This window comes from Rutidosis leptorrhynchoides, chromosome 11 (assembly GCF_046630445.1).
Source record: "Rutidosis leptorrhynchoides isolate AG116_Rl617_1_P2 chromosome 11, CSIRO_AGI_Rlap_v1, whole genome shotgun sequence".
Taxonomy (NCBI): domain Eukaryota; kingdom Viridiplantae; phylum Streptophyta; class Magnoliopsida; order Asterales; family Asteraceae; genus Rutidosis; species Rutidosis leptorrhynchoides.
Window position 1 is genome coordinate 401,418,108 of NC_092343.1, and position 72,089 is coordinate 401,490,196.

Below are 72,089 nucleotides of genomic sequence, written 5' to 3' on the forward strand. Positions count from 1 at the left end.
GCCTATGTTTTTAGCCTATAGAATGTACAATTATTAAAAAAGTATCATAGTTAAAGTTCGTTAATTAAGAAAGATGTTATTCAGAGTACACTACGCACTCACAAATAAATACATAACTTCATAGCAGCCATTGAACTAACACATTTAGTTATAAAAATTCAATCTTCTTCACAAATATATAATATCAACAACCCAAAACCCCTTACTATCAACATCAAACTTGATAAAAACTATAATCTAAGAGAGCAATAAGTCCAAACATCTTGGCTAGGACATGTACAGATCTTATAAATATATTTCAATTTGTTCGTAATACAACCAATCTTATTTGTCACTCATTGCACTTCTAAACATGTTAGTCAACCTACTCATTTTACTGCCTCAAATCAAAATCTATCACAAGTGTCAAAATGGACAGGTTCTGTAACACATCATATACATGGCACGTAGGGATGGTATTCGGTACGGAACCGTACCGAACGATACCGATACCGAATTCATCTCAAAGTGACTACCGAATAAATAAAACGATACAGGTTCAGTACCATTTTCGGCTTCAAAATTTTGGTACCAATACCGGTACCGAACAGAATTTGGTTACACCATAACTTTATTTTTTTCAAAAATCTATGTTTGCAATATGAACTTTGTTCGAAGCTCGGTAATTAAGTTTTGGTATATTTAACAACATTTGTTCCATCATGGTAAACATCCATATCTTATCAATATCTTTTCTAATTTCTAATATTAAGCAAAATAAATGTGTTAAGTTTTTCCTTTAGGAAAATACCATCAATAACGCACTTAGAATACCAAATAGCAGTGTTCATTTCAAACTGCATATTGGCAAATTACAAATTTAATTTAGATTTAACAGAGCACACTACAAACGTTACTCAGTTAGTTACTGTACCCTCTTCCAATGACATGAAAACTAAGAAAAAGAGAATTCTGAAAGAGCATACATAAATCCTTTAGTGTTGATTCCATTTGCATCAGTAACATCATAAACTATTGTCAAGAAAGTCTTGACTACTTTGTAAAAATCTAGACTACTTGCAAAAATAGGTATCTAATTCGGTTTTACCGGTACCGAACCAGTACTGAACCGATCAATACCGAAACCGAAAAAGCCTCAAACTAAAAATCGAATCCCTATCGGTACCAATACCGGTATTGCGGTACTCAAGCTCATCCCTACATGGCAACATACCTTAGCTTCTTGCTGACCGATAGGGATCCCGATTCAGACTATTAGCTGAGCACCAAATAGTCTTTTTTTGATACTACATTTTTGTATAAACCTGGTAGATGTAATACCCTTTGACTCGGCAGAGAGAAGTCCACCTTCAAATTTCAGAAGACCTTAAAACGTTCCAACAAATTTCATACAGCCTATATGTGCTTAGCACACTTATCTGGTCCACCTTAACCTCCCATCGCAGCCGGTGCTTTTACGAATTTGAACGATAATCACATTGTTGCCGCCATTCATAGCATCCACCAGTTTTATATTGATCTTTAAACGCCTCAAGCTTTGATCACTTACCTGCACGAGATAATAAGTGGCCCATTACAGTCTAAATGTGAAGCTGAAGTGGGAAAGTACACTTGCTATAGAAACTGATTATTTTAAACCGAGTTTACCTTGTTTGGAGTAGCATATCTATCTCAGTGAAGTAATGGCTCATGTATCTGAGCATTCGAGAGCGTGTCTAATTTCTGCCGGAATGACACTATCATAATGCAAATTCAATTTAATAACGCAATGTGCAACACAAAATTTACCTAGACATTTTAATACTTTTATTTTTGCTTCCTTTAGTCTTCACAATTACATGAGCATTGACACAGTTCAAGCTTCCATTTCATGTTACAAAGATAATAACGTGACCCAATATATAATTTAAGATGGTATTCATATCATTCTTTATGTGCCATAAAAATTACAATATTGTGCGTCTTTTGGTAGATTATTATCTTTTTTTAATTCCACGAGTGATTTTTCTCAATGATACATAAAACTATGCATTCACTATATGCATACACTATTGCTTTAAATTTCTCTGGGTCAATAATAATTTTTTTGAGAAAGTAAGACTTATATTATAAATATGAATAAAGAAGTTACACAAATATAAAGATGATTGTGACCAAATTACACAAGATGCACATCTAAAATAGTGACCACATTACACAAATAATGCACAAGCTAGAACCAACAACCAGAATTACAAAAGAAAAAAATAAGTATATGAATGAAGGGATTGTGATGCTGAGAAGGCAACAGGTAATTCCTCATTTAAAAAATTTCATGCTCAAAGTACAGCATCAAAAAACTCACTACGGCATTATGCAAAGAACACAAAAAAAGTTTTATAACCTTATACACTTACCTCAACTGTGCGTAGTGCACTAAACAGAGTTAAAAAAAATATAATTTAATATAAAATAACACAAAACCCTAATAGTGACATTCAGAATATAAACAAAAAAATTCAGATTGGTTGAATGGCTTGAACAATCTTGTACATAAAGTGGTTCTGCTCAACAACACCTCATCGACCCATACAAATTTGACCTATCGTGAACTGACCCAAAGCTCAACCCTTCCAAACTCACACATATGAAAGAGAAAATAAGCTAATAGCTGATTAATCATACAATTAAATTGCAGAATACAAGTAATGAAAATTGAGAATTACTAAAGTAAACCAATTTCAGAACATATGTACTAATTGACACCTATTAAAGAATGAAATTTACGATTAATGAAATCCATCCTCAATAATAAGGAAATCGAAACACGCTTTTAGTGTAACACAAGATTAAGTATATTCAACTAAAAGAAACGTTAATCACTTGATGTCAGAATGCGTGATTGAAGAACTGCAACTCCCAAATCAAAAAGTATGTTCGTCCTACGATCTGCAAAACCTCAAACCCAACCACGAACGGCCCTTCAAAAGGAATTCATGAAGATCGACGGTGTTAGTTTCATATATTTGATTATTTGATTCACGATTTGTTTCTTAATTTTGGAACCTTATTTGTGAATATAAAGAGAATGTGAACCCTATTCTTTATTTGTGAATGTCGTGAGTGAACCAAATAAAATTAGGGTTCTTTGTTGTATTATTTCTTGAAACGAATGTGAACCCTATTTTTTTTATTTCCTCCCGTCCCTTTTTTAATCCTAAGGGTATTATAGTCTGATTAGTGCTAATCTTGTAGATTATGAGGTCATAATCAACATATGGATATTTCAAGGGTCTAGATTAAGGAGTTATTTAAGAATGGAAGGCTAGGATTAGTGATTTAAAATTTAGATGATGCATTTTTAGTTTTGTTATTATAATATAAAGAGATTATTATTATTATCGCAACAGGATTATGTAACAACAAATCCAACAAACACACGGGCACTTTAAAGATCCATGTATTTTCAACAACACTTTTTAAATGAAGGCTTGAAAAAATAACTTACATACATACCTGTCCAATCCAAGAAGAAAAAAGACCGAACCAAACATCCTTTTGAGTACAATATGCTATATAATGTTGCACTCCTTTTGCAATCTAACACACAAGTCATATGTGACAGTACGTACTCCAGTTACCCTTTTGAAAACATTTAATAAGGAACAACGTACTATGTATGTAAGGTAAAAATGTTTAACTTTCATTGTTCGACACAAACCATAGCAACGCGCGGACCCGTAATCTAGTTGGATCTATGCATGCACGACTATTATATGATTTTTTTTTTCATAAAGCGTAGTTATATTAGTATTCATGAACCTTCTTTTTTAAAATATCATCTCACACACATTAAATTTGGACGCATAACTTTATTATAAATGGAAACCTCAAAGTTGCTAGACAGAGGCGAATCAAGCTATAGATTTGTGGGGTCATGAGACAGTAATAATTTTTTAAATCTATAGTTTTTCTTTTAAATTGTACAGGATACCATTAAATTTAATTACTCGAACCTTATACATTTTTCGAATTTATAGCTTTTTTGAACGTAAACTATCACTAAAATAGCTATATAATATAAATAGTACTGGAAAAAATTTTGAGACTCCATTGAGTTATAATCCTGAACTCGTCACAGTCGCTAGATCAATCCAATCGCCTCTTGGGTTTTACGAGACTTAGACTATCTATAACAATGAGTTTTGGAGCCTTTTTTGGACCAGCACGTTGGCCACAGGCCGTTAACCCGACATGCTGGTGGGCGGTTTGCGGTGGCGCGCTGGTGGCTGGCACGGAGAAAGTAACTGGCGTGTTTAGGTTCTTAGCATACGTGGAAGGCAACAAATGGAGGGAGTGGCAATGGATGCTGACCAGATCCAAACCAAAAAATTCATAAAATAACAGATATAATTTTAATTACATAAAATAAATAAATAAATTTAATTTTTAACTATAAATATAAACACCAGCCAACTTCATTTTTTACACAACTCATTTATATCTTCTCTCAAATTATTACTTCAACAATGCAAACCCACACGATTGGTCATTTTACAATAACATTTTAACCGGCATGGGCGAAGCGAGTACACCCGGCTCGTCATCTTCTAACCAATCTCGACCTTCACTTGGTTTTGCTAATTATACGGCTAGCTCTCTCAATATGAGCCAACAAGAGATTCAACAACAAATCTATCAACTTCAACAACTTCAAAAGGTACAAGAAATTCAACAAGAACTCGGATTAACCTCTCACCGACCCGAACCTCAACCCCAACAACAAACCGAAAATGAACCCGAAGAAGAAACCCAACAAGGCGGTGGCGTGAGGAGAAGAAGAAGTCACCAACAAAAAGGCAAAGATCAGACACGCGAACCGTGCAACAAAGAAATTTGGACAACGGTTGAAGAGGTTTGGTTGGCAAAATGTTGGATTGATTCGTCCGAGAATCAGATTGTTGGAAACTCTAAAAATATCGTTCTTTGTGGGGTACCGTAACGAGCAAACTCAACGATAACAACAATGGATGGTTTCGAAATGAAGATGCGTTATGGGGAAAATGGTGTTATGTGGATAAGAGATGTAAAGCTTTTCAAGGTTATTATAAGGACGAAAAACGCAATTCAAGGCGTAGTGGAAAAACCGAAGAAGACTTTTACGAGGGTTCGGTAAAATCGTATTGTATGAATGAGGCGAAAACGTGGGCGTTTAAAGATGCTTGAGAATTTTTGAAAGACAAACCGAAGTGGATTACGCCTACTCCGGTTGGTGGAGCTGTGTTTGGTAGAGGTATGCGGGATGAGGATGAGGAAGACAAGGTCCATACGATTGATATCATGGATGATCGTGTTGATAACGTGCTTTTAGGTGATGATCCGATTCCAAGGCCTATTGAAAGGAGTCGAGCAAAGAAAGCGGCCAGGACATCTGTATCTTCCGATGCGACGACAAGCTCTTGTTCAACAAACTCTTCAAAATTTGAGGAGTTATGTGAACAAGTTAACGCGTACAAGATCAAAGTTGTACAAAAAAAGGCTTCAACAAATGGACACAATCATCAAGGCGGAACGTATGAAAGCCGCATTCGAAGCTACAAAATTTTTGTCGTTCTTGGACATCTATACATTAACACGCCAACACGCCCATCATTGTGAAAGATGGTATTATTTAGCATATGTGTATTTCTAGTGTAACGTTTTTATTTTATAAATTTTTTAACAAGTGCCTAACTTCACAAGCAAAGATGTTAACATGTCTTACACGTTACATCAATCATATACTGTGTCATATGTTAGCAAATAATTATTCAAGATTGTCCTATCATCTAACTGTGTTTTCTTTTTAAAATAAAAATAAAGTATAATGTATAATGTATAGATTTAGAATTTAGATACGTGACTTGTTATGAAAAAGTAAGATCATGTTGTGTTACAATGATTAGGTGGCAAAGGTTAGCATTGCACTGGCACCCATCCACCCACCGTACTTTCATGTTTCAAGTGGTTGCAAACTTTCAAATTCGAATCCATCGGAAGGTACAATCGCAATCGCAAATACCCAATCAAACAATGTCATTTAGTTTAATTTATGATTAGACCTTATATTTAACCATCAATTGGCTTTTCAACTGCGTACTTTTTGTTTATACAAGTTTAGCCCTTCAAACTATTTAGTCATCAAAATGACACCATAACTTAAGATGTAAAGGTAAATCTAGTGTTTTAATTCCAAACATTTACAAAAACTAATATATAATGAGATAGAAGAGGTTTTATAATTACATATTCGTTTATATCTATAAAAATTTACTAACGTATGTAATGCTTATGAATAAAGATGGCGTCACAATAACGCTAAACCATGATTGTACAAAATGAGAAAGTTGAATGAGGTGGATACAAATTTTATTCAGTTTGAAGATCCCGATGACTTGATTATTTTAACTTGTATTATAATTATATATATATATATATATATATATATATATATATATATATATATATAGTGGCAGGATCAATGGGGAAGTAACCAATTGGGGGGAAACGGGGGGAAGCAAAAAAAAATTTTTTTTTTCGTTTTTTTTGAATTTTTTTTTCCGGCATCAAGATCACAGGAAAATATGAACATTTAGAAGAGACACTTCGTGATGAATGTTATTATTTAGGCGGGAAAACGATCGACAAAAATAACATTCAAGATAATATTGTTCGTGAAGAATATGAACGTTTTTTTTTATGTTTTGTGAAGTAAAATTTAGCCCGATTTAGAGTTTAGGGTTTAGGGTTTAGGGTTTGGTGTTTTGGGTTTATTCCATAAACCCAAAACACCAAACCCTAAACCAAACCGTTCGTGTTAAAAACTCAATCTAAATCCTAAATCTAAACCCTAAACCTTAAATTTCTAAACCCTAATATCTAAACCCTATAAACCCTAATATCTAAACCCTAATATCTAAACTCAATAGCTAAAACCTCAAAATACGCTCGAAAAACACGATAATTGTTATATATTACTTCTTCGAGCGTTTTTCGGCCAAAATAAAAACATTTATCACAAAGTGTCTCTACTAAATGTTCATATTTTCATCTCATCTATAATGTTCGTGAACAAAGTTTTTTCAAAAAACGAAAAAAAAAAGTTTTTGCTTCCCCCCTCTTCCCCCCGAATGGTTACTTCCCTCTTGATCCTACCAATATATATATATATATATATATATATATATATATATATATATATATATATATATATATATATATATATATATATATATATATATATTGAAAAGTTTATGAATGCATGTAATGTTTATTGAAGGCGTCATAATAATGATAAACTATAATTGTACAAAATGAGAAATTGAATGATGTGAATACAAATTTTATTTACTTTGGAGATCCGATGAATTGATAACTTTGACTTATTTAGTGATTCAATTCAATGTAAATATAATAAATATAATAGAGCTAGTGATTACGTTTAGATCATATATTAATTGTATTGAAACTTACTTTTTTTATTACAATCTGATAGTTATATTTTTATTGAATATGTTTTTATATGTGAGAGGTTTCTTTAATCGACTATAGAAAGATTTTATGCAATATTTTTCTATTTTGATGGTTTACTTTATAAGTTACATATCTTTAAAAATCTTTATAACTAAAAATACAAACATTATGATAATTCGGTAAAGATTTCATGATAAAGTGAAACCTTATTTTTTGAATCATTTCAAATTTGATTGCATAATTTGTGAAACCCTATGTAAAGAGAGTTTCATGTTTTATTTGATTAATAAAAAATATATAAATATAAATATTAATCTTATCATAAGTATTTTCTATTTTCTATCTATTTTCTATTTCTATTTTCTTTGGTATTTGTATTTGTATTTGTATTTGTATGTATATATGAACTTGTTGATGGATTTATTATTCAATTGAGCAAATTACAAGGACCTAAACATAAAATTGTTAAATAACTATCATTATTTTATTTTTTGGATTATTTCAAAATAATAATATAAAATTAATAATTAATTAATTAATTGAATTTTCCGTTTAAAGTTTAAAACTTGGCTTCATTCCAATCCTCCCTCTTCTCTCTTCGAAGTCTATTCAGGTAGGTTTTCGATCTTCAACCAACTTTTTCAATCGATTTATATATATTTCACACATAATCACATAACAGTGTATAGATTCCGGTTTTTATTGATTAATTTTTGTTTTTTTTACGTATTTGCAGTTCTAGGGTTTTATATTTGTGCTCACTGAAATCAATCAATCAATTAGCAATCAGTCAATAAATTAGCAATCAATCGATCATGTCTTTGAGACCGAGCGCAAGGACTGAGGTTCGCCGGAACCGTTACAAGGTGGCCGTCGATGCGGATGAAGGACGGCGGCGTAGGGAGGATAATATGGTTGAGATCCGTAAGAATAAGAGAGAGGAGAACTTGCTGAAAAAACGTCAAGTGCTTACGTCAGCACAGCCGTTGGTTACTGGTGTTCCGGTTCAAACCTCAACTGTTGAAAAAAAGGTCGGTTAGTTTCATATGATGTGATGTATCATGATTTATATGTATGATGTATGATGATTAAGATATAATTGGATATGATAGTAAGGTAATAAACTAACTTTTAGGGCTTTATTGTGTGTGGTATTGAAAAAAGTTTAATTTTTTTTGTTTATTACACACATACAACATGTTTTAAGTAATTATACAATAGGATGCATATGATTTGGCACGTTTGTGTTAGTTTTTTTTGGTCAATTATGTTGAGTACATATGATTTGATGTATTCTACGTGTTCGTTAACTGTTTTTTTATAAGTATTTGAGTATTCAGCACCTGTTTTTTGATTTATACGTATGATATGTATGATGTATGATGTATGATGATTAGATATAACTGGATATGAATGTAAGGTAATAAAATAGCTTTAGGGCTATACTGTGTGTGCTATTGAAAAAAGCTTTTAACTTTATGTTTGATGCACACATACAACATGTTTAAAAAATTATGCTATCAGATGCATATGACTTGGTACGTTTGTGTGAGTTTTTTAGTCAATTATATTAAATACATATAAAGATTGTTAACTAAGTTCGGGATCTTTAATTTGTAATATTTTTACCGACAGTTTCATTTATCTGGATTTGTAAATGGTTCTGATTGAATTGCAGTTAGAGAGTCTTCCTTCTATGGTTGCGGGAGTATACTCCAATGATAACAACATGCAGCTTGAGGCAACTACTCAGTTTCGCAAATTGCTTTCCATAGGTATTTATGATACATATCTAACTTATATATGCTCAATATGATTCCGATCTAATTAGCTAAATTTCTTTTTTAACAGAGCGGAGCCCACCAATTGAGGAGGTTATACAATCTGGAGTTGTGCCCCGTTTTGTTGAGTTTCTTATCAGGGAAGATTTTCCACAGCTTCAGGTACTACTCTTTGATGCCTCTAGTTTGTTTTTTTAATATATATATATATATATATGTGTGTGTGTGTGTGTGTGTGTGTGTCTATATATATGTGTGTGTGTGTGTGCGTGTCTATATATATGTGTGTGTGTGTGTGTGTGTCTATAACTCTCTATATATGTGTGTGTGTGTGTGTGTGTGTGTGTGTGTGACAGTGTGTTTATATATATGTGTGTAGTGTGTGTATATATGTGTGTGTGTGTGTGTCTATAACTCTATATATATATGTGTGTGTGTGTGTGTGTGTGTGTGTGTGTGTGTATATATATGTGTGTGTGTATTATACATATATGTGTGTGTGCATTTATATATATATATATATATATATATATATAGTATGTGTGTGTATCTATATATATATATATATATATATATATATATGTATATATATATACATATACATGTGTGTGTATTTATATATATTATGTATATCTAATCTCAATTTTTTTTTTTTTTTTTTTTTTGTGACAGTTTGAGGCTGCATGGGCACTCACAAACATTGCATCAGGAACATCTGAGAACACCAAAGTCGTAATCGATCACGGGGCAGTCCCAATTTTCGTCAAGCTTTTAGGTTCTCCAAGTGATGATGTGCGCGAGCAGGTAACACATGACTTCTCCAACTTAAATCATATCAGTATCAATAATCAATCATATGGCGGGCCCACTCTTTAAAATTTTGCTCTGACTTTTTTTTCTTTCTTGCAGGCTGTTTGGGCGTTGGGAAACGTTGCTGGTGATTCACCTAGATGTCGTGATCTTGTCCTTGGTCACGGTGCTTTGATTCCTTTGCTTTCGCAACTAAACGAGCACGCTAAGTTATCTATGCTAAGAAATGCCACGTGGACATTATCGAACTTTTGTCGAGGCAAACCGCAACCTCCTTTTGACCAGGTTGTTTACTAGTTATCATCATTCAACTAATTTATTTCAAGGTTGTAAAAGTCAAAAGTTGAGGACGAGTCAGTCGGGACCTTAGAGGGATGAGTTGGGCGTTGACCAACGTTGACTTTCACTAATAATTAAATTAACCATTACACTACACATAAATATATAAAAATAAATATTTTAAATAAAGATATAGGGCACAAAATTTAATTTTTTTTAAAAAATATAAATTTTTTAACTAAACCGACTCAGAACCCGTCTCAGCCCCATTTTACTGTATTTCAATTTATTTCAAGATTGTAAAAAGTTGCGAGTCGGGGATAAGTTGGGCGTTTGACCAATGTTTACTAGTTATCATTCAATCATTCAACTAATTTTTATTTCAAGGTTGTAAAAGTCACGAGTTGAGGACGAGTCAGTCGGGACCTTAGAGGGACGAGTTGGGCGTTGACCAATGTTGACTTTCACTAATAATTAAATTAACCATTACACTACACATAAATATTTTAAATATAGATATAGAGCACAAAATTTAATTTTTTAAAAAAATATCAAAATTTTAACCAAACCGACTCGGAACCCGTCCCAGCCCCATTTTACTGTATTTCAATTTATTTCAAGATTGTAAAAAGTTGCGAGGTGGGGATAAGTTGGACGTTTGACCAATGTTGACTTTAATAAATAACTTAACCATATACTTGCACATAAATATTTCAAACATAGATATAGGGCAAAAAATTTAATTTTAAAAAATATTAAAAATTTGACCAACTTTGACTTTGACCGACTCAGCTCCACTATGGCCGATTTTGGCCCGAATTTTTTCGGCGTTTATGGGCAAACCGGGCGGGTTAGGTCCAAACCAACGCGTTTACAGACTTGGCCGACTTTTATAACAGTGATTTATTTTCACATTTTTATTTAATTCTGTGGTACTGAAATTCTTGAATTTGCAGACAAGACCAGCTCTACCAGCTCTCGAGCGACTCGTTCATTCGAATGATGAAGAGGTTTTGACAGATGCATGCTGGGCTCTTTCTTATTTGTCTGATGGTACAAATGACAAAATTCAAGCTGTCATTGATGCTGGTGTGTGCCAACGCCTTGTTGAACTTCTCATGTAAGTTGCAGATTATCAGATTTTTTTTGGTTTTTTTTTTAATTAAATTTTTACAAAATATCAAGAATGGTCCCTCTGGTTTGTATCGAAATCACCGGTGGTCCCTGTACCTTTTTTTTTGTCATGGATGGTCCTTGTGGTTTGCATTTTGAATCATCGATGGTCCCTATTGTGCATATATATTTTGCATATCAAGAGGGACCATTCTTGATGAAAAAATGCAAACCACATGGGACCACTGGTGACACAATTGAAAATTACAGGGACCATCCTTGACGGGAAAAATGTACAGGGACCACCGATGACTTCTGATACAAACCACAGGGACCATTCGTGACATTTTGTCTTCTCTTATTAAAATATTAAATTTTTTTTTTTTTTAAAATTTTTGTTTAAACTGACTTCGACTCTTAACCGAATTTTGTCGGCTGCTCAGGCATCCATCTCCTTCGGTACTCATTCCTGCGCTTCGAACTGTTGGAAACATCGTGACAGGCGATGATCTTCAAACTCAGGTATGATCATGTCATTAGCTTTTACAACGAAATTAATAACTAATAATTATATTTATATACGCAAGATTAATAATCTATAATTGAAGTGAGACAATTTTTTTTTCATTTGATAGCATATTATCGAGTGTGGTGCACTACCATGTCTGTTGAGCCTGTTGACCCATAACCACAAGAAGAGCATTAAGAAAGAGGCTTGCTGGACTATCTCAAATATCACTGCTGGAAACAAAGAACAGATACAGGTATAAAACCTTACCTGTTACATGACCCGCCCATTTTGACACCTTATACAAAGAGTACAATCTTCTGATGCAAGCATGACTTCTATGTATTTCAATGATTTGATTTTCTAATTTTAATGTATAGATTGTGATTGAGGCCGGGTTAATTGCACCCCTCGTCAATCTGCTCCAAACAGCTGAATTCGATATTAAAAAAGAAGCCGCATGGGCAATATCAAACGCCACTTCTGGTGGTACCAATGATCAAATCAAGTAAGTTTCTTTATATTATTAAACAAAATTACACGGTTGGTCCCTAAAGTTTGTAAAAAATTGCACAGGTGACCCTTTTTTTCTTTCTATTTTTGTTCTGGAAGACCTTAAAGTTTGCAACTTTAACATGAAAGACTCCATCACTAACGATCATTAGTTTTATCTTATTGAAAAGAAGGTTACCCGTGCAATTTTTCAAATTTTTAAACAAAATTACGCGGTTGGTCCCTAAAGGTTGTCAAAAATTGTACTGGTGACCTTTTTCAAATTTTTAACTGGATGACCTTGAAGTTTGCAACTTTAACATGAAAGACCCTTGCACTAACGATTGTTAGTTTTGTCTTATTGAAAAAAGGTTACCCGTAATTATTTTGACAAACTTTAGGTATTTGAATGTATGTATTGTTAGTAATTTAAATGTTTTATATATTCATGCATCTGAATCTGAATGTATTGTGATTTTTTAGGTATTTAGTGAGTCAAGGGTGTATTAAACCCTTGTGTGATCTTCTTGTATGTCCCGATCCAAGGATCGTAACTGTTTCTCTAGAAGGGCTCGAGAACATTCTTAAAGTAGGAGAAATGGAGAAGCTTTCGGGTAATTCGGGTGATGTGAATATTTATGCCCAGTTGATAGATGATGCTGAAGGGCTTGAAAAGATTGAGAATTTGCAAAGTCATGATAATAATGAAATTTATGAAAAAGCTGTTAAGATTCTTGAAACGTATTGGTTAGAGGAAGAAGATGAAGTTGTTGATGATGGTGCTCAGGCTGGTTTTAACTTTGGTGGTAACAACGTTCAAGTTCCATCTGGTGGATTCAATTTCAACAGCTGAAGGTAATCTAGTTTTTTGCTTCTTTTTTTGTTGCGATTTTTCTAATTATATATTAAGTATTATTATTATATTATTATTATTATTATACAATAATAAAGGAAACTATTTACTTATAGAATGGTGGTAACTTTTGACCCATTTTTTATTTATACGTGAATGTGTGATTTTGGTTATGGTACATCTCAAACGGGTTAATTCATGTAACATACAAAATTGATATTGAACAACAAAATTAGCCAAATTTGGCTAAAACTCAGAATTACTCTGAAAAGCGATCAAAATTCAGCGATCAAAATTCAGCCAAACTTGGTCAACATCTGAGTAATCCCTGAGTTGCTGATTATTTTTAAGAAGTCCCGAGTCAAACTTGGTCAACATCCGATTAATTCCCGAGTTGTTGAGTACTCCTAAAAAGTCCCAGAGTCCCGACTGGATACTCCCCGAGTAGCGTTTTTTGCAACCTTGATAAAGGCTATTGTTTTTACTTAAAATAAAAGGTGGTAACTTTGACCTATGGAAAGTTTAGCCTGTACATTTCATAATGTCGTTAAATATTACTTTAGACGTTTAATTTTTTTTTTTTACTATAAATATGATTATCCGAGAGTTTAACTTGAATTTGCAGGGTTTACGGGGGCTATATGAAGTACGTTGGTTGCGTCAAAGGTCAAGTCCGTTCATGTCGGGTTGAGTCGTCAGGTCTGTTCGGGTCGGGTCAGGGTCAGGGTCAAGATCATCTTGGGTTACACAATGGTGGAGTTAGAGTCGTGTGTTCAAGAGATGCAAAGGTCGGTCAGTCGGTTACAACATAAAGAAGTGGTTGGCCGAGGTCTTTATTTAGTTTGGTCTTACTCGAGTTGTTGGGAGATAATATTGTGTAGTTTGAACTGAGGGTTTACGGATGGATATATACGGAGTCTTTATTTTATTTATTTATTTTTTTTTTGTCGCTTTTCGTCTGCATACATTTGTTCTGGTACTGAGTCTCAGCATTGTTTTTGCTACTGTATCATGTATGAAACAAGAATGTTTTTATTATTATTATTGTTTATGAATTCAGTATGTTTTTTTATTTGTTTTATATCAAATTGTTTTGATGAAAAATCTGTATCTGTATGCTTTGACAATTAAAACGAAGATAGATAAACATTTTTGTGAACAAAATGTATCATTCATGTACAAGTGGTATTATAACCTTAATCGTTTAGCTCACGGAATCCAATGAAATTCTAGCGGAATTGGAATTGAATTTAGACATGACGCATGTCTAAATTCAAATTCTGCCGGAATCCCATTGGATTCCGTGAGCCAAACGGGGCCTAAGTTTATTCGATAAGAATACTCAAAAGAGTGTTCTATGTTTTGGTTAAAAAATATAACCTTTTATATTATATTATATAACCTTTATATTAAATAGTACCCCGTTCACAAAAATACTAACACCGGGAACAAATGTAGCTAGCGGTGATGCATCCCCTACTAAAGTTTTCTTTAACGGTGAAGAATGTGCGCTTCCAAGTGTACTTCCTACAAGTGGCTCTTTCCAACCCCTGTTGGATTTTGTGTTTTCGGGTGTTGTTGCATTCGTCGTGATTTTGGTTTAAAATTCTCCCTTTCTGGAACCAACTTGGCTACACTTAGAGGTGGTGATATGGGTACTGATCATAAAGAGAGTGATTTTTGTAGATGGTATAGACACATTTGTATAGAGAATGTTGTAATATCAAATTTGATTAGATGCACACTGATATTGATGTTCCCACTTATGGTTTTCAAATTTATCGTAGGTGGCATTTTTGTTTATGTGAGCTTGTTGGCCCCCAGTTAGTATTTGTGCAAAATACGTAGGTTTGAAGCATGATCACATATGAGATCTAGGATAACTTTAAAAAAGCAATGGTAATGGTATGTAGGTCAAAATATATGGACTTAAAACATGTAGGTTTTTTTTTTTGAAAAGCAAGATAATTTTATTGATAAGGAAATGATACAAAGAGAATTACAACATGAGTAACACTAATTTGAGCGAAACTCGAGGACCTATACTAGATATAAAGTAAGAGACTAACAAGATGTAGAATACCCTGATTTCGGAGCAGTATTATCGAACTTAACATCAATCACCATTACCCTCATCATCTACTAATACATTAAAAGGATTGTTTGTTTCAATTCTATCTTTGAAATATGTCTTATTATTACCTTCACCATTAATGCCCTTCCCTTTATCTCTTTTCCTTAAAACATTATGATTTTGATTTTTCTGGGACTCCACATTCCAATCTGTTTCCTCCACAGCAATATTGTCTTTAATACCATAATTATTCTTAACTGCATTTTGCTTGATACCTTTTGCTTCTGTTGACTGCCATTGACTTTTATTATTATTATTATCAAAATTCAACTTATGAAATACCCTTCCTTTCTTACCAACAACTTTAGAGCCGTCCTCAACACACTGGTTATTTAAATCAACTGTTTCACCATCATTGTTGATTTTCAAAGCGTCTTTTAACACTTGTGCAGATACTTCATCTTCTGTTTTAGGCCTAATTTTACAAGTATTAAAAGAGTGCCCAAACACTTTGCAATGAGTGCATAAAGGCGGTTTCCATTGATAAATCACCTCAAGTTTACCCACTTTGGCTGGAAAAGAACCAATCACAGGATAGGAAAATTCGACAAAGCTAGGAAGGTCATCAGCTGCATTGACTTCAGTCAAAACTCTAGCAAAACCTAGTCTTCCACTTTTACTCAAACATCTCTCTGAAGTAACTTTGTCCATCAACATAGGCCTACCAATACCACTAACAAGTTTACCTATACTTCTGCCACTCCATAGTTCAATAGGTAAATTGTGAATGCAAATCCAAATTGGAACTTTTTCAGGTTCAATTTTTTCAAGCCAAACCCCAGGTTCCCACTGATTCACGAAAAAAAGAACATTATTAACTAACCATGGACCACTCTCAAGAACCTCCTTCATACCCTTTTCATTTTTAAAATTGCATAAATAAAATCCTGCACATGTTTTGACGATTTCTTTAAAACATGTAGGTTATTTCTTTCTATTACAGGCTTCTTACATTTCTCAAAATTCATATATCTTTTTAAGTATTTAATTCATATTTTGTTTGTATAAGTGCTTGCTGCAGAACGATAAATTATTATTCACTTGATAAACTGAGCTACCGATGTTAGTATCAAGAATGTTTTTCACAAGTTAATGGTTTCTAAAACAAAACCAGAAACATGTTTGACAAAGTCAAAAATCTGTACTTCATCTATCATCAACAAAACAAATAACCTGAAAAAACATATAGGCTAAAAACCTTGTAACATGTACAAACACCAATGTATTTCTTGACATATTTGCAGAAAAACCAAATTCACAATCCTAAAATTCACATGTGTGTCCTCATTGCTACAGGTTGTTCAGGTTTTGTATGCTACCTAAAGCAGTCAAAAAAATTCAACACATTATGCCTTTGCATACCATGTGTTTGAGCTGTAATATTCACAACGTACATGAATAAAAAAAAACGATGTACATCTGTTGAAGCGTAGAGTACATATCCAACTCAACTTACACAGGTAGATTATCCAATGCATATGCGTCAAACCCAAACTCGTTTTCTGACTGCCCAACCGCTTCTTGATGTTGCTGTTACATTACAAAGTTAAACATCAATATTTCATAGTCGTTTTTTTTTTTTTTTTTTAAATCAAACTTCAGTCCTTTTACATTCTTTAAGTATTTTATATATATGGTATGTGTTGCTCCCTAACTATAGATCAGATCCAGCAAACGGGAAAGAAAATTCTGCACTGCTGCTCAGTAGATATCAGGAGGGAAGGGGGGAAGTAATTTTTTTATTTTTATTTTTTTGTTTAAAATAATTTCACGAACATTAAGATCAGGACTGATACATGTACTTTTTTGCTAACTTTTCATTCTTACCCCTTACTTTTTACCCATCTTTTTGTCTTACATGTATAGAGTAGAAACATAAAAGAACTTTATCACATTATTCTTTTCCATTTATGGAAATGGACAATTAATCGGGACATCCAAAAAGGAATACTGGACTATAGAATTGGGATGAAGGGAGTATTATTTTGAACAGAAAACGCTCGAAGAATAACATGTATCACGATGAATGTTATTCCTGATGATGTCCAGTATAATATATTCATCGTGATGAACGTTATTCTTCGAGCATTTCGAGCGTTTTCTGGTCAACATAATAACATTTATCACAAAGTGTTTTTTTAAGTGTACATATTTTCAATTGATCTTGACATTATACATATATACATATATATATATATATATACACACACACACACATATTATCTTGCAAGCAAAAACTTACTTGCTTTAAGATTGCGGCTAGGAGATCATCTTGACCATATTGTTCGGTATATAATACATTGTGAGAGCTTTCATCATGAATACTTTCGGCTTTGACCATATTGTTATGTCGTTGACCAACGTTTGACAAATTACGGTTGTTTCCTCCGTGCATTGTATGTTGAGACGGGTCAAAGGTCAACCCAACATCTTGTAAACCACCCCAATCACGCAATCCATTTTGATTCAAATCATCAAATATATCATAACTTGGAACAACTCCTCTTCTCAGGAGCTTCGTATCTAAGTTCCCGCTTCCTTGTAGAGTCGATGATGCAGTCGAAACATTTGGAATTCCCAAATTACCCCCGGGATGATACGTACTTCCAGACGAATCGGTTTTATGATTCCCCGAGAAATCCACAACGGACGAGTTTTGTGACAACACGGGATTGTAAATATCAACCACTCCGCCACGTGTCAACATCTCGTTGGACAAGACCGGTTGCCTTAAACCATGATGAGGGTTTGTAGTTGACTGAAGTTGACTTTGAATATGGCCTTGACCACCCATTTGGATTAGAACTTGATTGTTCATTCTTCCGAACGAATGCTGACTGGACTGATGTAAATTTGCAAACTGTTTCGGTTCCATATTTGTAGGTATCCCGGGTAGTAAATTCATCTGCTTACTACTATTACTATTACTACTACTATTATCATTAGTCAAACGTTGACTTTGGACTTCTGTATATCTTGACTTTGGATTTTCGAAGCTGAAAATGTTTCTTTGGTCAACGGACATAGTTGACTTGGAGTTATTTGACCTGCCGAGAGCCGCAACTTGAAGAGTCGCAAGACTTTGAGGTGGGAGTTGACCAAGCTGACCAAGTTGACCAAGTTGACCACTTGCAGCAAGAGCTTGAAGATCAAGTCCACTGAGTGACGATATTGAACCGTACCCTGAATCGGGCCCACCCATAAAGCCAGCTGTCATTCCACCTGGATGTTGTGATCCGCTGAGTCTTCTAAGATAAAGACGATATTTCTGCACCAAATTGTTGGAGTTGTAAGGAACAAAGGTCTTCAATGCATCACATAAAAAGTCAAAAATGAACAAAAAAGTCAAAATTGAAAAAAAGTTTGACTTTTTCCTTCTTTTAGAAACCCTAAAAAACCATAAAGATGTTTACTTGAAGGTGACTGGCGACGTTTTCTCGAGTTAATCCGGGAACATTCATCAACTCCAATATCTTTTTCGGGACAGCCTCTGTAAATAACAAAGGGTAAATTAGTAATTTTACATCATCAAGATCATAATAAATGTAAACGAGTGACAAAACTTCATACTATCGATTCCAAGTTGATTAACGGCTGCCACAAACTGTTGATGAAGTTCAACGGACCAAACAACACGAGGCTTCTTTAAAGAAGAAGAATCGTCTCCTTCATCAGCTTCATCATCCTCGTCTTTTCGTCTTTTTGTGTTTTTCCAATTATGCCCTTCATTTGCAGAAGAAGAGTAATCAGGCTCTTCGGGCGGTTTCTTTTCGTCAGCACTTGCTGACGACGGGTCAAAATCTTTCCACTCGTGTTTCCTTTTTCGAACCACATGTTGCCATATATTACGTAATGCCTCGATACGAACGGGCTTTATTAAATAATCGCATGCCCCGTGTGTAACACCTTTCATAACTACACTCTTGCTGTCATCAGCTGACATCACTGTAAAAAGGGCATAGATCATATCATGTAACTAAATTAATGAACAAATTAAAATAATGGAAATTAAAATTACGATTTGTTGACTTACTAATAACAGGGAGATCCATTTCAAGTCCAATGTGTTCAAGTAGTTTAAATCCATCCATATCAGGCATATGAACATCACTTATAACAACATCCCATCCATTTTTATTTTCCCTCAAATATTTTAAAGCCACTTCAGCTCTGTTGCATCTAGTCACTGCAATTATTTGACATAAAAAAGTCAAAATTCAAGAATTTCAGATCAATTAATTTCAATCAAAATCAGACCTAAATGAATTGATTACCACATATATAAAGATTCAAACTTTTATAGAACTGTATAGTTAGAAAGAATACAATGTCAAATTCAGTTGAAATCACAAAAGTTTGACCTATTGCTACATATAGAAGATAAAATTCAAATCCCAGCTCAAGTTTTGTGAAATATTTATAAAGCTGAAAGCTTTATTATGATTATAAACCTATATCTAATTGGGTCATGCTTATTTCAATTTTCAACCACATATTTGTAATCTTGTATGAGATTTACTATGGATAGAATAGAACAGTATACACATCAGAAAAAATAAAAAGCATAAAATCAAAACATGAAATTTAATGACAAGATTGAAGTGAAAATCAAGTAAAAAGGATTACAGATTTAGTAATTGAAATCATAAATCTTAAAAAAAAATAAAAAATCACACAGTTAAAGTGTATTTAGTGTGTGTATCATGTACCTTCATAGTTGCAGTGTCTAAGCATCTTTTCCAAGATCATAAGACAAGTTGAGTCATCATCAACAATAAGTACACGTAGACCTGCCGGAAACTGATCAGGGACAGCACCGTCGCCACCGCCGGCGCCGGAAACAGCACCGGATGACTTCCAAGAAGTACCACTAGAACTAGGCATCATTGATTGTTTGTTAACAACTTGACTTCCACTACCAAGATTCATCAATTTTACCACAAATAACAAAATTAAATCACACCCACATAACATATATAATTATTTTTAGAAAAGAATATGAAAATCTAATTCAATAAATTCAACAAAAATAGAATTAAACAGAAGCTTAATTTTGTTTTATATTAGCAAGATTTGGACTATAAGAGAGAGAATGAAAAAAAAGAGGAAGAAATTATATATGGGTATATGTGAAATTTATATTAACACATGTTTTTGTGCTTCAATTCCAGAAAAAAATATATATTATATTATATAATTTTTATTTAATTTAATTACTTAATTTATATATGTAATATTATTAATATTATATCCTTGCTGATTAGTTGAATGTGGATCCAGCTCATGTATGATGTTAACTATCCCCATGCCAGCCAAAGATTATATCACAGGTGCATACATATGCATGACTAGTTCACTTTCTTCTATGTCTTTAATAAATGTACCGTAACATATTCAATCATAACGTTATTATTTTTACAAGTAACCATCACAAAACTAAGGTGGTAGAATGGTTAAGACCTGACCTTTCATAGTGGAGGTCAAGAGTTCGATTCCAGACACTCACAGTTATTTACTCATGGCCACGGAGGTTCGCCTGTAATGACTCCGGATTGCTCGCGTAGCGAGTAGTCACCCTGGGATTAGTCAAGTTGACCGTTTGGATAACCAGGTTAAAAAAAAAAACGAAAAACTTGGATAAACAAGAGAACTTCAACAAAAATTGATGACCCAAAGAAACTTACAACCAATGTCAACCGAGCCTAAAATAAAACTACAATTAAACTAAGCTCGCAAGAAACTAACAAATCAATTTGATACATCGAATACAAAAAGGAAATTGAAAAACCAGTTAAAATGAAACCAAAATAAAGATGGTCATGAATCACAAATAGACAAATGATTAACCACCATCTTCACCACAACCTCGCACCCGCAAACCAAGAGAACGAGTTCAAGCATCCTTGATTAACTCGCCAAACTTTTTCATTTCGGCCCCTTGTACTCGACGTCTTCTTCTCGGTTGCCTCACATTATTAGATATTGAAGTAGTCACACTGGAAGAAATGGGAATGTCCTCGACTTCATCGGACTCGGTCACCATATTTGTCATCATTGTATCAAAAGCGGCAAAAGAATGAGCCGATCGAGAAACTCGAGTCTAAAACCGAATTGTCAATAGGTTTACCAAATTTAGAACCAACCGTTTCGAAACCAACCGAAGTTTCCTTAACCACCGGGACCGACTCGGAAGAAACCAAACCTTTAGATCCCATAGAAGAATACAAGCCTTTGAAAATAATGGGAGGAGTGGCAACTTCACACTCGATCTCAAGAACATTATTCAAGTCCACATCAGGAGTGTGTATTGGTAATAAACCAACATACAATTCCTTATAAGGTGAAGGTGTACTCGATATATCATCAATAATAGGAACAGAGACCAATTTAGGTGAAACTATAGGGCCATTATTAAGAACAGGAGCCTTACACCCATTAAATCAAATCTTACCACAAAGACAACCAACATCATTAACCGAAACAGTTTTGCCTTTTTTGGATAAACACTCAAATTCAACCTTATGGTCTAAAGCGAACCTCCACGCACGCGAACACTTCGTTTCGCACTCTTTGCCAATACACGGACAAGACGGGTTTAAAACATCAGGTGCCTCAACAATTGTATCCTTAACAATTGTATTCTCAACAAGTGCAGAATCCTTATCAAAAACTGATGGTTCCAAGACAGTACAACACAGATCAATTCTATCAACTGAAGGGACGTCTGAAGAAGCCGAAACCTGAATGGGGACAGTTGAGAAATCGGCAACAGACTTGTTAACAACCTTCATATGCTTATTAACGTTAATCGAAACCCGATCCATATTAACCGGATAGGAAGCCCCATCATGATGGAAGAAAGTCGGGTTAGATTCGAAGAACTTGTTAGCTGATAGATCCCTATGGGAAATGTTATCTCCCTCACACGCCGCACGATTACTAACAGCTAAAGCCGATGTCGGGATATCGTCAACAAAAAGTCGATCAAAATCAGAGGTGATAACTTCGTATACCCAAACAAAAAATGTTTCTGAACCCAAATTTTTTCTTATCTCCTTGACCACATCAACAATCAATGGAGTCTCCATTTCAATGAACACAAACGCAGTCCCAAACTGCTTCAATTTGGCAGAAGATCGAGCGACATAAAGTGCTTTTCCGAAACCAGAGGCTATCTCTTTGATATTATTCTCTGAATAGAAATTGACCGAGCTACCGACAAGTTCAATCCAAGTAAATCGTAAAAATCTATCGGCCCGAGAGGAGAAGGGTGTAATTGAGATCAAACCGTCAATTGTGAGGATGTTCTGAGTAAATTTTACTCAGATGTTCTTAGTCGATACACATCACCATGTAACTGAAAACACCCCATTTGAAAACCTGATTTACTAGTACGCCTTTATGGGTAAAACAGGAAACCAATTTTTGATACGAAAATGGCCGGTGATCAATGAATAGTGCACAAAGACGATGTTGTGGTGTGAAGCTAGAACGAAACAAGTCGCAAAGATAAAGAAATCAGGATCAGAAATCCTGATCCAAGTGGGATCGTCCTGACTTGGAGGACAAGTTGGAAAATCCGGATTTTTGGTCTATTTTTGGTATTGGATTTTGTTTCTACCTTTTAGGTTTCCTATAAATTAAACCTTATTGTATTGTAACCCTTAAGCACAAAAAACAATAAAAATCACTCTAGTTGGCCGTGGGTTAAAGCAATCTAACCGATTGCATATAACCACACAATTCTTGTGTCGTTTTCTTTACTTTTCTTTATTATCGTTCGTTTGTTGTTTGTGGGATCACCAATTCTGGATTGGTGATTGTTGTTTGGGTCCATAAATACCCAACAACTGGTATCTAGAGCTCAAGGTTCGATTAGGGCACGGTGGCGGATGAAGGAAAGTTTAGAATTGATCGGTTCGATGGGAAGGATTTCGGGTTTTGGAAGATGCAAATAGAGGATTATTTGTATCAGAAAAACTGCACTTACCCTTAAAGGAGAAGAAACCTAATGATGTTAAACAAGAAGATTGGGATCTACTAGATCGCCAAGCTTTGGGGACGGTTAGGACGTCTCTTACCAAAAACGTTGCTTACAAAGTTATTAAGGTGAAGACTACGTTTGGGTGCATTAACGCACTTACAAACATGTATGAGAAACCTAATGCTGCCAATAAGGTTTTTCTCATACGTCAATTTTCCAACCAAAAGATGAAAGAGGGTGCTAGTGCTACGGATCATATCAATGATTTTAACAATCTCATCTCAAGACTTGCTTAAGTGGAGATTGTATTTGATGATGAACTTCAGGCACTGATCTTGCTTTCCTCTTTGCCTGAAAGTTGGTCGGGTACCGTTACAACGGTTAGTAGTTGATAGTGCTCCAAATGAACATATATTTAGTCGCAATATCATCCCAATATGTAAAGTTTTTAGTTGTAATTATTCTATTTTTAAGTTGTAATCGTTTAAATAAATAAATGTGAAGACAAAGCACGAAGATTAAAGAATTGAAGAAAAAGTGCCACTAAAGCCATAGTGCACTCAAAAGTGCCACTAAAAGTGAGTTAAAGACTTGCGCGGATTTTGGGAGTTAAGGAAAATAATTTTTTGTGCAAATTACAAATTGCAAAACGCAAAGTACAAGATATTAAATAGTACGAAAGGACGTTCGAAAATCCGGAACCGGGGCCAGAGTCAACTCTCAACGCGCGACGCAATGGAGCTAAAATTACAAGTCAACTATGCATATAAATATAATATAATATAAATATAATTATATAAAAATTATATATATTATATTTATATTTATAAGTGTCGGCAAGCTAGGAGCCAAGAGTACCTGAGCTGGAAAAAGAGGCCATGCGATCGCATGGCCTGGAAGTGAAAAATCCATGCGATCGTATGGTGAACAGTATCACGTGACATCCTATAAATTTCGCAGTTTTTGGTCGAACTTAACACATCTTTTTCTTTCTCCATCTCTCAAACGTGTATATATATATATATATATATATATATATATATATATATATATATATATATATATATATATATATATATATATATATATATATATTATAATTTTAATTTTAATTTTAATTTAATTTAATAATAATAAGGGTATGTTAGCGAATGTTGTAAGGGTGTAAGTCGAAATTCTATCCGTGTAACGCTACGCTATTATTAATCATTGTAAGTTATTTTCAACCTTTTTAAATTAATGTCTCATAGCTAAGTTATTATTATGCTTATTTAAGCCGAAGTAATCATGATGTTGGGCTAAATATTAAAATTGGGTATTTGGGCTTTGTACCATAATTAGGATTTGGACAAAAGAACGACACTTGTGGAAATTAGACTATGGGCTATTAATGGGCTTTATATTTGTTTAATTAAATGATAGTTTGTTAATTTAATATAAAGATTTACAATTGGACGTACCTATAAATAACCATATACACTCGATCGGATACGATGGGCGGGATATTTATAAGTACTAATAATCGTTCATTTAACCGGACACGGGAATTGATTAATAGTCTATGAACTTATTAAAACAGGGGTGAATTATATACAAGGAAAATTGGTGTAATTATAGTTTAAGTCCCCAATTAGTTGGAATATTTGACTTCGGATATAAGGATAATTTGACGAGGACACTCGCACTTTATATTTATGACTGATGGACTGTTATGGACAAAAACCAGACGGACATATTGAATAATCCAGGACAAAGGACAATTAACCCATGGTAATAAACTAAAATCAACACGTCAAACATCATGATTACGAAAGTTTAAATAAGCATAATTCCTTTATTTCATATTTAATTGCACTTTTAATTATCGCACTTTTATTTACTGTCATTTTATTTAAATGCACTTTTAATTATCGTACTTTTTAATTATCGCAATTTTATTTATCGTCATTTTATTTATCGCATTTTTATTTATCACAATTTCATTATCGTTATTTACTTTACGCTTAAAATTAAGTTATATTTATTTTTAATATTTTACATTAGGTTTTAACTGCGACTTAAGTTTTAAAATCGACAAATCGGTCATTAAACGGTAAAAACTCTCTTTTTATAATAATAATACTACTTATATATATATATTTATATTTTTACAAATATAGTTTTTAAAAATATAGGGTTAAACTTGGCTAAGATTCCTGTGGAACGAACCGGACTTACTAAAAACTACACTACTGTACGATTAGGTACACTGCCTATAAGTGTTGTAGCAAGGTTTAGGTATATCCACTCTATAAATAAATAAATAACTTGTGTAAAATTGTATCGTATTTAATAGTATTTTGTAGTAAAATTATAACTATTTTGTACCCCTTCGCTTTAACATCAAGTTTTTGGCACCGCTGCCGGGGACTGCTTTAACGCCGGAAGCGAAACGCTATATATAAAAAAAAAGATTTTTAATTTACTTTTGTAAAAATACGTTTTAAATATTAAAAATACTAAAATAAAAAGAAAAACAAAATATATATATATATATTTTTTTTAAGAATTGTTCAAAATATATAAATTATAAATATTTCTATTTCTATTATTAGTTTGTAAAAATATAAGTTTTTATTTCATTTATATAAATATTTTATATAAATATTAAAACAGAAAAAAATATATATATAAAAGTTTACGGCCCGGTACTGTAGCAGCCCATAATCTGGCCCGGTTTCCTACTTCATGCGACCGCATGAATTTATAACTATATATCCATGCGATCGCATGGCTTGATTTGACAGGCCTGGTACCTTAGTCGACCAGTTTAGGGTTTATATTAATAATAATAATTATTATTAACCCTAATTAGATTTAGTTATTTAATTAGTTTTTAATTTTAGTTTTCTTAATTAATTTATATTATTAAGTTTAAATTAGTTTTATTAATATATAAATTAATATTTCTATAAAATAAATAATATAAAAATAGTATTTCTATAAAAAAATTTATTTTTATAACTTTAGTTTTATTTTTATATTTTCGTATCTTTTTATTAGTTTAATTCGTAATTTGTATTTTTTGTTCGTAATTAGTTTTAAAATATAGTATTTGCCCTAGTTATTTTTATTTCTAGATTTTTAGGATTTGCCGTAAAATCCCTTAAGTGCTTTTTCTATTAGATTAAGATTTATGTGCTTTAAAATTTTGCGACGCCGTTTTAAGATTTTAGTATTTTTTTTTTTGTTATTGCCGTTTTGGATATAGTATTCCTTTAAGCTTTAATACCTTTAGACGCAACTTTTAATTTTTAGTTTTTAATTTTAAGTTTCGACGCGCTACGTTCTTTTTATTATTTTTCGACCTTTTATTTTTCGACGTTTTTCGGCGCGCTCTTTTTCTTTCTTATTTTTCGCCGCTCTAGTTTTTAGGACATAGAATTTTCTATTTCTTCTCTAATTTTTTTTTTAAATTTCAACGAAAAATTATTTTAAGCGGTTAAATTGATAGTCATCCAAAATTTTCTGGTTCGTAGTAATAGTTGGATTTGTTAGTGGCGAGTTGTGGGCTTCCGATTTAAAGGGTCCTGGCTACCTGCTGCATCTATTAGCTATTCGAAACGTGGGCAAAATCAGAAAAGTCTATTAATTTGATAACTTATATAATTTTTATCTTTTATAACTAATAGGATATTCAGTGAATGCACTGAGCAAAACGTTCACCACCTTTCATATGTTCACCACCTGTAACTCGATCAAGACATCTAGCCAATATTGTCGCCGTTGATTTTTCTTTAGAATCATCATCTAGTCGACCAAGTACTCCAACTCAACTTTCCGATAATCCATTTTTGAACCCGACTTCACTACCGAGAATCCAGAGAATATTCAAGGACAATTCAGAGATCCTGAACCACTAATCATTCCTCCTGAACCACAAATTACTCATCCAGAGATTTTCAAGGAAGAAACCATTTCAGAATCCTCTACTGATTCAGATTCAACAAATTCAAATATGGAAATAACGGAACCTCTAAGTATGGAAGATCGAATGAGAGCCACACGCACTGGCCAAGGTCACGCCATTATTAAGCCAGACATTAATGCGCCAGATTATGAAATCAAAGGACAAATCCTACACATGGTAACTAATCAATGCCAATATAGTGGTACACCAAAAGAAGATCCAAACGAACATCTTCGAACCTTTAATAGGATCTGTACTCTATTTAAAATCCGAGAAGTGGAGGATGAACAGATATATCTCATGTTATTTCCCTGGACTTTAAAGGGAGAAGCCAAAGATTGGTTGGAATCGTTACCTGAAGGGGCGATTGATACATGGGATGTTTTAGTTGAAAAATTTCTTAAACAATTTTTTCCGGCATATAAAGCCGTGAGACTTCAAGGAGAAATTGTTACGTTCACGCAAAAGCCAAACGAAACTCTATATGAAGCGTGGACAAGATTTGGAAAGTTATTGAGATGATGTCCTCAACACGATTTAGACACTTATCAAATAGTACAAATATTCTACCAAGGATGCGACATTGCTACAGGAAAAGACATCGACATAGAAGCTGGTGGTTCCATTATGAAGAAAACCACAACCGAAGCTCACAAAATCATTGATAACACAGCCTCCCACTCACATGAGTGGCACCAAGAAAAAGATATCTTTCGTTCATCTAAAGCGGCTAGAGCCAATTCTAGCCATGACTTTGATTCCGTTTCTGCAAAAATAGATGCTTTCGAAAGACGAATGGAAAAGATGACTAAAGATATTCACGCAATACGAATCAGTTGTGAGCAATGCGGTGGACCACACTTAACAAAAGATTGTCACATTGAGCAAACGATGGAACAACGTGAGAATGTTTCCTATATGAACCAAAGGCCGGGAAATAATTATCAAAATAATTATCAACCGCCAAGGCCAAACTTCAATCGAAATCAAAACATTCTTTACAATCCAAATGGACCCAACAATAATTCGTACAACCAACAAGGTCTGAATAACCAACCAACTCAAAACAACACTTTCAATCAACAAAAACCTGACTTGTATAAACCACCTGATAGTTAAAGCTAAGGGTATAAAATACTATTAAATTTTACTAGGAAAAACTATTAAATACGATACAATTTTACACAAGATATTTATTTATTTATAGAATGGATATACTTAAACCTTGCTACAACACTTATAGGCAGTGTACCTAATCGTACAGTAGTGTAGTTTTTAGTAAGTCCGGTTCGTTCCACAGGGAATCTTTTAAACAAAGCTTAACGCTATATTAGTTTTAATTTATAAAAATACAAATATATATATAAGTAATATTATTATTATAAAGGGGGGTTTTTACCGTTTAATGACCGGTTTGTCGATTTTTAAAACTTTAGTCGCAGTTAAAACCTAATGTAAAATATTAAAAATAAATAAAAGACTAAATTTAAAGCGTAAAGTAAATAACGATAATGAAATTGCGATAAATAAAAGTGCGATAAAATAAAATTGCGATAATTAAAAAGTACGATAATTAAAAGTGCAATTAAATACAATAACAATAAAAGTACTATAAATAGAAGTGCAATTAAATATAAAATAAAGGAAATTAAATATGAAATAAAGAATTATGCTTATTTAAAATTCCGTAATCATGATGTTTGACGTGTTGATTTTAGTTTATTCCCATGGGTTAATTGTTCTTTATCCTGGATTATTTAATATATCCATACAGATTTGTCCATAATAGTCCATCAGTCATAAATATAAAGAGCGAAAGCCTTCATCAAATTATTCTTATTCCTGAAGTCAAATATTCCAACTAATTGGGGATTCGAATTGTAACAAGGTTTTAATACTTTGTTTAATGAATACACCAGGTTATCGACTGCGTGTAAACCAAGGTTTTACTACTTTGTTAACAATTACACCAATTACCCTTGAATATAATTCACCCCTATTTCAACAAGTCTATTAACTATTAATCCAGTTCTGTTTCCGGTAAAATGAATAATTATTGGTATTTATAGATATCCCGCCCACCGTACCCAGTCAAGTGTATGTGGTTATATATAAATACGTCAAATTATAAGTTTGTATATTAAATTAATAAGGTATTGTTTAGTTAATATAAAACACATTAATAGCCCATAGTCTAATTTTCACAAGTGTCGTTCTTTTATCCAAACCCCAATTATGGTACAAAGCCCAATTACCCAATTTTAATATTTTTAGCCCAACATCATGATTACTTCGATTTAAATAAGCATAATAATAACTTAGCTACGAGACATTAAATTAAAAAGTTTGAACATAACTTACAATGATTAAAAATAGCGTAGCGTTACATGGACAGAATTTCGACTTACACCCTTACAACATTCGCTAACATACCCTTATTATTAGGATTTAAAATTAAAATTAAAATTAAAATATAAATTATATATTTACGTATATAGATAGAGAGGATGGATATATGATATATAAAACGTCAAATTGCGTTGACTTTTATAGGCAGTTTCAGAAATTGGGGCTTCGCGAGTCGCGGCCTTTTTGGACTTCAAACTCCGCAACTCGCAGAGTTTGCTTTTACAGCTCACTCCATTTTGGATCTTTGTTTGCCGACGGAATTTAATATATAAATATAATATAAATATATAATTTATATAATTAATTATATATTATATTATATTTATATACATAATTAATTTATAACTTTCGGTCCGTTGCGTCGAGCGTTGAGAGTTGACTCTGGTCCCGGTTCTGGATTTTCAAACGTCCTTGCGTACAATTTAATATCTTGTACTTTGCGTTTTGAATCTTGTACTCTTGTAATTTCGAGACGTTTCTTATCAATAATTGGAACCTCTTTGATTGTATTTTGTACTTTTGAGCTTTTTGGTAGTTTGCGTCTTCAAATCTTCGTTTTCGCCTTTTGTCTTCGCACTTTTTTATTTAAACAATTACAATGAAAATATAATACAATTACATATGAAAACCTATTATTTAGGAGGGATATTGCTATGAAATATATGTTCCTTTTTAGCCTTATCAAATATCCCCACACTTGAACGTTGCTTGTCCTCAAGCAATACAGAACTTGAAATAAAAACATACATGAATCACTTTTTTATTCATCACACTTTGTACATTAGTGATTTTGATATGGTGTTATAAACAATGATAGTAATGATAGAACCATGGTTAAAGGTGGGTGTGTCATCCACAGTTGCCTCGGGTTTAGGTCAACGACACATGTAATCAAATAGCCGATTTACTTTCGGTTTCCAAAGCAAAGTGCACATTTGAAAGGCGGTTTACAGTCCCACATGACTATGAAAATGTAGATCCTTAAGGAAATTGGATCTTTATGAAAACATTTGATCTTTGAAAATTCAATCTAGCTTTTACCCTAGATAAGTTTTCCGGAATAACCCTTCACCGGTGTTTGCAAATTCTTTTTGTGGGTTTGGTGGGTTTCAGATTTGAAAATTTTAGCTCAAAACTTGCGGTTTTGTGTCACCCACTTGCTAACCTTGTATTGGGAAAGCAACACGTCCAGTTTACCTGCTTCGTATATTACCTTTCGATAAACTACCGCCCGGTTGTAAAGGAAAGCGTTGAACAAGCAACTGTTAAGGCAATGTCCCCTGACATACTTTTAATTATGGTCTATAACGTATCGGATGCAATTACTATCCTTGGTAGGAGCAATAGTAAAGCTCACCCTTATAATTTTTCGATCTGGCACAAGGACCTGTCTTTGACCATGCTATGCAACCACCGTTCTTACGGTTGACACCCGAATTGGTTCAGGTAACCTAATGAATTCCAGTTGAATTCCTAGGATTTTACGTTCAATGGTAATGAACGCATTGAAAATGGGTTTTTAGAAAACAAATCGGTTTTAATTTGATCAAAATATTTTCTCGTTCAAGCTCGAGTTTAGATATCATTGAATTCCATGAGTTTGTAATTCTCAATCTTTAAGGTCAATCTCTAGGATTGAGTAATATCAGTCTTAAAAGCTGATTTTTGATCTTTTAGGAGATTATCCTTTCTGGGGATCTGATTCATTAGTCTTATCCAGCTAATTTGCACGGCGTCCTCCCCATTTTACAAGACAGATCCTCTCATGGTTAGGATAAGTCTGACCACTTGGCGACCCTGTTTGATGCTGAGGTCCGTGGATTTCCTGCTGATTTTAGAGATGACTTTTCTAGATTTTTCGTCAACCTACAGCTGGTCTGAACGACAACTTCATGACCTAAATCAAGAAGCGCGTTTCTTTTTCGGAAGACTTTACTTCCTTTTAATGATGGAATTGATTCATCGTGTAGATCCATCTTTCTTACAGTAAATCGGGTAAAATTGTTTAGTTTAGTCCAAAGCAAAAGTATCTTTAATTATTTGTTACAGAAATATGTGACATATGTTTAAAATAACTTGGTAAATTTTCCCACACTTGGCTTTTATTTTCCTTTTTATTGTCCTCTATTCCATTTTAAATGAATTTTAACATTTTGGTTTGTTTCTCAATTTATGTCCTTTTCGAGGTAACAATAATTTCGGTGTTAACACATAGTTTTATCGTTCATAAATATGTATAAACATGATTTTGAGTTCATTTAATTGAAACTTTTACTAGAATTGAGTAGTCAGTATATAAGACTAGGGCTGTTCTTTATTATCAGAGAGCACTAGATTCTAATACAACTACTGCTTTACTAGTATTTCTAATGGTAACCAAGTGTACAAAGTAAAAATTTTAAAAATCCAAAAAAATTTAACCCCTTCCCACACTTAAGATCTTGCAATGCCCTCATTTGCAAGAAATCAGTAATAATTTAAATTATTGAGGGTGATTAGCGTAGAAAAATGATTAAATTTTACCAAAGTTTCCAAACATATTGTTGTTTGTGTTGAATGATAAATGGTGCACATCATTTGTTCATTCCGTCTTGTTGTTATTTCACATATATTTTGCATCTTGTCGTCAAAATTAGTTGCTTTTGCTGAACTTAATGCCAGTCTTTGAAAATGCGTTGTTTTACTCTGTTGTATACATAAGATAAACTGTAAACATATATACATATTTTTGAAGTTTGGCATATTACCCCACATTCAAAAATTATTAAAATCTAATAATAAAAGTTAGAAAATTATAAAAACTATTACAATATCAACATAAGTGCTAAATGTAGTAACAAAAATAAAATAAATAAAACTAAATAAACTAGGGTTGTTACTGATACCAGTAGGGGTTCCATGCATAACCGTATGTGTTATAGAATGCTTCAGCTGGGTTATAAGTAGGATACGGTGGTTGGATCTCTATAGACCAGGGAGGGAATACGAGTTTTGGAGTAGGAATATAGTGTCTACCTATATGTTGGCAATGAGCTATGATGTGGTTTTGATGAACTTGCCAATCTTCAAATGCTCGATGTCTAGCATTTTCATACTCCTGTGAAGCTATAAACCTTTGCATTTCTATCATTTCATTTCCCCCTCCCACATTACCTGGCTGTTGATTTCTCTCAACCTGTGGATGTCTTCCATTATATCTTACTGCGGCGTTATTTCGCCTCTTCAAAACCTTAGCACCATGATATACATTTAAACCAATTGTATCGTGGGGTTCTGGTTCTTCGATTAATAATCCCCCCCACTTATATCCACATTGAGATACTCAGCAATTAATGTAATAAATATACCACCTCCTATTATACTGTGAGGTCTCATCCCCCTAACCATAGCTGATAAATAATAACCCACACAATAAGGTATACTTACAGCGCTTTGTGGGTCTCGAATACACATGTGGTAAAATAAATCTTGCTCATTTACTTTTTCCTTATTTTTACCTCGCTGTGTAATCGAGTTTGCTAGAAACCTGTGAATTACTCTTAACTCAGCTCTATCAATATCAAGATAAGAGTAATTTCCCCCTTTAAATCGGTGATGGCTAGTCATTTGACTCCATACACCATGTGTATCAAAATTTTCATCAATCTTCCTACCATTTAATATCAACCCTCGACAATCGGCAGATGCTAGCTCCTCAAGCGTATATATACGTAAGGCCTGAGCCATGTCTAGTAGAGACATGTGGCGCATCGAACCTCCTAACAAAAATCTAATAAAAGTTCGATCGGTTAAACTAGCTACCCGATCATTTATTTCTATACTACACAATAATTCTTCACACCATACTTTATATACAGGTCTACGCATGTTGAATAAACGTACCCAATCGTTAAAAGTAGAATTACCATACCTCTGTGTAAGTAATTCTCTAATTGGATCGGCCAATTCTACGGCTTCTAACGGTTCCCATTCTATGATCCTAGGTACTTCAACAGCTTTAGAATGAAGAGTGTGCAAGCTCCTTTGGTATTTTGGATAATCTATCCAACGTCTGTCGAATCTCAAGTTCGGGTGCAAATTTTCCACGTGCATATCTGAAAATGTCATAACTGGATGAGGTATATCTTGTTTGTAATAGTTATCAACATCCTGTTGTTCCGCATTCTCAGGAGGAGCAATGCGAGCTTGGGATGAAGATTCACCCCTTTCAGTCTGCAAAACACATCAAACACAATTTTTGTGCATCCAAATATGCATTAGTGTCAGCAAAATCATTAATCAAAATAATTACAATGACATGTTCAATTTATATCAAACTTATGCTCATTTTCATATTTTTATCAAATCTACACTTTTTCAAATAAGTATATACGAAAATGTTTGCCAAGTTCATAAGCATTCAACTCAAATATCATGTCAAAATAATCATTATTAGCAATTAAACAAGTTTCAAATGACATTATCTCTCAAAAATCAAGTTCATGAATTTTAGACTTGAAAAAGTCCACTTTAATTCTTAAAAATCATGTTTAGGCTCAAAGTTTGGATCATTTAACTACCTAAACATGTTACACTACTTAATTTAGCAATAATTCATGACAAAAATCAGCCATAACCTGTTTATATCAAAAAGCCCCAAATTGCTCAAGAACACAAACCCTAGATTACTCAAAATTTGAAGTTTAAGGCTTCTAATCATGTTAAATAGCATCAATCTAGGTTATACAAGCATAATACATAAACAATTTAAGTATAATTACACTAAAAAGCATCAAAATCGAATTGGGTATAAAATTGCTCAAGAACACTAAATTTTCGGATTAAATGGTGTTTTGATGAAGAAATTACCGTTTCCCTTGAGTAATTCCTTGATAGCATCCTTCTCAACATGATTTTGTGAAAGATTTGATGAAAAATGGTGAAAAAATTCGATTTTTGTGTATTTTATTGTGTGTGTTTTCGCAGTTTTGGGTTGGGTTGTGTTGGGGACTGTCTGATCGGCCAGTTTATATTTATTTTTTTCTGGAATTTTGATTCTCCGCGAGTCGCGGCATTTTTCCCTTCAAACTCCGCGAGTCGCGGAGTTCTCTCTCTCTCTCTCTCTCTCTCTCTCTCTCTCTCTCTTTTTTTTATATAAAAACCTTAACTTATAAAACAATTAATTAATTAATTTTAAAATTTTGTTTCCCTTGTTATTTAGGATGAGGTCGTTTCGGAACGATGTCCTAGTCCGTCCCTCGACAAAATTTTAAAATTTGTCAATTTAAAGCGCGGTTTTAAAAGCAAAGATTTTTGGGTTTTTTAATGTTTTTGGCATACTTTAATTCAATAAAATTAAAAATAATGATAATAAAAGTTCTCGTCCCTCCCTCGGGTAAAGCAATTTCGGCTCAACGACCTAGTCTTCAACTCACGACGAATTTTAAAAAACATATTTTTAACTTAGCGAAATAAAGTAAATTTTTGTTTTTAAATTCACACCAAACTTAAATTTAAAATGCATAAAATTAAAAATTCACACCAAACTTAATTAAAAATTTATATTATAAATTTACACCAAACTTAAATTATATTTTTGTTTTTATACATACAAACTTATATTAAAAATATTAATTTTCCAAATATTTACAATTTTAAAAGTTTACAATATTTATTTAATATTAATTTATTAATTTTTTTAAAAACATGGTAAAAATAAAAATAAAAATCTTTTTGGCTTTTATCCCACTTTAATCAATCAAATATTATCAAAAATATGCGCCCCTCTTTTCGGTAAAGTAATTTCGGTTCCATGACCTAATTTAACTCATGACGAATTTTTGAAATATTTTGAGTTGATTGATTAAAGATATTTATACATTAAGAATAAACGTTAAATTTCGCAGTGATGTAATAAATTTTTGTATGATATCAATAATTTCGGTCGCAAGACCTAATTTTAATGAATAACAATTTAATACTTTATAGCGAACAAATTAGCGTTTATTATCAAAAGGTTAAAAATAAAAATAAAAATAAAAACTGTACAAACTTACCTGTGAAATATATTTCTTAGTGATATGCTCTAGCCCACTCATAAGATAGTCGGACTAATTGATTTTCCATGGCTACATAGGCGTAACCTCGAGCATTCAGTGTTTTTTCTTCTAAACATATGAACGGTCCATCTCTGCATAAAGTAACAAATTCGGTATTTGAATAGGTTTGATTATTTGAACATTTACCTTCGTGTGACCATTTTCCGCATTTGTGACATTTTTCAAGGTGTCGTGCTCTTCTTTTCGCTGCGGATTTTAATTTTCCTTTATCAAATTGTAACTTATTATCTTCGCATCTGGATTCTTTTCTTACTCCGTCCAATTTACCTCTGATTAATGATACTATTTCACTTGGAAGTGTGTCATTATTACGTTTAGTGATCAAAGCGTGTAGCATTAGACCATGGTTTAGTTCACAGGAAGTCTTCATTTCGTAAATCCTAAAAAAATAAAAAATTCAGAATGGGGGGAGAAGACTAGTTCTTTAGGGTCTGCTAGGGAAAGACCATTCGGGTTTCATTTTCGAGAACTACACGAAAACAGAAAATCTAACTCTAACAGAAATACATAAACCTCCCTACACTTATTTGAAATTGTGATTAACATTATTTTCAATTGAATCATCAACAACTTGTATATCTTTGACTTTTACTTCAATCCATTTGTTGATTTCCTCCGTAACTTTCACAAATTCAACTAACATCGCCTTTTATTTTGGCGATAAATTGGATACTAATCGGTTACATAACTTAAAGTTTCCTTTAATCTTAGCATCGTGAATCTGTTTATAAAGTTTCTTCGTTGAACTGTTAAAAATGGGTTCATCTAATTTCGTATCATCAACGGCATTCTTTGTGATTGGATCATCATTAAGTATTTCTTCATCTTTCCCACACTTATGCATTTTTATTGGTCTAACAGTTTTGGTTGGTGGAGATCTAAACTTTCGGTTCACAAAGGTGATCGATGTATCACCATCCCTAAGTGTCATTCTACCTTCTCTTACATCAATGAATGCCTCGGTGGTTGCTAAAAATGGGCGACCTAGAATTAGAGGAATATCAAGGTTTTCCTCCATATTAATCACTATGAAGTTTGCAACAAAGGTCAAACTTCCCACGTTAACAAGTAAATTATTTGCTATTCCAACCGGGTGTTTAATGGTTTGGTCAAATGATTGAACACCTATTTTAGTTGGTTTTAATTTACCCATGCCTAATCTTTTGTATAAGGAAAGAGGCATAATATTTGCCTTTGCTCCTAAATCTGCGAGTCCATTATATACAGCACCATCATTAAGCAAGCAAGAAATGATAAATTCACCCGGGTCTCCTGCTTTAGTAAGTCGAGTTGGTTTGTAAACCTTTTTCGGGTGTTCTTTTCTTGGTTCTTTCACTTCTATTTGAACTTCTTGTTCACATTTTTCTTCGTTTCTTGGAATGGGAGGTTTGTATAAGAATTCTTCTTCATCACTCAAATTTGACTCCTCCCTATATTCCAATTTTGATTTTTCATATGTTGTTGATAACATATTTATGTTTTCATTTTGAAGGTTTTCTTGGGTGGTGAAATTATGATTAACTTCATTGTCAACTTCCATCGGACCATGTATGTAATGTTTAACTCTGTGACCATTAACTTTAAATTCAATCCCATTTGAATTTATTAATTCTACTGTTCCGTAACGGAAAACTCTTTTGACTATGAATGGTCCAGACCATCTTGATTTCAATTTTCCAGAAAATAGTTTGAATCGTGAATTGAAAAGAAGAACTCTGTCTCCTTCTTTAAATTCTTTTGAACTTCTGATTCTTTTATCATGCCATTTCTTCGTTCTTTCTTTATAGATTAACGAATTTTCGTATGCTTCATGTCTCAATTCTTCTAATTCGTTTAATTGACTTAACCGTAGACGTCCGGCTTCATGTAAATCAAGATTACATGTCTTCAAAGCCCAAAATGCTTTGTGATCAATTTCTACTGGAAGATGACATGCTTTTCCGTAAACGAGTCTAAAAGGTGTGGTACCAATTGGAGTTTTGTAGGCTGTTCTAAAAGCCCAGAGTGCATCCTCCAATTTAATGGACCATTCCTTCGGATTTGATCCTACGGTTTTCTCTAGAATACGTTTTAATGCTCGGTTGGTATTTTTAACTTGTCCACTTGTTTGTGGATGATATGCGGTGGAGATTTTATGAGTTACTCCATATCTTTTGAGAATTTTTTCAAGTTGAATATTACAGAAATGAGTACCCCGATCACTTATTAAAGCTTTCGGTGTTCCGAACCTTGCAAAAAGACGTTTTAAAAAGTTGACTACAACTCGTGCATCGTTAGTTGGGAGAGCTTGTGCTTCCGCCCATTTAGATACATAATCAATGGCTACGAGAATATAGAGATTATTATGAGATTTTGGAAATGGACCCATAAAGTCAATACCCCAAATGTCAAATACTTCACATACTTGAATGACATTTTGTGGCATTTCATCACGTTGACTTATTTTTCCGGCCCTTTGACATGCATCACAGGATTTACAAAGAAGGTGTGCGTCTTTGTAAATTGTAGGCCAATAGAATCCAGCATCATAAACTTTTCTTGCTGTAAGTTGAGGCCCATAATGCCCTCCTGTTGGTCCTGTGTGACAATGGTTTAAGATTTGATTGGCTTCATCTCTGAATACACATCGGCGTATTATTCCATCTGGACAACTTTTAAACAGATGTGGATCTTCCCAGAAATAGTGTTTTATATCACTAAAGAATTTCTTTTTCATTTTTGGTACGATAATCCTTTTTCAAGGAATCCACATACAAAGTAGTTTGCATAGTCTGCAAACCATGGTATTTCATTATAATATGGTATTTCATTATAATCTATCTTCAATAGATATTCATCAGGAAAGTTGTCTTGTATGGCCGATTCATTTAGAACTTCTAATTCGGGATTTTCAAGACGGGAAAGATGATCAGCGGCGAGATTTTCTGCTCCTCTTTTATCTCGGATTTCAATATCAAACTCTTGTAAGAGTAAGATCCAACGGATTAATCTTAGTTTGGCATCTTGTTTCAAAAATAGGTATCTAAGAGCAGAATGGTCGGTATAGACCACCGTTTTTGCCAGAACGAGATATGAACGAAATTTGTCAAAAGCAAAGACAATAGCAAGGAGTTCTTTTTTAGTAGTTGTGTAATTTGTTTATGCTCCTTGTAACGTCTTACTAGCATAATATATAGGTTGAAATCGTTTTTCAATCCTTTGTCCTAAAACGGCTCCCATTGCAAAATCACTTGCATCGCACATAAGTTCAAACGGTAGATTCCAATTTGGTGTTATCATGATCGGCGCATTAGTGAGTTTCTCTTTAAGAATATTAAAAGATTTGATACATTCATCTGAAAAGATGAATGGAGCATCCTTTTCTAGGAGTTTATTCATAGGAGTGGCAATTTTAGAAAAATCTTTTATGAAACGTCTGTAAAAACCGGCATGCCCGAGAAAACTCCTAACTCCTCTAACATTGGTGGGATGTGGAAGTTTAGTAATTACATCTACTTTAGCTCTATCCACTTAAATTCCTTCATTTGAAATTTTATGACCAAGAACGATGCCTTCTTTAACCATGAAATGGCATTTCTCCCAATTAAGTACTAGATTTGATTGTTCGCATCTAATAAGCATTCGTTCAAGATTAGCTAGACATGATTCAAATGTATCACCGAAGACTGAAAAGTCATCCATGAAAACTTCCATGCATTCTTCTATCATGTCGTGAAAAATCGCCATCATGCACCTTTGAAAGGTTGCAGGGGCGTTGCAAAGTCCAAATGGCATGCGTTTATAAGCAAAAGTACCATAAGGGCACGTGAACGTGGTTTTCTCTTGATCCTCGGGTGCTATTGAAATTTGAAAATATCCGGAAAAACCATCAAGAAAACAATAGTACTGTTTCCGGCTAATCTTTCCAATATTTGATCAATAAAAGGTAAGGGAAAGTGATCTTTTCTGGTGGCGTCATTTAATTTTCTATAATCAATACATACACGCCATCCTGTTACAGTCCTAGTAGGAATAAGCTCATTTTTCTCATTTGTGATGACAGTCATGCCACCCTTCTTAGGCACGCATTGAACTGGGCTTACCCATGGACTATCAGAAATTGGATAAATTAAACCTGCATCTAGCAGTTTAATAATTTCTTTCTTGACAACATCTTGCATATTAGGATTTAGTCTTCGTTGGCGTTGCACATACGTTTTATGACCTTCTTCCATAAGGATTTTATGTGTGCAATACGAAGGACTTATTCCTTTAATATCATGAATCTTCCATGCAATGGCTGGTTTATGAGCTTTCAACACAGAAATGAGTTGAGATTTTTCATTTTCAGTAAGAGAAGACGATATTATTACAGGTAATTCAGATTCACCATGTAAATAAGCGTATTCCAAATGGTTTGGAAGTGGCTTTAACTCTAATGTCGGTGGTTCTTCTATCGATGATTTGTATCGATATCTGTCTTCTTCTTTTAGCATATGAATTTCTTCTGTTGTTGGTTCATATCCATTAGCTATTAGTGTAGCTAACATTTCGGTTTCATCAATTGGTTCAGTTCCTTCTCCTAAAGAACATTCTCCCGTTCCTTGTAATTCTGGAAATTCTTCTAACAATTCTGCATGTGAATCTATAGTTTGAATATAATAACATGTATCATCTGCAGATTGCGGTTGTTGCATTGCTCTATCAACTGAAAAGGTAACACTCTCATCCTCTATACTTAGGGTCAGTTTCTTACCAAACACGTCTATCATTGCTTTAGCCGTCTTTAAGAATGGTCTTCCTAATATGAGAGGAACTTGAGAATCTTCTTCCATGTCCAGAACAACAAAATCTACTGGAAATACTAAAGTACCAACTTTAACTAGCATGTTCTCCATTTTCCTTCTAGGATATTTTACTGATCTATCGGCTAGTTGTATGCTTATTCGTGTTGGTTTCAATTCTCCAAGGTCTAGTTTAGCGTATAGTGAATACGGCATTAGATTTATACTAGCACCTAAGTCTGCCAAAGCTTCTATTGAACTAAGACTACCCAGAAAACATGGAATTGTGAAACTTCCTGGATCTGATAATTTTTCTGGTATCTTATTCAACAGCACTGCAGAACAATTAGCATTCATAGTAACGGTCGAGAGTTCTTCCATTTTCTTTCTATTCGAGATTAGACCTTTCAGAAATTTAGCATATCTAGGCATTCCTGAAATCACATCAATGAAAGGAAGATTTACATTTATCTGTTTAAACATATCCAAGAATTTGGATTGCTCGGCTTCAAGTTTCTCTTTTTTCATTTTACTCGGGTAAGGAAGTGGTGGTTGGTATGGTTTAACATAAGGTTTAGCCTTAACTGTGTTATCTTCATTAACCTTTTCAACTACCGGTTCTTTTTTCTTATCTTGCTCAGGTTGTGGTTCTTGTGGAGTAGGAATAGCTTCATCAGAAATTACAGGTATTTCAGGTGGTTTAAGTGTTGTACCACTTCTTGTGGTAATGGCTTTAGCTGTTTCATTACGGGGGTTAGCATTTGTATCACTAGGTAAACTTCCCGGTTTTCTTTCACCTATTAACCTTGCTAGGTTACTTACTTCTTGTTCCAAATTTTGAATAGAAGCTTGTTGATTTCTAAATGCTTGAGCATTTTGTTCATTAGTTTGTTTCTGAGATGTGAAAAACTGCGTTTGAGTTTCAACTAGCTTCGTCATCATATCTTCTAAATTTGGCTTTTTATCATCGGTTTGTGGTTTGTTTTGAAAATTAGGTCTTTGCTGATTGTAAGTATTATTAGATACTTGTTGATTACTTGGACCTTGTTGGTTGTTGTATGGAATATTTCGGTTATAATTCTGGTTTTGATTGTAAATTGGTCTTGGTGGTTGATAATTATTCTGATAATTATTTCCAGGCCTTTGGTTTATATATGAAATATTCTCTCTTTGTTCCATTGTTAGCTCAATACTGAGACAATCTTTCGTCAAATGTGGTCCTCCACACTGCTCACAACTAATTCGTATTGAGTGGATATCTTTAGTCATCTTTTCCATTCGTCTCTCGACAGCATCTATCTTTGCTGAAATGGAATCTAAGTCATGGCTAGAATCGGCTCTAGCTGCTTTAGATGATCTAACGATATCTTTTTCTTGGTGCCACTCATGTGAGTGGGAAGCAGTGTTATCAATAATTTTATAAGCATCAGTTTTGGTTTTCTTCATAATGGAACCACCAGCTGCTATATCGATGTCTTTCCTTGTAGTGATGTCGCATCCTTGGTAGAATATTTGTACTATTTGACAAGTGTCTAAACCATGTTGACGACATCCTCTTAATAACTTTCCAAATCTTGTCCACGCCTCATATAGAGTTTCATTTGGCTTCTGTGTGAACGTAACAATTTCTCCTTGAAGTCTTAAGGCTTTAGATGCCGGGAAGAATTGTTTAAGAAAATTTTCAACTAAAACATCCCATGTATCAATCGCCCCTTCAGGTAACGATTCCAACCAATCTTTGGCTTCTCCCTTTAAAGTCCAGGGAAATAACATGAGATATATCTGTTCATCTTCAACTTCTCTTATTTTAAATAGTGTGCAGATTCTATTAAAGGTACGAAGATGTTCATTTGGATCTTCCTTCGGCGCACCACTAAATTGGCATTGATTTGTTACCATGTGTGACGATCGCTCCAAATCCATATGGACGAACACGTCATTCATCGATTTCATTGCGAGGTATTTGACCTCTATATGATACGTTTTGTAAACATTGCATTCTTTTGAAAAGGTACACCATATATGAATATTTAAATCAAAGGTTTTCGACATCTGATGATTTCTACATATAGATAATCACCGTAAATAATAGTTTACAATAGTACTTCCATTGACAATGCAGTCAAAATAAGATACATGGTGATGATTTGGTGAATGCAACGTTTCCTTGATAAATATGCCATGTAAGACTCCATGCACATAGCTTGTCTAACATATAAGCAAACAGCGGAAGACTTCTAGGGAACCTGAGAATAAACATGCTAACAAGTGTCAACACAAAGGTTGGTGAGTTCATAGTTTTAATGTTGCGCATAATCTGTATATAAAGGTGGATCACAAGATTTCAGTTGTTTCATCCAGAAACGTTTATCAAAATATTCTACGAAATTGAGCACCCTGGTAACTAAACTTAACGTATATATAATTTATACCCTTTGTATAATCATCTTAATAATACACGCAAACCAACGTGTACGCTTCTCAAATAGCATACGTCCGTTAAAAGGCTAGTGCTCTAGCTCGGACGGGGATATCAAGCCCTATGGATCCATATACTACTACTCGCGCCCACCAGTTCTTATAACCGGCAGTTACTAGTTACCAAAGCTAAGGGATTTTCGGTTCAAACTCAGTGTAGAATTTAGTATGTACTTGTATCCATTGCGTTTAAAATAAAGTGCATGTATTCTCAGCCCAAAAATATAGATTGCAAAAGCAATTAAAAAGGGAGCAAATGAAACTCACCTTAGCCACATATAAAGTCGTTCACCAAAATGTGATCGAAACTCGAATTACCAAATAACCGTAGATCTCAACCTAGAGAACATATGTTGGTCAATACATGTCTATCAAGCTAGGTCAGGTCATAGTGTATCACAATCCTAATGCTCGATATTGACATACAAAAGTTATCCAATGTTGTTTTAAAAAGTAAATTTTGACAATAGTTTAACAAAACGAGACGTACCTTATATAAGGATTCATTTACTCGGTTGGTAATATTCAAAAATCCAATTTATCAATCTTGTAAACAAGTTGTTTAAATCTTAATTGCAGATTCAAAAGCAATTTCAATTAACGTCAGTCATAATTCACTTGATCATATCTTTTAATCCGTTCATCGAAACTATTCGGTGCCTAAATGAAAAGTTACTAATTTTTCGCCAGCTTTCCAAAAACATGTATATCATATACCTTTTACCAGTAATATTTGTATTTAATTCGGGATTCATTATAAACTGTTTAACGACAAAATTTAGCATACAAACATGTATAAATATATATACTCGAGCACTAGACATGTATACACTATTAATATATAAAAAAGATAAAATATGAGTGCTTACGTATCAGTATTGAGATTCAATATTGTAGGAAAGTACGTAGACGTAACGGAAATGATAAACACTAGATTTGATTCAGAAATATACCCCCGAACATTACCCATAACCTCCTTGGCAATAACCCATAATTTCCTTAGCTCTATCCCGCTCGAAAACATATTTTGAAGTGACACGCTCATGACCTCGTCGTAGTATTTTATGTATAATATTAATTAATAATAATACTACTAATAGTATTAAAATTAATTATAATATTAATTAATAATAATAATAATAATAATAATAATAATAATAATAATAATAATAATAATATATAAATATATATTACAGAGGGAGATAGATGGATTGGGGTGTGTGTGTGTCTCGAAGCAAAACGAATTCAATTTATAAACTTTTCCTGAAATCTGACCCCATGCGATCGCATGGGTTTTATGCCTATTTTCCATGCGATCGCATGACCCCAAAATCCAGCTCACATTTTTTTTGTATTTTTGTTTGTCGACATAATTATTAATAATATATATAATATATTTAATTTATATAATTAATTATATATTATATTAAATTCACATGCATAGTTAACTTGTAATATTTGTTCCGATAAGTCGTACGTTGTTACGCGACTTATGTCCCGGTTCCGGTTTTTCGAGTGTCCCTTCGTACGCTGAGAAAACTTGTAATTTACATTCTAGGACACGTACCTTTATCAAAATATAGCCTTAAATTATCCCTAAATTATACCACCCAAAGTATATCTTAAACTTTCGAGTATTTTGGTCATTTACTTCTATAAATCATTGTCTCGTTATTTATCAATATAATAGTATTTATCAAACGTTTCATAACCAAGTTAATATCTATTCTCAATATTTATAAACACGTTTTAAAATACGTATAGCAAGTTATTCATATAATTAATTCTTATCAGTTAATATTCCTTATTATTGTATGTGTCCAAATTACGTTATTTAAACAAATAATTCACCATTTATTCCGAATACCGTTAAAAATGAATGATTTCTCAAATCAACGTGGACCTCTCAATAGAGACACGTAATAATATCATAATTCTTAAGAGACTCAGTAAATATCTTTTACTAGAATCATTTGGCATAATCTTTTAACTCTGTAGTTAAATATATCAATCAGATAATCAAACCAATAAGTTTAATGCACAGTATCATATACTCAACACTTTGTTATGTTTTCAATTTATGGTATATATATGTATCTATTTACATATAATTATTCGCGAATCGTTGAGAACAATCGAAAGGTAATTGAATAGTTCAAAAATTTTGAGATTCAACTTTACAGACTTTGCTTAGCGTGTCTAAAACATTAAATCATTTAAAGATAAAGTTTAAATTTGGTCAGAAATTTCCGGGTCATCACAGTACCTACCCGTTAAAGAAATTTCGTCCCGAAATTTAAGTGAGGTCATCATGGCTAACAATAGAAATGTTTTCATGACGAATATGAGTTGATAAATAGAATTTTATCACCGTTGAATTATACGGATAAAACAATCCGATTTCTCGAAGCGTATGAGAGAAGTTATCGTAAAAGAGTGAAATGAAAGAATAGAGATTCGTCTTAGCTTTTGATGTAGTTACGATTGATTTTCGGAATTTAAGGAATAGAAAATCTTCATAATCTAAATAAGATTTGATTCTTCGGAATTTGCGGAAATTAGGATTTTCTTTGATTAAATGCGTAATCTGTCTCGATTGCTATAAATTGACCTCTTCCATTTTATTTATTTTCACCACTCCTATAATCTTCTTTCTTATTTCATACATCCCAATAGATTGTGAAAATGCTTAATCCAGTTCTGATTCTTGATATTTTCCTGGCTAGCGTATCCTTCATTCTTCTTTTTCATCTGCCACCAGAGGAAGTTATTTTCTTCTACTATTACCTTGGGGTTATAGTGTTTTTTATTCTCCCGTGTCTTTATATTGCTATACGCATTGATATACACGGTTTGTAATTTCGGGGTTGTTATCAGGCTTTATGTTCTCCATTATATTTCGGAGCTTCATGCTTTCGTTTTCTCTTCCCGACCTTAAGTCAAGCGAATAATGGTCCAGAATTCGTAGGTATGAATTTCAGAATAAACGTAATTAATGTTCTAAGAAAGAAACGGTAATGGCACAATCCAACTTGTCAAATTACCAGAATATTCGGAAAAGACCGAATCATCAAGAAATATATTTTCTTGATATATTTAGAGATTATATAGAATGAAAGAGTTATGTAACATGGTTTATGATGAGGGTGTGATCTGTGAACCTTTGTCACGTTCCATTAGAAACTCAACATGACTTACTGTAATATAATCACATTGATCAAGTGTCATTATATTATACTAACTCATGCTTCAGTTCCCAACATTACTTCAAAACATCCATTTTTTTTCTTCAGATTTTAGAAACTAAAATAGTTTCTTTTATGATGTAACACAGATAGCGCGAAGAGGTAATGATTTCAGATAAGAATGGTTTCGAAAAATATCTTCAGAAATATGGAGGATATTTATAATGGGAGATACGATGATATCTTAGAATATTTAAGATAAGATGATGATGAAGAATATTGTCCGCAAAGGTTTTAGAGTAAGGAGCAAGGTATTCGCTAATGATTTCAGCAGACTCTGAATCATTTGGATTCTTTGAAGGTAGATTTAGTCTTTGTGATTTGTCCACAGCCTCCTTCATGGTCTGCTCAATCCGTTTTTCAATTCCAAACCTTCTCTTTTTCTATGCTTTCCCACCATACTATTCTTTATCATCAAACTTTTGACTGTTAAGGTCGTTTACAGTTTTTGCTGCTTCATCAACATTTTTCCAAAATTCGGAGAACTAGTTTCGTAGTTTGGGGTGTTTTTCGGAAACTTCACATTCGAAGTATGTAAGTCCAGGAGGTACACGTTATATGTACACATATAACTGTTGGCGTAGACGTGCTACAAGATTTCAAAATATTGATTGCTAATTCCCGATAGTTGGTATGGCAATTGCCGTTACAAGATGTGGATGAGTACATGATACGGTTTCAATGAGTATAAGCTTTGAAATTTCAAGGTTGTTTTCAGTAATAACAATGCTAAAGGATCTTTCACATTTTTGAAGTCAAAGTATAGCTTTGAAAGATGTAGAGATCTAAGAATGATGTCACCCGTTAAATCTTGACTTGGATTCTGATCCGTCAATATCAGAATATGTAATTGAATTTGTATGGAAACGATTGTATATCGCTGTGAGCATAGTTAATAATTTTTGAATCAAAGTTGAAGAATGTACAGTATAACATATTAATTGTGAACTTATATATTTCCCGGGAATTACCTACCCGTTAAAGATTTTACAAGTAATATTTTGTACAAAAGAATTTTTATTACCGTCTTTATGAAAATATATGTATGTATATTTTCTTCAGATGTAATACAGATTTGATGAGTTAATATCATATTAAGCTCATTTGATTTTTGACTTGAATTAGAAATGAATAATCTCTAAAACATTAAAGATTTAATAATTTTTACAGAGTATTTCACTAATGTAATCAATACTCAGTTTTATTGATATTTTCTCAGTGAATCATGTTGGTGCTCATGGAACTCTTGCTAACTTCGCAAGGTACGAATGATGTTTTCTAGAAAGTTTCGAATACATCGAAGATGAAAGTATAAAATCAACCATATAATTGAATAATATACTTAGTTTATTATGAAATGGGATTCATTGAGTTGGAAACAGAGATTGTAATTAACGATGGTTAAGTCATTAACGAAGGATGTACATCATAGCATATTAGTAATATGAATTAACCGAGTAGTACCTACCAGTTAAGATTCACACGTAATAACTTGGTACGAAAAGATTTATTTTGATTTCAAAATTCATATATATTAAATATACATAAAATTTCTTCAGGGAAAATGAGTTAATACTTCATCGGTTATTGTTGCTGGTATTTCTTGGTAACTACGGTGCGTATGACATTGATGCTCGTGGAACAGATTGTGAAGTTGAGGTTTGCGATGCGGATGTTGTTGGTGGTGGTAATGGTACTGTTGGTGTTGTTGTCGGTGGTACTGTTGATGCCGGAGATTCTGCTGGTGCTTGTAACCTTTGCACCATATTCTCCAAAGCCACTACCCGAGCGCGAAGCTCGTTGACTTCTTCTACTACACCGGGATGATTGGCGGTTCGGACGAGTGGATGAATAAGATCCAGAATTTGAGAGAGTATATGATCATGACGAGATATTCTGGAGATGAGAGAGAAAATGGTATTACGAACAGGTTCGCCGGTAAGTGCTTCAGGTTCTTCGCCAAGAGGGCAATGTGGTGGATGGAAGGGATCGCCTTCTTCTTGTCTCCAATAATTAAGTAGGCTACGAACCCATCCCCAATTCATCCAGAATAGATGATGGCTAATTGGTTGATCCATTCCGGTTACACTGTCTTCAGAATTCAGGTGAATATCCATATCGGAATAGCTGTCAGAGTTTAAGGAATTTGAACTAGATACGGGATCCATCTTGTATAATTAGGGAGATGATTTTTTTTATATGAATTAGATTATAGAATGTAGTTTGGTATTCTTCAATACATAATTTACATATGTATATATAATACCAAATTCCATAAATCACGGAGAAATTTTTGGAAGATTTCAGGAAAAGTTTACAGTAACAGATACGCTAAGATATGAATTTTGTCTATACCCTATTCATGCAATCAATGCAGTAAAACGTGTCAAGACTAGGAATGATAAGCAGGTAATTTCCAACAAAAATGATAAGTAAAACTTTTGACATGCAGACACGGTCGAAGTCCACACTTACTAATGCATCCTAACAACTATCAGTTAGACACACTCATGCAAGACCTGGTTCGCTAGGACCAACGCTCTGATACCAACTGTGACGATCGCTCCAAATCCATATGGACGAACACGTCATTCATCGATTTCATTGCGAGGTATTTGACCTCTATATGATACGTTTTGTAAACATTGCATTCTTTTGAAAAGGTACACCATATATGAATATTTAAATCAAAGGTTTTCGACATCTGATGATTTCTACATATAGATAATCACCGTAAATAATAGTTTACAATAGTACTTCCATTGACAATGCAGTCAAAATAAGATACATGGTGATGATTTGGTGAATGCAACGTTTCCTTGATAAATATGCCATGTAAGACTCCATGCACATAGCTTGTCTAACATATAAGCAAACAGCGGAAGACTTCTAGGGAACCTGAGAATAAACATGCTAACAAGTGTCAACACAAAGGTTGGTGAGTTCATAGTTTTAATGTTGCGCATAATCTGTATATAAAGGTGGATCACAAGATTTCAGTTGTTTCATCCAGAAACGTTTATCAAAATATTCTACGAAATTGAGCACCCTGGTAACTAAACTTAACGTATATATAATTTATACCCTTTGTATAATCATCTTAATAATACACGCAAACCAACGTGTACGCTTCTCAAATAGCATACGTCCGTTAAAAGGCTAGTGCTCTAGCTCGGACGGGGATATCAAGCCCTATGGATCCATATACTACTACTCGCGCCCACCAGTTCTTATAACCGGCAGTTACTAGTTACCAAAGCTAAGGGATTTTCGGTTCAAACTCAGTGTAGAATTTAGTATGTACTTGTATCCATTGCGTTTAAAATAAAGTGCATGTATTCTCAGCCCAAAAATATAGATTGCAAAAGCAATTAAAAAGGGAGCAAATGAAACTCACCTTAGCCACATATAAAGTCGTTCACCAAAATGTGATCGAAACTCGAATTACCAAATAACCGTAGATCTCAACCTAGAGAACATATGTTGGTCAATACATGTCTATCAAGCTAGGTCAGGTCATAGTGTATCACAATCCTAATGCTCGATATTGACATACAAAAGTTATCCAATGTTGTTTTAAAAAGTAAATTTTGACAATAGTTTAACAAAACGAGACGTACCTTATATAAGGATTCATTTACTCGGTTGGTAATATTCAAAAATCCAATTTATCAATCTTGTAAACAAGTTGTTTAAATCTTAATTGCAGATTCAAAAGCAATTTCAATTAACGTCAGTCATAATTCACTTGATCATATCTTTTAATCCGTTCATCGAAACTATTCGGTGCCTAAATGAAAAGTTACTAATTTTTCGCCAGCTTTCCAAAAACATGTATATCATATACCTTTTACCAGTAATATTTGTATTTAATTCGGGATTCATTATAAACTGTTTAACGACAAAATTTAGCATACAAACATGTATAAATATATATACTCGAGCACTAGACATGTATACACTATTAATATATAAAAAAGATAAAATATGAGTGCTTACGTATCAGTATTGAGATTCAATATTGTAGGAAAGTACGTAGACGTAACGGAAATGATAAACACTAGATTTGATTCAGAAATATACCCCCGAACATTACCCATAACCTCCTTGGCAATAACCCATAATTTCCTTAGCTCTATCCCGCTCGAAAACATATTTTGAAGTGACACGCTCATGACCTCGTCGTAGTATTTTATGTATAATATTAATTAATAATAATACTACTAATAGTATTAAAATTAAGTATAATATTAATTATTATTATTAATAATAATAATAATAATAATAATAATAATAATAATAATAATAATAATAATATATAAATATATATTACAGAGGGAGATAGATGGATTGGGGTGTGTGTGTGTCTCGAAGCAAAACGAATTCAATTTATAAACTTTTCCTGAAATCTGACCCCATGCGATCGCATGGGTTTTATGCCTATTTTCCATGCGATCGCATGACCCCAAAATCCAGCTCACATTTTTTTTGTATTTTTGTTTGTCGACATAATTATTAATAATATATATAATATATTTAATTTATATAATTAATTATATATTATATTAAATTCACATACATAGTTAACTTGTAATATTTGTTCCGATAAGTCGTACGTTGTTACGCGACTTATGTCCCGGTTCCGGTTTTTCGAGTGTCCCTTCGTACGCTGAGAAAACTTGTAATTTACATTCTAGGACACGTACCTTTATCAAAATATAGCCTTAAATTATCCCTAAATTATACCACCCAAAGTATATCTTAAACTTTCGAGTATTTTGATCATTTACTTCTATAAATCATTGTCTCGTTATTTATCAATGTAATAGTATTTATCAAACGTTTCATAACCAAGTTAATATCTATTCTCAATATTTATAAACACGTTTTAAAATACGTATAGCAAGTTATTCATATAATTAATTCTTATCAGTTAATATTCCTTATTATTGTATGTGTCCAAATTACGTTATTTAAACAAATAATTCACCATTTATTCCGAATACCGTTAAAAATGAATGATTTCTCAAATCAACGTGGACCTCTCAATAGAGACACGTAATAATATCATAATTCTTAAGAGACTCAGTAAATATCTTTTACTAGAATCATTTGGCATAATCTTTTAACTCTGTAGTTAAATATATCAATCAGATAATCAAACCAATAAGTTTAATGCACAGTATCATATACTCAACACTTTGTTATGTTTTCAATTTATGGTATATATATGTATCTATTTACATATAATTATTCGCGAATCGTTGAGAACAATCGAAAGGTAATTGAATAGTTCAAAAATTTTGAGATTCAACTTTACAGACTTTGCTTAGCGTGTCTATAACATTAAATCATTTAAAGATAAAGTTTAAATTTGGTCAGAAATTTCCGGGTCATCACACCATGTGTAGAATTTGTCCTTTGATTTCATAATCTGGCGCATTAATGTCTGGATGAGTAATTGTGTGACCTTAGCCAGTGCGTTTAGCTCGCATTCGGTCTTCCATACTTAAAGGTTCCAGATTCTCCATGATTGAATTTGTTGAATCTGAATCACTAGAGGATTCTGATTTAATGGTTCGTTCCTCAACAATATCTGTTTGAATGATTGGTGGTTCCGGAGGAAAAATTAATGGTTCAGCATCTATGAATCGTCCCTGAATATTCTCCGGATTCTCAATTGTGAGGTCGGGTTCAAAAAATGGATTATCGGAAATTTGAATTGGAGTACTTGGTCGACTGGATGACAATTCTAAAGAAAAATCAACGGCGGTAATATTAGCTAGATGTCTTGATCGAGTTACAGGTGGTGAACGTACAAAAGGTGGTGAACGTCTTGCTCGGTGCATTCACTGAATATCCTATTAGTTTTTAAAAGGAAAGAAAAATTATATAAGTTATCCAATTAATAGACTTTTCTGATTTTGCCCACGTTTCGAATATCCAAAACATGAAGCAGAGGGGCAAGATTCGTTTGGTCTCAATATAATTGAGTACTGTTTGGCTCCAATAACCCGGTCCACGTACAAATCCAACTATTACTACAAACCAGAAAATTTTGATGTCTATCAATTTAACCACTTAAAATAAATTTTTGTAATTTTAAGAAATTTAGATAAGAAGTAGAATAAAAATCTATGTCCTAAAAACTAGAATGGCGAGAAATAAGAAAGAAAAAGAGCGCGTCGAAAAAGGTCGAAAAAGAAAAGGGTTGAAAAATAAAAGGCGTCGAAAAATAAGAAAGAAAAAGAGTGACTTATGAAACTTTAAAACACTTGACTAACCCAACCTTATTATTATCACTAACTTAAAATTAAAATTGCAAATTGAGATTATTAATTGGAGTGATAATTGATACATAGGTAAAACGCGTCGAAAAATAAAAATAAGAAAATAGTGCGTTGAAACTTAAAAGGGAACTAAAAACTAAAAACAAAAAGTTGCGTCTAAAAATATTAAAGCTTACAAGTAAAACTATATCTCAAATGGCAATATCTTAAAAAGGTACTAAAACTTAAAAAGACGTCGCAAAATTCTAAAGCACCTAAATCTTACTCTAAAGAAAAAGCACTTAAGGGATTTTACGGCAAAGCCTAAAATTCTAGAAATAAAAATAACTATGGCAAAAACTATGACTTAAAATTAAATACGAGCGAAAAATACAAAAGTTACGCTAAAACGAATAAAAAGGGACAAAATATAAAAATACACTAAAAGTTGTAAAAATGTACAATTTTTATAAAAATATTATTTTTACATTATTTATTTATTAAAACTATTAATTTTATAACTTATTTAAACTAATTAAACTAAATAATACAAAATAATAATAAAAACTAAATTAACAATGAAATTAAAACACTAACTTAATTAGGGTTATAATTAAAATAATAATAATAATAATTACTCCGTATTTAATGCTGTTAGGGTTTCTGGACACGGGTGTCAGGGCAGCTCCGCGAGTTGCGGTACACCTGGCAACAAACTCCGCGAGTCGCGGGGTTTGAAATTTCAGATGACAGGGTGCTTTCGTTCGACCGTTTTTTTTTTATATATTTCTGTTTTTAATTAATATATTTATATAAATTTAATAAAACTTATATTTTAAAAACTAAAATAGAAATAAAATACTTTATAATTTTATAAAAATCTTAAAAATAGATTTATATATATATATATATTTTTTTCCAGTTTTTTTTATGTTTTAAATAAAAACAAAATATTTAAATAAAACTTATATTTTTATAAAATAAAAATAAAGAAACTTTATAAAACTTAAATATTTAACAAACTCTTAAAAATATTTATATTTTTGTTTTTCTTTTTATATTTTCGAATATTTAAAACGTATTTTTACAAAAACGTATTTTTATAAAAGTAAACTAAAAATAAAAATATTTTTTTTATATTAGCGTTGCGCTTCCGGCTTTTAAGCAAGAAATCGATTTCCCGGCAGCGGCGCCAAAAATACTTGATAGTTAAAGCTAAGGGGTATAAAATACTATTAAATTTTACTAGGAAAAACTATTAAATACGATACAATTTTACACAAGATATTTATTTATTTATAGAATGGATATACTTAAACCTTGCTACAACACTTATAGGTAGTGTACCTAATCGTACAGTAGTGTAGTTTTTAGTAAGTCCGGTTCATTCCACAGGGAATCTTTTAAACAAAGCTTAACGCTATATTAGTTTTAATTTATAAAAATACAAATATATATATATAAGTAATATTATTATTATAAAGGGGGTTTTTACCGTTTAATGACCGGTTTGTCGATTTTTAAAACTTTAGTCGCAGTTAAAACCTAATGTAAAATATTAAAAAGAAATAAAAGACTAAATTTAAAGCGTAAAGTAAATAACGATAATGAAATTGCGATAAATAAAAGTGCGATAAAATAAAATTGCGATAATTAAAAAGTACGATAATTAAAAGTGCAATTAAATACAATAACAATAAAAGTGCGATAATTAGAAGTGCAATCAAATATAAAATAAAGGAAATTAAATATGAAATAAAAGAATTATGCTTATTTAAACTTCCTTAATCATGATGTTTGACGTGTTGATTTTAGTTTATTCCCATGGGTTAATTGTTCTTTGTCCTGGATTATTTAATATGTCCATACAGATTTGTCCATAATAGTCCATCAGTCATAAATATAAAGAGCGAAAGCCTTCGTCAAATTATTCTTATTCCCGAAGTCAAATATTCCAACTAATTGGGGATTCGAATTGTAACAAGGTTTTAATACTTTGTTTAATGAATACACCAGGTTATCGACTGCGTGTAAACCAAGGTTTTACTACTTTGTTAACAATTACACCAATTACCATTGAATGTAATTCACCCCTGTTTCAACAAGTCTATTAACTATTAATCCAGTTCCGTGTCCGGTAAAATGAATAATTATTGGTATTTATAGATATCCCGCCCACCGTATCCAGTCAAGCGTATGTGGTTATATATAAATACGTCAAATTATAAGTTTGTATATTAAATTAACAAGGTATTGTTTAGTTAATATAAAACCCATTAATAGCCCATAGTCTAATTTCCACAAGTGTCGTTCTTTTATCCAAACCCCAATTATGGTACAGAGCCCAATTACCCAATTTTAATATTTTTAGCCCAACATCATGATTACTTCGATTTAAATAAGCATAATAATAACTTAGCTACGAGAAATTAAATTAAAAAGGTTGAACATAACTTACAATGATTAAAAATAGCGTAGCGTTACATGGACAGAATTTCGACTTACACCCTTACAACATTCGCTAACATACCCTTATTATTAGGATTTAAAATTAAAATTAAAATTAAAATATAAATTATATATTTATGTATATAGATAGAGAGGATGGATATATGATATATAAAACGTCGAATTGCGTTGGCTTTTATAGGCAGTTTCAGAAATTGGGGCTCCGCGAGTCGCGGCCTTTTTGGACTTCAAACTCCGCAACTCGCAGAGTTTGCTTTTACAGCTCACTCCATTTTGGATCTTTGTTTGCCGACGGAATTTAATATATAAATATAATATAAATATATAATTTATATAATTAATTATATATTATATTATATTTATATACATAATTAATTTATAACTTTCGGTCCGTTGCGTCGAGCGTTGAGAGTTGACTCTGGTCCCGGTTCCGGATTTTCGAACGTCCTTGCGTACAATTTAATATCTTGTACTTTGCGTTTTGAATCTTGTACTCTTGTAATTTCGAGACGTTTCTTATCAATAATTGGAACCTCTTTGATTGTATTTTGTACTTTTGAGCTTTTTGGTCGTTTGCATCTTCAAATCTTCGTTTTCGCCTTTTGTCTTCGCACTTTTTTATTTAAACAATTACAATGAAAATATAATTCAATTACATATGAAAACCTATTATTTAGGAGAGATATTGCTATGAAATATATGTTCCTTTTTAGCCTTATCACCACCACAACAAACCGAAGAGAAAAAGTCAAATCTGGAAGAAATGATGGCAAAGTTAATGGAATCTCAAACACAATTTATTTCATCTTAAACCCAAATAAATGAGAGGTTTGATCAGTCATTAAGAACTCAACAAGCTTCCATTTTGAATCTAGAAAAACACGTAGGTACTCTTGCTAGCATGATGAGTGAGAGGGAACAAGGAAAGCTACCAAGTAATACTGAAGTAAATCCTCGGAATAAGAATGTTAATATGGTTTCAACAAATTCTAAAAAATCAGCATCAGAAGATGGGAAGGTTTTCGATGTGAGTAACAATGAAGAAGTTACAACAACACCACCACCACCACCACCCGAGTATGTAAAGCCAGTGGTGACACCATACAGACCACCCATCCCGTTTCCAAGAAAAGGAGTTGAGTATGAGCAAGTAATAGGTAATAAAGTTTGTGATACCTCTGGAAAGAAAAAGAAGAATAAGAAAGTACAAGAAACAAAAATCGTAAAAGTAAACCCGATGAAGATAGTTCTACCAAAACCCCCACCCAGGTTGGGTAATCCGGGTGAATTTATTGTTCCTTGTCTACTTAGTGATTGTGTCATGTATGATGCACTAGCAGATTTAGGTGCGAGTGTGAGTGTTATGCCTCTTTCATTATATAAGAGATTAGGAGTAGGTGAGTTAAGTCCAATGGAAATGAGTGTTCGACTCTTTGATCAAACCATTAGGCACCCAGTTGGAATTGCTGACAACCTACCCGTTCAAGTAGGTAATTTAACCTTTTAGTCGAATTTATTGTCATTGACATAGAAGAGGACCCAAACATTCCTCTAATTTTAGGTCGACCATTCTTAGCATCCACCAGGGGGTTATTTGATGTACAAGAGGGTAGAATGACACTTAGTAATGATGAAAAATTGATTACCTTTGTAAGTCAAAAGTCTAAATCTCCACAAACCAAAACCGTTGAACCAACAAAAACGATTGGTAAGAACCATGTTGTTTTAACAACTCCAACGGTAGTGCTTAACAGTAATAAAATGCCTAAGTGTGGGGAAGATGAAGTAACGCCTAATGATGACTTTATAACAAAGAACCCCATTGTTGGTACGAAATTAAATGATCCCGTTATTAACAGTTCAATGAAGAAACTTATTAAACGGATTCGCGATGCTAGAACCAAGGGGAACTTTAAGTTATGTAACCGGTTAGTATCCAATCTTTCGCCTAAAGAAAAGGCAAAACTAATTGAATTTGTGGATATTACACATGAATCCGACCAATGGCTTAAAGCAAAAGTCACAGATATGCAAGTTGATTATGGTCCAAAAGAAATTGACGATGAAGTTTACCACAATTTTGACACCACAGCTACCTAAGTATGGGGAGATTCAAATGTTCTAAGAAATAATGCTGTCTAGGGTTAGTTGTTCTGTTCTCGTGTAGTTCCGAGAATGAAATCCGATTGGTCTTTTACACTAGCAGACACTAAAGAACTAGTTTTCTCCCCCCATTCTGAATTTTTGTTTTGTAGGTTTTGTATGAAATTAATACGCTTTTTCAATTTAAGTTTTGTGTGAATTTAAAAACAAAATTTACTTTATTTCGTTAAGTTTAAAAAAATGATTTTTAAAATTCATCGTAAGTTGAAGACTAGGTCATGGAACCGAAATTGCTTTACCCGAGGGCGGGGCAAAAAATTTTGTTATCATTATTTTTAATTTTATTGATCTAAAGTATACAAAAAAAATTAAAAAAAAACCCCGAAAACCTTTGCTTTTAAAAAATTGCTTTAAAAATGACAAATTTTAAATTTTGTCGAGGGACGGACTAGGTAAACATACCGAAACTACCTAAAGTAAAAGGAAACAAAATTTTAAAAAATTATTCATTTAAATTGTTTTAATAAATAAAAGTTTTATAAAAATATATATATATATATATATTTATATTATATATATGTTTGTAGTTTATCTTATGTACAAAACAGGGTAAAACAAAGCATTTTCAAAGACTGACATTAAAGTTCAGCAAAAGCTACTAATTTTAACGACAAGACGTAAAATATCAAATTTTAACAATATGTTTGCAAACTCAGTATTTTTAATCATTTTCCTACACTAATCACCCTCATGAATTTAAATTTTTACTGATTTCTTGCAAATGAGGGCATTGCATGATCTCAAGTGTGGGGAAGGGTTATAAATTCTCTCGAGTTTACACTTAGTTCAATTGCCAAATTTTGTGAAAATTTGAAAAATTTTCAACTAAATGAATTCAAAATCATGTTTATACATATTTATGAATGATAAAACTAGGTTATAATACCGAAATTATTGTTACCTCGGAGAGAACATAAATGGAGAAACAACCCAAAACGTTAGAATTCATTTAAAATAAAATAGAGGAGAATAAAAAGGCAAAGAAAAGAATAAATAAAAGCTAAGTGTGGGAAGAATTTACTAATTTCTTTAAAACACATATCACATATTTGGTACAGATTATTGCAGGTACTTTTGCTTTGGACTAAACTAATCAGTTTTACCCGATTTATTGTAATACCTTTGAAAGAATAGATGGATCTACACGATGAATCAATTCCATCAATAAAAGGAAGTAAAGTCTTTCGAAAAAGACACGCGCTTCTTGATTTAGGTCAGGAATTTGTCGTCCAGACCAGCTGTAGGTTGACAAAAAATCTAGAAAAATCATCTCTAAAATCAGCAGAAAATCCACGGACCTCAGCATCAAACAGGGTCGCCAAGTGGTCAGACTTATCCTAACCATGAGAGGATCTGTCTCGTAAAATGGGGAGGGCGCCGTGCAAATTAGCTTGATAAGACTAATGAATCAGATCCCCAGAAAGGATAATCTCCTTAAAAATCAAAAATCAGCTTTTAAGTATGATATTACTCAATCCTTGAGATTGACTTTAAAGATTGAGAATTACAAACTCATGGAATTCGATGATATCTAAACTCGAGCTTGAACGAGAAAATATTTTGATCAAAATTACAAACCGATTTGTTTTCTGAAAACCTATTTTCAATGCGTTCATTGCCATTGAACGTAAAATTCTAAGAATTCACCGAAATTCATTAGGTCACCTGAACCAATTCGGGTGTCAACTGTAAGAACGGTGGTTGCAGAGCATGGTCGAAGACAGGACCTTGTGCCAGACCGAAAAATTATAGGGTGATCTTTACTATTGCTCCTACAAAGGATAGTAATTGCATCTGACACGTTTTAGACCATGAACAAAAGCATGTCACGGGACATTGCCTTAACAGTTGCTTGTTCAACGCTTTCCTTTACAACCGGACGGTAGTTTACCAAAAGGTAATATACGGAGCAAGTAAACTGGACGTGTTGCTTTCCCAATACAGGGTTAGCAAGTGGGTGACACAAAACCATAAGTTTTGAGCTAAAATTTTCAAATCTGAAACCCACCAAACCCACAAAAATATTTTGCAAACACCGGTGAAGGGTTATTCCGGAAAACTTTTCTTGGGTAAAATCTAGAATGAATTTTCAAAAGATCAAATGTTTTCATAAAGATCCAATTTCCTTAAGGATCTAAATTTTTATAGTCATGTGGGACTGTAAACCACATCGTTACTACCATTGTTCATACCGCCGTATAGAAATCACTGATGTACAAAGTGTGAAGAATAAAGAAGTGATTCTACTATTTTTTATTTCAATACTATATTGCTTGAGGACAAGCAACACTCAAGTGTGGGGATATTTGATAGTGCTCCAAACGAACATATATTTAGTCGCAATATCATCCCAATATGTAAAGTTTTTAGTTGTAATTATTCTATTTTTAAGTTGTAATCGTTTAAATAAATAAATGTGAAGACAAAGCACGAAGATTAAAGAATTGAAGAAAAAGTGCCACTAAAGCCAGAGTGCACTCAAAAGTGCCACTAAAAGTGAGTTAAAGACTTGCGCGGATTTTGGGAGTTAAGGAAAATAATTTTTTGTGCAAATTACAAATTGCAAAATGCAAAGTACAAGATATTAAATAGTACGAAAGGACGTTCGAAAATCCGGAACCGGGACCAGAGTCAACTCTCAACGCGCGACGCAACGGAGCTAAAATTACAAGTCAACTATGCTTATAAATATAATATAATATAAATATAATTATATAAAAATTATATATAATATATTTATATTTATAAGTGTCGGCAAGCTAGGAGCCAAGAGTACCTGAGCTGGAAAAAGAGGCCATGCGATCGCATGGCCTGGAAGTGAAAAACCCATGCGATCGCATGGTGAACCGTATCACGTGACATCCGATAAATTTCGCAGTTTTTGGTCGAACTTAACACATCTTTTTCTTTCTCCATCTCTCAAACGTGTGTGTGTATATATATATATATATATATATATATATATATATATATATTATAATTTTAATTTTAATTTAATTTAATAATAATAAGGGTATGTTAGCGAATGTTGTAAGGATGTAAGTCGAAATTCTGTTCGTGTAACGCTATGCTATTATTAATCATTGTAAGTTATTTTCAACCTTTTTAAATTAATGTCTCGTAGCTAAGTTATTATTATGCTTATTTAAGCCGAAGTAATCATGATGTTGGGCTAAATATTAAAATTGGGTATTTGGGCTTTGTACCATAATTGGGGTTTGGACAAAAGAACGACACTTGTGGAAATTAGACTATGGGCTATTAATGGGCTTTATATTTGTTTAATTAAATGATAGTTTGTTAATTTAATATAAAGATTTACAATTGGACGTACCTATAAATAACCATATACACTCGATCGGATACGATGGGTGGGATATTTATAAGTACTAATAATTGTTCATTTAACCGGACACGGGAATGGATTAATAGTCTATGAACTTATTAAAACAGGGGTGAATTATATACAAGGAAAATTGGTGTAATTATAGTTTAAGTCCCCAATTAGTTGGAATATTTGACTTCGGATATAAGGATAATTTGACGAGGACACTCGCACTTTATATTTATGACTGATGGACTGTTATGGACAAAAACCAGACGGACATATTGAATAATCCAGGACAAAGGACAATTAACCCATGGTAATAAACTAAAATCAACACGTCAAACATCATGATTACGAAAGTTTAAAAAAGCATAATTCCTTTATTTCATATTTAATTATCGCACTTTTATTTACTGTCATTTTATTTAAAAGCACTTTTAGTTATCGTACTTTTAAATTATCGCAATTTTATTTATCGTCATTTTATTTATCGCATTTTTATTTATCGCAATTTCATTATCGTTATTTACTTTACGCTTAAAATTAAGTTATATTTATTTTTAATATTTTACATTAGGTTTTAACTGCGACTTAAGTTTTAAAATCGACAAACCGGTCATTAAAAGGTAAAAACCCCCTTTTTATAATAATAATACTACTTATATATATATTTATATTTTTACAAATATAGTTTTTAAAAATATAGCGTTAAACTTGGCTAAGGGGCTGTTTACTTTATTTCTGATTAAGTCATATATGGATATAGATGACAATATGGATATGTAGTGACTATATCCAGTAATCATTAAATAAGTAGTGTTAGTTTACTTTTTGTGTTGAATAGAATGTCTGAATAATGAAAATGACTATTTTACCCCCAAATTATATAATCAAAATATTCAAATTTTACAACTAGTCGATCCATATGTCAATTCAAAGGTTCACTATATATCTAATTAGATCACTATGTCCGTAGTAACATTAAATGGAAACAAACAACATCCGTAGTAAAAAATCAAAGGAACCATCGACCAAATCAAAACCAATGAGTTTGATATATTGCACTCACAGTACTGACATAATAAAATAAATTCTTCATCCCAATTCATATCTTAAAAGGTAAAATCGAATTTTAATATGTTCTTCATATCTTCATACTTATTTTCTAATATAATCTTTATCCCAATTCTTCTTTCTTAGGAAGTAAGGACCCATTTGTTTTCATTGTTCACTCTGTTTAACAATAAACTACTAAACCAAGAAATAAAAAACAAACAAAAACCAAAATCATTCATTATTAATTGTTACGGAGTAATAATTTCATATAAGGGATTGACAACCCTCCTTTTCTTATACAGATTCTTCTTTTCACAATATATATCCAGTTATCTTTACATACTCTTCCAATTCTTATCCTTCCATTTTTTTTTAAACAAGCTAATAACTACAAACAATACAAAGAAGATTCAATTCGAAACACAAACCGGAAACAAAAGGCTGTAGGAGATCCGATTCATGCAAATACGAAGAAGATTCGGTTAAAAAAATTAGCGAATTCTGGGTTTTGAAACCCTAGGTTGTGTGATTTGAAACCCTGTTGTGTGATGCGAAACCTTAGCGAATTCAGGTTTCACAAATTGATATTTTGGAGAGCAGTGAATTTAGTTTTACAGATTATTTGGTTGTGTTGGTGGGGTTTCACAAGAAAAAGGTTGAGGGTATTGTGGAGATTAAGATGGCAAGATGGGGAGGACATAGGTTTGGCAGGTGAATCATACTGCTCTTGGCTCAATTAAGTAAAATGAAAAAGTCCTGAGTAAACAGGTCAAATTGATGACCGAATAAGTCATCTAGACTATTAATCCCATTAATCAAAATGTAAACAGGCCCTAAGATCCCTGTGGAACGAATCGGACTTACTAAAAACTACACTACTGTACGATTAGGTACACTGCCTATAAGTGTTGTAGCAAGGTTTAGGTATATCCACTCTATAAATAAATAAATAACTTGTGTAAAATTGTATCGTATTTAATAGTATTTTGTAGTAAAAATATAACTATTTTGTACCCCTTCGCTTTAACATCAGTAGTTCTATGGGAACTTCTAAAGTCAAGTTTGGGGGATTCGGGATTTGATTCTTAGTGAAGATACTCGTAGGAGGAATTTCGGGGAATCTTCAGGATCACTCTTGAATACCGACAGGGGCAGGAAGAACGATAAGGGTACGAAAAAGGGTAAGAAATTTAAGAAGAGGTATAACTCTAGGGACCGAGAATCGGCAGTTTGTTGGAATTGCAATCAAAAGGGTCACTTTAGCACTCAATGTAAGAATCCGAAAGTGGATAACGCTAGGGTGAACTTTACTTTCGAAGATACGGATGACGCTTTGGTGTGTTGTGTTGAAAATTCGATCGAAGCTTGGATCATGGATTCGGGTGCATCATTCCTTGCTAATCCTAGCAAGGATATGATGAAGAATTTTAAGTCGTATCGGGGAAGGTGAGATTGGCGGACGACAAACGTTTTGACATAAGAGGCATTGGAGATATGGTTTTAAAGACATCCCAGGGATTCGATTGGGCGTTGAAAGATGTGAAGTATATTCCGGATTTAAAACGGAAGCTTATCTCATTTAACATCCCGTGAAAATCCTTCAACGACGATGTTAACTCTGGTCCCAGTGCATGACTTAACTTCTATATATAAGAGAAAATATCTACAGCGGAAGCAACTAATACCTGAAAATAACACGCAAAACGGGTCAACAATAATGTTGAGTGAATCTACAGGTTTAAGTAAACAATACAGTATGTTTAAGAAACAATTTTTAGAAAACGTTTATTAGCAAAAGACCATCAGGGTTTGATGTTAAAAGTTTGCAGACACAATTGTCAAGTTTTAGTCTATTTGTAGACATCAATGTCAAGTTCAGATGTGTATGACATTCGAAAATGTTTTATTTCTCCTGCTTGTAAAACACAAGTTTAAATAACCCATTTGAACGTATGAGACCGCAAAGGTTTCATATTTAAAGTTTGGAGACAACACTGTGTCCTGTTTCAAATGTTTGTAGACACTATTATGTCAAGTTTCAAATATTCGTAGACAATACCATGTCAAGTTTTAAATAACGTAATATAGTATCTGAAAACAGTATTAAAAAAATAGTTCATTTGCATTTGACCACGAGATTTCAATAAGTACAACCCAACGTTGCAAAAATGTTACATAATCCATGAGCACCTGAATACTAGCATAAAGACCTCCTTTACCCCATAAAAATGTATACACTTGTTCGAGTGTACAAACAGTTCAAAGTAAATGCACCACAGTTAAAGTAGGGTGAGGTTTTTCTAACCTAACGGATCCGTCCATCTAAATTGTGCTTACCCGAAGGTAATAAAAGTATTCAAGCTAGGGGCTTTGTGAACAATAACTCAATATGTAATATAGTACTCGTGTCAAAAGTAAAAGTATTTGTAAAATGTAAGTATAAACAGCGTGTATTCTAATCCTAGAAAATATGTAAAAGTGGAACTACAGACTCACCTTTGAAAAGCTCAGAATGAAAAGTAAGCATGCATCTTGTACGGTTTACAGTCAAATAAGATAACCTAAGTATACGTATATAGGTTGGTCAACATATATGTATTATAAAATAGCGGTTTCATAGAGTAAGTTGTCCTATTGCTCGACTCGACGCGTTTCAAAGTAAAAGTCAACACATAGTCAACTAGTCCATGCAAGTCAACAAAAGTCAACCAAAGTCAAACCAAAAGTTAAACTTGATCAAAGTGGTCAACTAATGTCAAACATATCAGTAGTTCATGCAATCTTGGTCAACATGTCAATCCTAAGTCAACTAACATGTTCCAGTTCACAGTTTGTCAAGTACGCGTTCACAGTTTATCGTCTAGCATAAAATTCATGCACAAGTTTCAATCAACGCACATAATTCATAGCACATAAATCATGGTAATATGGAAAACTCCAGATCACAACTAGACTCATAAATGTTTCCAAAAAGCATAGTCAGGGTCTCATATGATGTCTACAAGTCAGGTTTCAGAATAGGTGCAGTTATGGTTTACCAAATCAGTTTCAAACTGCGCACCAATCTCTTAATGGTCATAACCAGAGCTAGGGACTTGAAATTAATGCAAGGTCAGTGGACATGGTTCGATGACCAGTCAAATTACCACATATCAAAAGATGAGACATTTTTGTTTAGCCAATTGGTACAGTTTCTTCGTGCAAGTTAGACATTCTGTTTCAGCTCAATTCAACAGTTACCAAAACTACGACCTTAGTGCGCACAATGTATCAGGTTTCAAAGTTTTCAATAAACTAGAATTTTATCACATAACATACAAATATTAAATTTCCAGAAGTTCAAGTTCTCAAATTGTGCACAAGTCAACTTATAGGGCTAAAGGTGCATACGTAGCAGATTTGGACAGAATACATGTTACCGTTTTCGTACTCACATTTCACAAGCTATAATAATCCATAAAATGCAAGGCCTAGATGAAAAGTTATCTAAAACAAATGAATTTTCTAGATATGCAAAGACTTGATTCATTATCTCATTTCAAACAGCCTTTGGAATTTATTTTAAGTTACCGAGCAAATCAGTTTCGTCATGAATGTTCGATTAAGCATAACATGAGCATTACAACACCAAATAGCATGATATCCTAGACTAAATTGAGTGTTTTTGAATTCTCTACACATTTATGATCATTATATAACTCAATTCCATGCACATTTTTCCAGAATTCGAATAAATCACAGATTCATCAACAAAACTTCATTTAATCGTAACTTACACATATGGTAACGAAAATACGCAAATCCAAAGACTAAAATTATTAATCTTTCAAGAGAATTTCAAATATGTAATAATATCTAACATTAAATAAATTCAAGTTTCTGTAATCATGCAAAACAAATTCGGGATTAAAACCCTAAATCGCAAATCGGACAAAACTAACGACTAGTTACATACACAATCGCGACCAACTGAGCAATAGAACATCTACATCATGTGATTAACAATAAAATATAGAAAATTAGGGTTTTTAAATCATACCCTAATCATACAACTGTTGGTATAGATGTGTAGAGCTCGTCGCCAGGAACACGATTATGTAAACGATCAAGCAAGCAAGCAAGCAAGCAATTGAAGGTGTTCTTTGAGAGATGAAGATGTCGACTTTTTTTGATGATGGGAGGCTGATTTTCAGCTGTAAATACCAGGTACAAGAGAAGGAAGGCAAAAATTGTGTTAGGTTTTAGGTTATAGCTTGTCTTAAGTAATCAGGGCCTAAGTATTCGTTTTAGATGGGTTGAATTTTGAGGAGGGATGGAGGAGAACGACCAAGAGGGCCCAAAAGGGAGTCTTGGACTTTAAAATATTGCTAGACAAATTTCTATGGGATCCCGTTAAGAGCCTTCAAGAGTCGTTAGCCGAAAACGCAAACCAAATCGTTAAACGTTAATTCTTTCGGATTCGTTAATTAAATTAAATTCTCTTAATCATAAAAGAATTCTAAATTTTATAAAATAAATGGAATAATTATTTTTCTTAATAATTATTTAATTTGTTGCTAAGTGTCGTAAACGGAAACGTAAAGCTTGAACGTTAACTGAGCGTTTTAGCGAATTCTACGCGTTTTAAATTTTTAAAACTGCTAATAAATAAAAGTATCTTTAAAGCATAATAATTATATAAAATAATTATTAAAAGTGAATTATCAATCGTTTCGTTGTCTTAAAGACTTTTTTCCGGTTTTCACTAACCGTCGTTTTTCTTGCGTTTTCTAAGTTTCTCGCATACTTTTAAACCAAAGTATGAAATCAAGTAATATGTAGCACATATTAGAAATAGTATTTTCTAAGAAAAAGTTCTGGCGTGTAAATTCATAGAATTTAACTAACGGTCGTTAAGTATTTAATAAAAAAGTTAACGAGAAAAGTCAGGTTGTTACATTACCCACCTGTTATTGAAAATTTCGTCCCAAAATTTTGGTTAGTGCCATCCGTCAACATTGTATAGGAGAATATAGATGCAGGTACTTTCGTTTCGTTTGATCTTCTCACTCTTACGTGAGTTTGAGTTCTTTACGAGGGTTCCAACGAATTTTTATTACAGAAATTATGCTTTGTTTGAGTTGTTTGAGCTGACGGTCCAAGACCTCTATGGAATCTTAGATGAAAGGAAGTTTGGTGTACAAGCGTATCTCAAAGAGATGAACGATAAAGTTTTACTCTGCTAAGTGTTTCTCCGAGTTTCAAATGTGAAAGGTATCATGAAAATTTGTTAAAGATTTCGCACTCATGACGTATACTAGTTTAATGTTGCTAGAGTTCCTATACTTAGAGGAATGGGATAAGGAGATTTATTTAAGCGAAAAGTATGAGTGTAATAAGGGAAGAAGTTTTCAACTTGATGTAGCCACCTCGAGCATCTTGTAGTTGAATGTTAAATTCGGACGAAAACGAGATAGTATTCATTTAGTTATGTATATTTTGAAGTTGAATAACAGTTGACCCTTTATCAGGAGCATAAAGATATATGACAACGAAGAAAAGTATAGCCTCAGATTGTGTGATATATAGGGTTTCGGTGTTTTCAGATGGCAACAAAGAAAATAACAGAGTCATGTAACATGGTACGTGGTGGTGATAATGTTGATCAGGCATCATCATCATCACGAGCCATTAGAACTTCAGTATGACTTACTGTAATATAACCACGTTGATCAGACGTCATTATATTACACTAATCCATACCTCCATTCCAACATCACTCCATGAAGTTTAAAAGAATATAATCATGGAGAAAAAAAGTGAATAAGGTGTAATGGCATCTTAAATAAAGTCGTGTTTAATCTAAGGAGTTAATACAACCATTGAAGGTGTGTGTCCCAAAGGGATTTGAATAAATGTTAGTTTATGTTAATGTGTTCAAGGTCGTCCGGAATTGGTCATTCTTGCACGAGACATGTTTCTTCATAGCAGAGTAGCACACCTAAATTGTGCCAATGAGAACAACGCTATAGAAATATACTAGTTACGAGTAAGGAGCATAGTATCGAGTAGTAAACGATGGTAGTGATCCCTAGTAGTGATAAGTAGTAGCAATCGATAGTAGTAATAGTGGTAGCGAAGTAATAGTAGAAATTATCAATAATGTAATAACATTAGCGATTAACAATAGTGTGGTGGGTAAAAGTAGTGTAGTACTAGTAGTGAAGTAACAATCGTGAAAGTTTCGCAACACTAGTAAATATTAAGCTGAGACGGCGATGAATAACGTGGGGAGACAGAACTCCCAAACTACTGTGACCAATGATGTAGTCCTCATCCTTAATTGTATTAATCTTACGCTTACGTGGGTTATCAGAAAGTGGCATAGTACGAGTCTTAGGATGAGAGTTAGGGTTAATAGCACAAGCAGGTAAAGAAATTCTAGCCTCAGACCAGAACCATGAACATATTTGGGTTTAGGATCAGACATCTAACGCTCCATAAATATACCAAGTTAGTACACATGTAACATAAGCACAGTATATGTAGCATTGTAGTAATTCACAAAAGATCTAAGTACGGGTTGTAGTCTAGACTCGCTTATGCGTCCTAGAGACTCAGACGGACACACTAATGCAAATCCTAGTTCCCTACAACCAATAGCTCTGATACCAACTTTAACACCCCGTGAAAATCCTTCAACGGCGATGTTAACTCTGGTCCCAGTGCATGACTTGACTTCTATATACAAGAGAAAATATCTACAGCGGAAACAATTAATACCTGAAAATAACACGCAAAACGGGCCAACAATAATGTTGAGTGAATCTACTGGTTTAAGTAAACAATACAGTATGTTTATGAAACAATTTTTAGAAAACGTTTATTAGCAAAAGACCACCAAGGTTTAATGTTAAAAGTTCGCAGACACATTTGTCAAGTTTTAGTCTGTTTGTGGACATCAATGTCAAGTTTAGCTGTGTATGACATTCAAAAATGTTTTGTTTCTCCTTCTTGTAAAACACAAGTTTAAATAACCCATTTCAACGTATGAGACCGCAAAGATTTCATATTTAAAATTTGGAGACAACACTGTGTCCCGTTTCAAATGTTTGTAGACACTATTATGTCAAGTTTCAAATATTCGTAGACAATACCATGTCAAGTTTTAAATAACGTAATATAGTATCTGAAAACAGTATTAAAAAAATAGTTCATTTGCATTTGACCACGAGATTTCAATAAGTACAACCCAATATTGCAAAAATGTTACATAATCCATGAGCACCTGAATACTAGCATAAAGACCTCCTTTACCTCATAAAAACGTATACACTTGTTCGAGTGTACAAATAGTTCAAAGTAAATGCACCACAGTTAAAGTAGGGTGAGGTTTTTCTAACCTAACGGATCCGTCCATCTAAATTGTGCTTACCCGAAGGTAATAAAAGTATTCAAGCTAGGGACTTTATGAACAATAACTCAATATGTAATATAGTACTCGTATCAAAAGTAAAAGTATTTGTAAAATGTAAGTAAAACCAGCGTGTATTCTAATCCTAGAAAATATGTAAAAGTGGGACTGCAGACTCACCTTTGAAAAGCTCGGAATGAAAAGTAAGCAAGCAGTTTGTACATTTTACTGTCAAATAAGGTAACCTAAGTATACGTATATAGGTTGGTCAACATATATATATATATATATATATATATATATATATATATATATATATATATATATATATATATATATATATATATATATATATATATATATATATATATATATATATTATACAATAGCGGTTTCACAGAGTAAGTTGTCCTATTGCTTGACTCGACGCGTTTTAAAGTAAAAGTCAACACATAGTCAACTAGTTCATGCAAGTCAACAAAAGTCAACCAAAGTCAAACCAAAAGTTAAACTTGGTCAAAGTAGTCAACTAACGTCAAATATATCAGTAGTTCATGCATTCTTGGTCAACATGTCAATCCTAAGTCAACTAACATGTTTCAGTCCACAGTTTGTTAAGTACGCGTTCACAGTTTATCGTCTAGCATAAAATTCATGCACAAGTTGCAATCAACGCACATAATTCACAGCACATAAATCATGGTAATATGGAAAACTCCAGATCACAACTAGACTCATAAAAGTTCCTAAAAAGCATAGCCAGGGTCTCATACGATGTCTACAAGTCAGGTTTCAGAATAGGTGCAGTTATGGTTTACCAAATCATTTTCAAACTGCGCAACAATCTCGTAATGGTCATAACCGGAGCTAGGGACATGAAATTAACGCAAGGTCAGTGGACATGGTTCGATGACAAGTCAAACTACCACATATTAAAAGATGAGACATTCTTGTTTAGCCAATTGGTACAGTTTATTCGTGCAAGTTAGACATTCTGTTTCAGTTCAATTCAACAGTTACCAAAACTACGACCTTAGTGCGCACAATGTATCAGGTTTCAAAGTTTGCAATAAACTAGACTTTTATCACATAACATACAAATATTCAATTTCCAGAAGTTCACGTTCTCAAGTTGTGCACAAGTCAACTTATAGGGCTAAAGGTGCATACATAGCAGATTTGGACAGAATACAGGTTAACGTTTTCGCACGCACATTTCGCAAGCTATACTATGTAATGACCCGGAAAATTTTGACTAATTTAAACCAATTCTCTACAGTGATTTAATATTATGTAAACCGGTGTATATGTATATATATATATATATATATATATATATATATATATATATATATATATATATATATATATTATAAGATGTACAAGTAAAACACTAATTGCTACCGTAAAAATGACTTTGCCACAGTAAAACACTATTTACTATAGTAAAAACGACTTTGCTACAGTAAAGCACTATTTGCTACAGTAAAAACGGCTTGCTACAGTAGCTACAGTGAATTGCTACAGTGAACACTATTTGCTACAGTAACACACTATTTGCTACAGTACACACTATTTACTACAGTAAACACACTATTTGATGTTAACGAACTAGCAGACAAAAACGGATAAGGCGGCCATGCGATCGCATGGCAAAAACACTGAAAACCCATGCGATCGCATGGGGACCAAATTCAGGAAATATGCCTATAAAAGGCCAGCTTGTTCGACGAAAAATATCACACAAATATATTCTCTGTAATAAATATTTATATTTATAATTATAATTTTAATTATAATTTAAGTTTAATAATAATAAAGTATATACGAGGGTATTTTTAATTCGGGTTTCAAACCGTTTTAAACTAAGAAAATATTGGGTATTGTTCGGGGTATTGTTCTTGAATCCATGGCCAACCATACATCCGTCTACCATCATTACGTCTACGCAATTTGCCTATAATATTGAATCTCAATATTGAAGCGTGAGTTTATAGTCTCCCTTTTTAAATACTATAAATATTTTTGGGCTGAGAATACATGCAATTTATTTTAAACGCAATAAGACACAAGTACATACTAAATTCTACACTGAGTTAAACCGAAAATCCCTTAGCTTTGGTAACTAGTAGCTGCCAGTACATAGGATATGGACTGGTGGGCGCGAATAATTGTATATGGATCCATAGGGCTTGACATCCCCGTCCGAGCTAGAGCGCTAGCCTTTTAACGGACGTATGTTATTTGAGTTTATGACACGTTGGTTTGCGTGTATTAAAACGAATGGGATAATTATCCTTATAGCGTTATGTTTAGTTACCATGGTGCTCTGTTACGTAGAATCTATTGATAAAGTTTTGATGAAATCTTGTGGTTTATCTTTATATACTTATGACTCGAGCAATTAAACCTATAACTCACCAACATTCGTGTTGACTTTTTAGCATGTTTTATTCTCAGGTCCTTAGAATGCTTCCGCTGTGATGTGCTTGTTGCCTGCATGGAGTCTCTCATGCTTTGTACAAAGTTTATTGCATTCAAAATAAAACTGCGTTGTGTAATAAATAATTGGACTGTGATGTCAACCTGTAAATTAAAGACTTATGTATTTTGGGGTTTTGCTTATACCTAAGCACTCTCCCATATGTTTATAACTTTCTATGTTTAGAAAGTCACTTATTTTAATGAATGCAATATTTTATCAAAACGTATCATATAGAGGTCAAAACCTCACTGTGGAATCAATGATTAACGTGCCGGCTCAATAGCGATTTTGACGGGTCGTTACATACTAATCCATACAATGCAAGGCCTAGATGAAAAGTTATCTAAAACATATGAATTTTCCAGATATGCAAAGACTTGATTCATTATTTCATTTCAAATAGCCTTTAGAATTTATTTTAAGTTACCGAGCAAATCAGTTTCATCATGAACGTTCGATTATGCATAACGTGAGCATTACAACACCAAATAGCATGATATACTAGTATAAATTGAGTGTTTTTGAATTATCTACACATT

General features: G+C 33.0%; 2 protein-coding genes and 1 long non-coding RNA gene across 3 annotated transcripts; 1 reads left to right on the forward strand and 2 right to left on the reverse strand.

Annotated features, from left to right (window-relative positions):
- Positions 1–918: 918 nt before the first annotated feature.
- Positions 919–3,123, reverse strand: LOC139874203 (uncharacterized). Its single transcript, XR_011767836.1, has 3 exons — positions 2,863–3,123; positions 1,648–1,736; positions 919–1,549 (listed from the first exon to the last, which is right to left on the reverse strand). It is a non-coding gene; the product is annotated as an uncharacterized lncRNA (long non-coding RNA).
- Positions 3,124–8,263: 5,140 nt separating this feature from the next.
- On the forward strand, positions 8,264–14,057 carry LOC139876923 (importin subunit alpha-2-like). The gene is made up of 11 exons (XM_071864320.1): positions 8,264–8,522; positions 9,170–9,266; positions 9,343–9,434; positions 9,945–10,076; positions 10,182–10,367; positions 11,318–11,481; positions 11,918–11,996; positions 12,110–12,238; positions 12,363–12,490; positions 12,958–13,329; positions 13,953–14,057. The coding sequence occupies exons 1-10, from the start codon at positions 8,307–8,309 to the stop codon at positions 13,325–13,327; spliced, it is 1,593 nt and encodes a 530-aa protein (XP_071720421.1). The 5' UTR covers positions 8,264–8,306; the 3' UTR covers positions 13,328–13,329; positions 13,953–14,057.
- Positions 14,058–16,618: 2,561 nt separating this feature from the next.
- On the reverse strand, positions 16,619–20,647 carry LOC139874257 (two-component response regulator ARR2-like). The gene is made up of 6 exons (XM_071861712.1): positions 20,171–20,647; positions 19,495–19,647; positions 19,032–19,406; positions 18,875–18,951; positions 17,704–18,729; positions 16,619–16,991 (listed from the first exon to the last, which is right to left on the reverse strand). Exons 1-6 carry the CDS (start codon positions 20,433–20,435, stop codon positions 16,914–16,916), a joined length of 1,974 nt encoding a protein of 657 aa, XP_071717813.1. The 5' UTR covers positions 20,436–20,647; the 3' UTR covers positions 16,619–16,913.
- Between the last annotated feature and the right edge of the window lie 51,442 nt (positions 20,648–72,089).

What these genes read in the sequence shown, in the direction of transcription:
- LOC139876923 (XM_071864320.1), top strand. Translation starts at nt 8,307, where the DNA reads ATGTCTTTGAGACCGAGCGCAAGGACTGAGGTTCGCCGGAACCGTTAC. An exon ending in GAAACAAAGAACAGATACAG is followed by an intron (nt 12,239 to 12,362) that starts GTATAAAACCTT and finishes TTTAATGTATAG; the next exon opens with ATTGTGATTGAGGCCGGGTT. An exon ending in GGTACCAATGATCAAATCAA is followed by an intron (nt 12,491 to 12,957) that starts GTAAGTTTCTTT and finishes GTGATTTTTTAG; the next exon opens with GTATTTAGTGAGTCAAGGGT.
- LOC139874257 (XM_071861712.1), bottom strand. Translation starts at nt 20,435, where the DNA reads ATGTTATGTGGGTGTGATTTAATTTTGTTATTTGTGGTAAAATTGATG. An exon ending in TAGACACTGCAACTATGAAG is followed by an intron (nt 19,648 to 20,170) that starts GTACATGATACA and finishes AAATAATTGCAG; the next exon opens with TGACTAGATGCAACAGAGCT. An exon ending in AATGGATCTCCCTGTTATTA is followed by an intron (nt 19,407 to 19,494) that starts GTAAGTCAACAA and finishes CCCTTTTTACAG; the next exon opens with TGATGTCAGCTGATGACAGC.